At 41.2% G+C, this 72,089-nt stretch overlaps 1 protein-coding gene and 2 long non-coding RNA genes across 3 annotated transcripts; all 3 read left to right on the top strand.

The window, feature by feature from the left end:
• The first annotated feature begins 22,186 nt into the window (after positions 1–22,186).
• On the top strand, positions 22,187–23,939 carry LOC311496095. Its single transcript, XR_014699345.1, has 3 exons — positions 22,187–22,789; positions 22,866–22,919; positions 23,628–23,939. It is a non-coding gene; the product is annotated as an uncharacterized lncRNA (long non-coding RNA).
• A 4,047-nt stretch (positions 23,940–27,986) lies between these two features.
• On the top strand, positions 27,987–30,198 carry LOC311499395. The gene is made up of 5 exons (XR_014699447.1): positions 27,987–28,127; positions 28,577–28,629; positions 28,762–28,864; positions 29,625–29,966; positions 30,061–30,198. It is a non-coding gene; the product is annotated as an uncharacterized lncRNA (long non-coding RNA).
• Positions 30,199–30,571: 373 nt separating this feature from the next.
• LOC311510128 (uncharacterized protein) lies at positions 30,572–38,247 on the top strand. Its single transcript, XM_084575074.1, has 16 exons — positions 30,572–30,578; positions 30,668–30,774; positions 30,880–30,966; positions 31,071–31,151; positions 31,575–31,622; positions 32,238–32,321; positions 32,662–32,730; positions 33,229–33,312; positions 34,157–34,258; positions 34,596–34,628; positions 35,125–35,208; positions 35,584–35,610; positions 36,217–36,261; positions 36,431–36,514; positions 36,946–37,098; positions 37,238–38,247. Exons 2-16 carry the CDS (start codon positions 30,736–30,738, stop codon positions 37,355–37,357), a joined length of 1,140 nt encoding a protein of 379 aa, XP_084431200.1. The 5' UTR covers positions 30,572–30,578; positions 30,668–30,735; the 3' UTR covers positions 37,358–38,247.
• Positions 38,248–72,089: the final 33,842 nt, after the last annotated feature.

The following is a 72,089-nucleotide window of genomic DNA, read 5'->3' as shown; positions in this document are numbered from 1 at the left end:
AAGATGGCCAGCCTTTTTCTATCGTTGAGGATGAATGCTTCAGAAATTTTATTAAAATCCTTGACCCATCATATGCCATTCCAAGCCGCAAAACTATAAAGGCAATGTTGGAAGCAAGGTACACCACAACCAAGGAGAAGGCCATGGCAGAAATTAAGCAGAGTTCAGCTGTTAGTTTGACTGCTAACATGTGGACATCAGTCAACATGGACGCCTACCTTGGTGTCACTTGCCATTATGTGTCAGACAGCCAAGAGCTAGCTCTTCCTCTGTCCTATTTTCCTCTGACCCACTCAGCAGCTAATATTGCAGAAGCCACTGCAAATTTGATGGCTGAGTGGGGAAGCACTGAAAAGGTCTGTGGGATGGTCACAGATGGGGCTCACAATATCGTGGCTAGTGTGAGTCAGTTGAACATTAGACACATTTATTGCTTTGCCCACATGTTAAATCTCATTGTAAAAAATTGCTCTGTCAGACATCTGATCTGGACATCATGCGCACAAGGGCACGCAAAATACTCACACACTTCAAGTCCAGCACAAAAGCAAAAGAGGAGTTGTCTACAATTCAAGACAACATGGGCATGGCACAAAAAAAGCTCGTCCAAGAGGTGGAAACGAGATGGAGCAGCACTTACGCCATGCTTCATAGGCTTTATGAGCAGAGAGAACCATTGGGGGCAGCCTTGGCAACACTTAGCACTGATATTGTGCCTTTCACTGCTGATGAATATGCAGCAATAAACCAATGCCTCACAGTTTTAAGGCCATTCTATCAGGCAACTGTGAAGCTGTCTGTGGAAAGGAGAGTGTCAGGGTCAAAGGCCATTCCTATTGCGAAAATGTTAAGACATGTCATTTCAGCTGAATGTGCCCAAATGGCTCCTTGTGTTGGTGCCACACTTGCCAACCACTTAAAGAATAATTTGTGTGAAAAATTCTGCGGCTTGGAAAAGGTGACCTCCCTATCTGTGGCCATCTGTGGACTGTATACCCTACACTGTGGAAACTTGTATGCAAGTATCTGTGCATCCCAGCATCATCCGTTCCCTGCGAAAGGATTTTCTCCAAAGCTGGGGAGCTGGTGAGCCAGAAGAGGAGCAGACTGAAGCCTGCCATGGTGCTGACACTGCTACCCTCTGTTCTCCCTGCTTGTGACTCTCTGAGTGAAAAAAAAAAAAAAAAACTCGTCAAGTGCACTCTAATTCCTATTGCTCAGGTGGCAGCGGCGGATACTGAGAACATAGATATTTCATTACTAGAGTGGCTGTTCAAACTACCTGGCTACACTTACATCAGCTGTTTTTATTTACTCCAGTCCAATAATCATGGTTTAGTAGTGTTGTAGAAGCTTTAGTACTTAATGCAACTCTGTCAAATCAAATCTCTGTCGACTCAGTCTCTACTTGCTTCATAGGCTCAGCTCAGCTCTCCCAAACGGCAGAGACAACCAACCCAGTGACAGGGTTCTGATGACGAGTGAAGCAGTAAAGTGGTTCATTTTTATTTATTGATCCCAAATTACACACAGGACAGAGCAAATACATACAGGGTTCAATTAGGCTGTTGATGTAATTAATGTTATTACAATATAATTTAAAATATGTTTTTTTGATTGTGCTTGGTGTACACTGGGTACACTTGGTGACTCGGTCATTTTTATTGAAAAATAATCCATGGTAGATAGTTTTAGTGGATTTCTCTTTTTTCATCTTTCTTCAGAAGATGTTGGTGTCTCCAGGAACTGTTTAGCCAGGCTGAACAAGTTTGGATGTATGGATATGTGGATCATCCAGAAAGTTGACATTAAGGCTTGAATCTTTGGAAATTTAATTTACCTTGTTTGATGGCACCAATTCAAAATGTGTTCCCACCCTTGTGATTATTACCTTAATGGTTTCCATGAATTTGTATCGTGCCAGCGTTTCAAAGCAACTGAACCAAACTGGTCAGCTGATTCAGTCTGAATGAAGCAGGGAACTGGTTCAAATGTCATCAATCACGTGTTTTGCTTTTTTCCAATTTGAGCTGTGCTCCAGCACTGCAGATTACAGTCCCAGAGGTTTACCAGCCTCATGTACTGAGGTCTCCAGGTAAAATAGACTGTTGTCCAAGACACAAGAATCCACTCCCGTCTCTGTCAGCTTGTCCCTCAGCAGCAGGGGTCGGAGTGTTGGAGCCGTGAAGGTGTCCTGTACTCCAACCTTATCCTGGTACGCAAACTGCAGCGGGCTGCGTCCGTGTTGGACTTGGGTTCTGAGATGGTGTTGCAGCAAAGGCATCATGGTCTTTATAACGGTTGAGTGAAGAAATATTCAAGAAACAAAACCATTTAAGTTTGTTTGGAGATTCTCCTGTAGAAAGGACACTAGAACAGTCAGGTTCAGACATGAAAAACAGTTTATTCAGCATAGCATACAGAAATAAAGGAGAGTTGCCTCCAGAGAGCAAATGACTGTTAAGCTCGTGCAAGTCAGGACGCTGAACCCATAATCCAGACCACGACAAACATGGCTTTTCAAAGGGGTTTAGTTTCAAGACAAACTTTGAAAAAAAAGGCAAATCTTGAGGGAGGTCGATAAGAGCTGGTGAACAGCCTGAGCATGGACAGTAGGGCACTAAAGGTACAACAACAAACTGGCGGAGTATGGGAGGGTGAACCGGAGTTAAATACTGCAGGAGCTTAATGAGATGATGTGAGAGTAGATCAGGTGATGCTCAATGGGGGAGTGGTTAGAGAATTAGGTCAGCCATGCCCAGCCTGCAGAGAGGGAGACAGACAAAAACAGAAACAGAACAAGAAGGGCAGGGAAACACCAGGAAAAACACAGAGTAATAGACAACCCTAGCACATCCTAACACTGACTTTAGCTTTAAAATTCTCCTCTTTATATACACCATCCTGTCCTAACAACTATCCTAACAGCAGGATTCACAAATGTAGATTCAACATCCACTGTCAACCCAGATGGCAGTGTGTTTCCCCATAGCAGTTATTAATCTGGTCTTTCACTCGTATAGTCTTGCTTTGGTATCATACAACCGACAAGAACTTTTGGACAAGGGAAGGCAAATTTAATAACATTTACTATAACATGGAAGTTTACATAGTACATATATATATATATATATATATATATATATATATATATATATATATATATAGATATATATTATGTAGATAGATATGCCCCTAACTCAGGAGCTACACCAGCCACTTTATGCAGCATTGGACTCACTTCAATCTGTACTGTGCCTAAGTTTTTATGTTTATTGTTATGGTAGGCATCCATATTGACTTTTGTCTTGGATGTTTATATATTTACTGTTTAACTTATTGTAGCATGGGTCTAACAGTAACACTGTTTCAATCCTCTGTATGTGCTGAGCATGTAGCAGAATCGACAATAAAGTACTGATACTGATTGTCTATAATGCATATAACAATTTACATATTAGATTACATTTTATTTTATATACACTGTTATTGTGAAAAACTTACTTAACACAATAGTCGTAGTTTGTTCCCTATTATTGGGTTAATTTTGGACTTTTTGCTATTTTCACTTCTGGTTAAATGCCAAACTGCATTTTGTTGTGCATGTACCTCTGTTATATGTAAATACAATAAAGTTGAGTCTAATCTGATCGAAAAGGACCAAAAGTGAAAGTAGGTAAGTCTGTTAATGGGTGACTTGATGTGTGTGTTGTTGTTGTTTTTTATTCCTCTCCAGCCAGTCGTCACCTGACACTGACCACTCACCTAAGCTGGTTTAGTTTCACCTGATTTCCTTGAAGTATATGTGAATCATTTGCCTCCATTCCTCCTGTTTATCTCTCTCAGTTGTTTTCCATCTATGTATTTGTGCCTCTGTCAATCATCCTCTTGTGGGTCCTCTCCTCCAGACGTCCCTCAACCTCCCCCTCTGCTGGAGTCAGAATCAGCTACCCGATCGGTATGTAACAGAGACAGAGACATAGCAGAGAGCTGAGAGATTTTATAAAAGTAAAAGTATAAAACAACGACGTGTCAGGATTTGTAGAGGGGCTGCCACCAAAGAGGTAAGAATGAAGGGTTGTTTATGGTCAAAGACTAACTTTAGTTAACTGATATATAAATATATTTGTTGGTGGATTGTAGCTGGTAAGTTGCTGTGAGTGATGGTGCTGCAGTAAATGCTGACTGTCAGTTAATGAGTGTTGGGTGGGTTTCAGCATTTGGTCGACTGTAGTTAAGGTGTTCTGTTTGTTTGTGTGTGATGAAATAGAATAAAGTGGTGGTTGGGCTTCTCTGGTGGTGGAGTCTACTTCCTTCTGATTGATAGTTCACCTGAGTCTCTGGCTGCTACACCTGCTTTGGGGTGACTCATCTCACCATTGTTGTTAACCTACCCTTTGGTAGCCCTAAGATTAGGGTTAGCTCTACTGTTAGGATTAAGAATATATCTCTATGGTTCACCTCGTGTCGTCTGACGACTCCAGAGTTTGGTGTTGGGTTAGCCCTAGGGTGCTATATAAATAAAATTGCCTTGCCTTGCCTTGCCTAGGGTTAGGGTTAGGGTTAGCCCTGGTGTTAGGATTAGGGTTATGTGATGGACGGCCCCTTGCCTTTTAGGTTTATTATTATTATTAATAATATTCCTTGGGTGACATTCCAAGGGACCCATTTTTTGTAGATTTTTTATATGCTTGTTGTGGTTAACTCCCTCCCACTCAACCAGAGCTCACTGACCAGGCCTTAAACACAGATGAAGGTTTAACTGTATTCACTGTATTATCTGCTATATTTTTTTTTTTTTAAAAACTCTTGTCTGCTTCCTCAGATCGACAGTCTGTTCTTTCAGTCCTCACTTTGAACATCAACATAGACTCTGTCTATTTGTTCAGCTCTAAGTTGCTGTGTTTTTATTTCTTTATTATTTCCAGCCCATCCCTTTCTGACGCTCGTCCAACCTATTTCAGGATCACCTTACTCTCAGGTATGTGAAGCTTCCCCACCCTTCCATTTCCTCCTTTTTATTTTGGTTTCTCTGTTGTGCATCTTTCTTCAGTATACCTCAATATAGTTTTTTCTTCACTTCCAGAGCTTCGCGATTCATTTTCAGATGGATTATCTGCACCTTACCTTTCACCTCTCATCTCTCACTGTGATGGTTTTCCATCTTTTCCTAACACACATCTGCAAAGGTAAATTAGGCCCAAATGAAATGTTAACGTGATGTGTAATTCACTGCCACTGACTAGGTAAAACAATAGGTTGTGTTTGTTGCTAATGTCTCCACAACTGCCGGAATGTATTTTATTTGAAAAGTTTTTTATTCTTGCTAATTTGAATATTTTAGTTAAGAACTAAGAGCCCTGTAAATACAAGGGACAGCCATAATGAAACACAACAGTAGACACAATTCACTCTGCTCTACTCTGCCATAGTGTGCAGAAAGATAATAAACTCAATACAGCCATTGAGTACAAAATAGTATCAAATGATATCAAAGATGTCTTGGTGACTTGTTTCCCTTATGATATTTTTATGGATTCTATAATGTGCACAATGATAGAATTTGATGATGTGTAGGATAAAAAAAATGTCTTTACGCTGTGGTATTTCGATAAACTCTTGGTCCAGTTCTAGTCATGGGGTTGCTGAATGAGTTCAGAATGATGTCATTGTGTTACTGACACTGGGAATCCATTCTCTGAAGTCTGATCTATCCATAGAGACCAGGGTCAGGAACATGGGCCTGATAGTTCCTGTTCCTTACAAATGTTAAAACAGACTCTCTCTGATTTCCAGGTCAGTCTGAACTGATTGGTTCATCTCAGCCAATAGTAGCAACTCTTGGTGAAGACGTGGTTTTACCATGTCACCTGCACCCTGCCAAAGACGCCATGGACTTGACATTGGAGTGGACGAGACCAGATCTGGACCCAAGATTTATTTATGTTTGGCGCTCCCAACAGGAACTTGTTGGTAAAAAGCACAAACTGTTTCAGGGGAGAACATCTCTGTTCATTGATGACCTGAGGAAAGGAAACATTTCACTGAAACTCTCCAAAGTGAAATTCTCTGATGAGGGAAAGTACAGATGTTTTATTCCAGCACTGGGGAAGGAGACTTTTGTTCAGCTACGTGTTGGTGAGTTCAAGCAATGTGCATCTTTAGGACACGTTTTGGTGTTTATGACACCAGAAAAGGACTTCAGTGGATCATAAATACCTAAAACCAAACGTCTTCTTCTTTGTGCTCAACTTCAGCTCTTGTTTCCTCACCCATCATCAGTTTATCAGGGATGGACAGAGACAGAGGAGGAGTGGTGTTACAGTGTGAGTCTGCAGGCTGGTATCCAGAGCCTGAGGTGTTGTGGCTGGACGCTGAGGGAAACCTGCTCTCTGCTGGACCTCCAGAGACAGTCAGAGGTCCTGACGACCTCTATAATGTCAGCAGCAGAGTGACTGTGGACAAGAGACACAGCAACAGCTTCACCTGTAGAGTCCAACAGAACAACATCAACCAGACCAGAGAGACTCACATACATGTTCCAGGTAGAACACGCTTAGAAAACGGACCATGAGATTATTTTAGTTTGACACAGTTTGTGTGTGATTGTGTAGAAATGTCATGTAACTCTGTGTGTTATCATTTCAGATGATTTCTTCTTGTCCTCGTCCAGTTCTGGACGAGGACATCACGAGGACATCACTGGTTTGCCTGTTAGCTTGGCTGTTAGTATCGTGGTTATTTTAGCATGTGTCTTCTTCTTCTTTGTGTGGAGACAAAATACAACCAGTAAGTTCCAGATGAGTTACCACATTAATGATCTAAAACACCAGCAAACGTCTTTTATAATTGAATTCAGCTGCTTTGATTTTACACAGAAACCAAGAAAAGATCCAGAGATGATGCTGACAGAGGAGAACAGCTCCTGACAGAGGAAACAGTGAAGATGAAGCTTTTAGAAGAAACTAAAGATGTAAGAGACAAGAAGTAAAACATTAAAGGTTTAGATTGATCAGTTTGAACAAAGTTTCATCAGTAAACCTGCTGACTGATCATTATCCATCTGTCTGTCTGATAGCTGACAGAGAAATATGAGAAGATTGAAGAAGAGCTGCAGAAAACCAAAGAAGAACTGAGGAACAAGACTGAAGAGATGAGACTTCAACTGGAGAACAAGACTGAAGAGATGAGACTTCAACTGGAGAACAAGACTGAAGAGGTGGAGAAACATGTAGAGACACATCAACAACATCATTATATTATTGAGGACTTACCTGTAATCAAGACAACTGTGACTTCGCTCCATCTACTGGTGAAATGATACAGCTGCAGGTTTTTTTCCTCCTCTCAGGTCAATGAACTAAAGGAGGAGAAGAAGAAGCTGCAGGAGGAGCTGGAGACTAGAAACCAAGAGCTGAAGGAGATAAAAGATGAGGTGAAGAACAAGCTCATAGACATGGAGAGAGAAGTATTTTATTCATAAGAAAATCCAGAAACAATTGTAGACAAACTTAAACCTTTTTTGTGAATAAGTACTTCAGATTAGAATCAGTGATGATAAAATCATTTTTATTTGACTTTGATAAATTCTTCCAGTTGGAGGAAAACAAAGCTGCTGCTTCTAAGTCTTTCAGGTTTCCTCTGGTAAGTGATCACATTATAAGAACTATGATACAATCTGCATGTCCATCATTTATAATATTTCCTGATCTCTCTTCATTCTTCTCAGTGGTCCAATTCCAACAGACAGAAGGAGGAGGTTAGTAGTCTCTATCAGATTCTTTTCCAGCCACATGTTTGTTCTCATTTCAATGTGTTTCTATTTAATTTAATCTTCAGATAATTTTCATGTTCTAAGGAGGTTGATGTTGGTGGTCAACATCTTCTCTCTGCTTGGTAGAAGGCCAGAAGGTCTGACTATGTTCTAGCCAGAATACTCTGTCCTATCTCCTAACTAGAATAGACTAGTATGATGTAGACCACCTGCTGGATGAACAGACAATGATTTGATCAGTGACAGAAAGCTTCACATATTTGACTCTAATCTCAGAGAGACTGAGTTCTCTGTTCTTAAAGGACAATTCCGGCGCAAAATGAACCTGGGGTTAATAACACATGATTCGACCGTTCTCTGGTATTTGTCTTCATGCTAGTCAAATGTGACCAGTTTTCTTGCAAACCGCTAATTAGCGTATAACGCTAGCCTTCGGGGCACACGTACACATAAAAAGAAATCGCTATTTCTATACCACTAACAAGGCTCACAATATCACCACACTTACACGGTAGCATAACTAGGGTCTCTACATGTAAACCGAAGCATTGAGAACTTTACAAGTATACAGGCAGTTTATTAAAAAAGGAACACAGTACCGTTCATGTCTGGCTCACATATCCAGGCGGGCGCCATCTTGGGGAAACTGAACTCTCTGGGACGTTCACGTTCAGTTTCCCCAAGATGGCGCATGAAAACAAATACCAGAGAACGGTCGAACTCGGTACACAGGTTCATTTTGCGCCGGAATTGTCCTTTAATGAACTATTGGTGAAGTTTGACAAACACAAACACAACTCTGCTCCATCTACAGGTCAAATGATAGAACTACAGGAAGAAACAGCATTTAAAATACACACAGTAGATAACAGAGAATACAGTGGTATGAAAAAGTTTGGGCACCCCTGATCATTTTCAGGATTTTCCTTTATAAATCATTGGTTGTTCGGATCAGCAATTTCAGTTAAATATATCATATAGCAGACAAACACGGTGATATTTGAGAAGTGAAATGAAGTTTATAGGCTTAACAGAAAGTGTGCAATAATTACTTAAACAAAAGTAGGCAGTTGCATAAATTTGGGCACCACAACAGAAAAAATACATCAATATTTCGTAGATCCTCCTTTTGCAGAAATAACAGCCTCTAAACGCTTCCTATAGCTTCCAATGAGGGTCTGGAGTGTGGTTGAAGGTATTTTTGATCATTCTTCTTTACAAAACATCTCCAGTTCAGTCAGGTTTGATGGCTTTCGAGTATGGACAGCCCACTTTAAATAACACCACAGATTTTCAATAATGTTCAGGTCTGGGGACTGAGATGGCCATTCCAGAACGTTGTAGTTGTTCCTCTGCATGAATGCCTTTGTAGAGTTTGAGCAGTGTTTGGGGTCGTTGTCTTGTTGAAGTATCCAGCCCCGGCGCAACTTCAACTTTGTCACTGATTCTTGAACATTGTTGGCAAGAATCTGCTGATACTGACTGGAATCCATGCGACCTTCAACTCTTACAAGATTGCCAGTACCTGCACTGGCCACACAGCCCCACAGCATGATGGAACCGCCACCAAATTTTACTGTGGGTAGCAAGTGTTTGTCTTGGAATGCTGTGTTCTTCTTCCGCCATGCATACCGCCCCTTGTTATGTCCAAATAACTCAATTTAACATTCATCAGTCCACAGAACCTTATTCCAAAAGGAAGCTGGCTTGTCCAAATGTGCTTTAGCATACCTCAAGCGACTCTGTTTGTGGCATGTGCGTAGAAAAGGCTTCCGCCGCATTACTCTCCCATACAGCATCTCCTTGTGCAAAGTGCGCTGAATAGTTGAACGATGCACAGTGACACCTTCTGCAGCAAGATCATGTTGTAGGTCTTTGGAGCTGGTCTGTGGGTTGAGTTTGACTGTTCTCACCATCCTTCGCCTCTGCTTCTCTGAGATTTTTCTTGGCCTGCCACTCCGGGCCTTAACTAGGACTGTGCCTGTGGTCTTCCATTTCCTCACTATGTTCCTCACAGTGGAAACTGACAGCTTAAATCTCTGAGCCAGCTTTTTGTATCCTTCCCCTAAACCATGATGTTGGACAATCTTTGTTTTCAGGTCATTTGAGAGTTGTTTTGAGGCTCCCATGGTGCCACTCCTCAGAGAAGATGCAAAAGGGAGAACAACTTGCTACTGGCCACCTGAAATACCCTTTCTCACGATTGGCTTCACCTGTGTATGTAGGTCAAGGGTCAGTGAGCTTACCAAACAAACTTTGTGTTCCAATAATTAGTGCTAAAGGTACTCAAATCAATAAAACAACAAGGGTGCCCAAATTTATGCAACTGCCTACTTTTGTTTAAGTAATTATTGCACACTTTCTGTTAAGCCTATAAACTTCATTTCACTTCTCAAATATCACCGTGTTTGTCTGCTATATGATATATTTAACTGAAATTGCTGATCCGAACAACCAATGATTTATAAAGGAAAATCCTGAAAATGATCAGGGGTGCCCAAACTTTTTCATACCACTGTATGTTCTGAACAAGTCACTGTCTGACTGTTAACAGTCTGGACTTCACCTCCTTTTTACTGAGATAAATAAACTAAAGGAGAAGAAGAAAAAGGAGGAGGAGGAGACCGGAAACAAAGAGCTGAAGGAGATAAAAGATGAGGTGAAGAACAAGCTCATAGTTTAGGAGGTTCAGGTTTAGATATGAAGAGAACATCAACACTTTTTAATCAGATGTTTATTAAATGAAAAAAATACAACTATTTAGTTCATGTAAATCATAACAATAAATGACAGAAATATTGATTAAATTCCTCCAAATAAGAGAAACTAAAAACACATCAACAAACTTAATTAAAAAAAAAAAAAAAAGCTCAGCTATGAAAAGCAACAGGAAGAGAAATATCAGAGAGAAATAAAAGAGCTGGAAACAGAGGTTGATCTTTGATGCAGATCTTTTAATTCCATAATAAGGAAGTAGTTTTTAACCAAATCAGTTTCTCATGTTCCTCAATAAAAGTAAATGTTTCTCATCATGTCTCTTTATGTGACTTCACTCTCAGTGGGAGAAGAAACTCAAAGAGGAGGAGAAGAAAAGAGAAAGAGCTGAGAAAGAAGTGGAGACTCTGGAGAGGAAACTGAAGACTGAGGTTTGTCTCTTTCACCTGAGAATCATCAAATCATTTTCATCTTTTCTATCAGATCATGGACATCAGAGATGTTTCTGAAACTGAAGTGTTGCTCATTGGTTCTGAAACCAGAGACAGAAACTCAGCAGGAAACTGGAAGCACTGGGAATACACTTTGAGTCAGATCTCAGGTTTGAGGCTCACATTAGAAACATGATGGATGTTGACCAAGAGCAGAAAGACAGATTTTAAAGTCTCTCTGCTCTGGAACTGATCCTTAGATCCCATGAACCCCAAGAAGGATTGTCTTTTATGTGTCTTACTGCTTCTCATGAGAAAAAGTTAAAGAAAAAACAAGACAACATTCATATGGCGAGGAGATGGCGCCGACGATGGTAGCCACTGTGTTTTGGTACGCTCCACTTTGTTTTGCTTTTTTGTTTGTTAATCCTGTTGTGTGAGGAGCACATACACAAGGGATGGCCTGCTGAACATCAGATCTGCAACCCCATCAGATTTATTCCCAGGTTTTATTGCTCCATCTGGTGACATTTTAGACATATTGGTCAAAAGTGTGCTCACCTTTGCCAACACAATACGCAGGCAACGATGCAAGAGAGTAAAGCGTGCTGGTGCACTGGTGTGCCGCCGTCAGCGCGGACATAGCACTCGGGAAAAACAGAGACCTTTCAACATCTTTAGTTCTCTGCTTCACGAGACCTGGCTGAGTGGTTTAATACTCTGCCTTGCAGCTGGAAAGATTCCAATACTTCAGAGTGGATCGCCACACACACCTCTTCCACAAGACGAAAGGTGGAGGTCTATGTTTTTACATTAACTGTAACTGGTGTACCAGCGTGGCAGTGATCCAGCAGTACTGTTCCCTGGACTTGGAATCCTTTTTCATAAACCCCTTTACTCCCCCCGTGAGTTTTCTTCATTCATTCTGGTCGATGTTTACATTCCACCAGCACCCAACGTCCATGACGCACAGCACGCACTGGCCTACCAGATCATTGCGTGGTGGTTAGCACTGATGCCTCACAGCTGGAAGGTCCCGGGTTCGAATCCATGTGGAGTTTACATGTTCTCCCTGTGTCTGCGTGGGTTCTCTCCGGGTACTCCAGCTTCCTCCCACCGTCCAAAGACATGCTGGTTAGGTTAATTGGTGATTCTAAATTGGCCTTAGGTGTGAGTGTGAATGGTTGTCTGTCTCTATGTGAGATAGACTGGTGACCAGTCCAGGGTGTACCCCGCCTCTCACCTGATGACAGCTGCGATAGCCATGACCCTTCACATTAATAAGCGGTTACAGAAGATGAATGAATGTATGCATGAATAGTATACAGAAGACAAATGTCTATGGTATAAGTTTCTGCCCCAAGTGAAGGAGTTCAAGTATCCTGTTCAAGTATCTTCTTTAACCTCTGACTGCTTTGAATGAGAAAAAAAAAAATGAGACAACATTCGTGTAGGAGGACCATTGTTAATCTCATCTCCTCATTCTGTCTTCTCTCTCCTCAGGTGGAAAAACCAACTGGTGATAACAGGAAGCTTCAAGAGGAGAATCATCAGCTGCAGGAGGAGCTGGAGACCAGAAACAAAGAGTTGAAGGAGAAAAAAGATGAGGTGAAGAACAAGCTCATAGACATAGAGAGAGAAGTATAAACTCACAGAAACATCAACCTGCAGCACTTTCTACTTTGATGTTTATTACAAATAAAATATGCACCAGCAACTGTTTTGTTCATATCAAAAAGAGTAAATGACATAAATGTTGATTCACTTCAACAAATACTTAAGAAAGAAAACATTCAAATCCACTCAGAGGAAACATCATGAACAAGACTTGTGTCATGGCTTGTGATTAGTTTTCCTGGGTTCTTATAAATATGTCATGGTATCAAGTTAAGAATATTATCTGTGGCAATGTTTGGTTTTCTTTGTGTTTCCTGTTTTTATTTTGTAAGCTTCTTGTCCTGGTTTACTTCCTGTCCTTGTTTTCCTTTGATCGTATTATTGGTTGGTCCTTGTGTGTTCCTCGTCTCTTTGGTTTCACCTGTGTCTAATCAACCCCTCAGCCCTTGTGAATGTATATATATAGTCCTTTCCTTCTGTCCTTTGTCAAGTGGACAGATGGGTCGTGGAAAGTCATACCTCTGGTCACTTGATGTTAAAGTGGACGAGAAAGTTCACATCAAACTGTGAAATTCATTCAGGAAACATCTTGAACACGAAGCTGAATTCAGATATTTACTTAAAATGTGAAAATGATCAGGAAGAAAAATATCTGAAGGACACAGAGGAGCTGACGAACTAGTACACGGAGCTTCATCTTTTCAGTCTAATCTTTTTAAATCATAAACCAGTCAATTTGAAATGATTTTTCAACCAAAGACCAAATACGATTAGGTCCCCCGATAAACATGTCTCTTCATCTCTCTTCTCAGTTGGAAGAGAAGCTTCAACAGGAGAAGACAAAGAGAGAAACAGCTGAGAAGGAAGTGGAGACACTGAAGGAGAAACTGAACATCAAGGTTCTTCTTTTTCTCATTAAACAAGACAATTGTTTATTGCAGTTTTCATTTAAAGCGATTATTTTTTTAAATGAATCATTGCATCCATTGGGTCAGTTTAGACAACAATTCATTTGTTTGGTTCAAGAGCAGATCATGGTTTGGATTAAATTGGACCCTTGTCAAGGCCTTTAAGGACCTTCTATGTTAGGAGGAAGATTTTAAATTCTGTTCTGGATTTTACAGGGAACATATGAAGAGAAGCTAAAACTGATGTAATATGATCTCTCTGGCCTGTCAATGCTGTCACTGCAACATTTTGAATCTGACGTTTTGGCGAGTGATTTGGACCAACCTGACCACAATGAATTACAGATCCATGTACTAGTTTCACAATATCACTTTGAGGCAAGATGTTCCTGATTTAAACTATGTTGTTGAGGTTTTAATGTCCAATTTAAAGAAAATATCCTGGTTAAATATAACTCCAAGTTTCCATACAGTAGTATCTGAGGCCGAGGACATGCCATCCAGATCCACTTTGGTTCTGTGTATATTTATAACCATTCACACTCACACCTAGCGCAAATTTAAAATCACCAATGAACCTAACAAGCATGTCTTTGGATGGTGGGAGAAAGGGAGAGAACCCATGCAGACACTGGGAGAACATGCAAAATCCACACAGAAAGGCCCCATTCAGCCTGGATTAGAACCCAGAACCTTCTTGCTGTGAGGCATCAGTGCTAACCACCACACCAGCTATACTGCCTTCTGAGAACATTAAACTAGAAAAATATCTTATCAATGAATGTTCATCTAAAACCTATAAAATGTATAACGGTGATCATCAGGGTAAAGATTTAGACAGATCACATTACTCCAGTTTTTAAGTAAAAAAGGTGACTTCGTTTTAGCATCCTTTTATTAGTTTATAAACTTCTCACGGGTCATTTTATTGTACCTACTTTTTAGACTTGCTTCTCTGCTATGAACCATTTTATCATGTGTTACATTCAGTTATGTGAAAGGACTAATCTGTGGATGTCGTCTCCTCCCAGTCAGAGGAAATCAAACCTGAACTAACACATCTTCATGATTCTCTGACAAAGCAGAACAGCAGCAGCTCAGACAGTCAGGAGACGTCAGGAGACATCACTGTGTTCGTTGATCCCAACTGCAACTATATCTGTCTCAGAAACATGTCTGATCAGGTGATGTTGCTTTAAGTGTCAAAATCTGTTTTCCTTTTTTTTTTCATAGAAAATATTGATGCAACAGATTTAATAGACACCAACATTCATTTGTTCCTTTCTCTGTGTCTCATTCTTCTTCTTGTCTTTCATTTCCGTCCTGCAGGACAAACCCCTGGGAGGACGTCAGTTAAAAGCACAGATCAACAATAGAGAACCCATCACATGCACATTTGATCAATCAATGCATGTCAAGGCTGGAAAGTCTGTTACTGTGAGTCTTTCTAGAGTTTCTAGTTTCATTGATGTTGTTATATTTTCCATTTTCTTACTTTTCCTTCAGTTTTTCTATTTATTATTTTCTGACTGTGACTCTGTGACCTTTGGGTTTATTACATTTACAGTTATGGTGTAAAGGCTGTGGTCCACGTCATCCTGACACTGGTGAATTAAAATGGAAGGACCTGAAGTCCTGGAAGCGTGGAGACGGAGTCCAGGTCACTCTGCAGTGAAATAGGTCCGAGTTGAACTCCTTCAATAAAGTACAGTAACCCGAGCAACATTGCAACATTGCATTGGGATTTCATTGTGGGACGTGTTTCCACTGATAGAGAGAAAAATTAAAAAAAACAAAACATCTGCATGAAATACAGTGCTCCAACAAATCAGAGCTCTATTGTTTTAAACGAATTCAACTCTTAGCCCTTCGTTAACAATATGGGTCATTGTTGGAGCATAATCAGTTCCCAATGAAATGACTCTAGACCAGCTTCAGGTACTGGCCTGCCTTCTTGGCTACTGTAACCAAGAAAACATTATACATCAGAAACAGCATGACTCAGCTCCTCCTGCAGAATCCACACACTCCAGACGAAGACTACATTTTATTGTACTTGTGGAATTTTACATGAACGTTTGCGAGTATGAAAGAAAATCTAGTGGCTTGAGATTCTGAAGAAACACCTTTACCAAAGACATGTCACGTTTACCTTCTTCATCTAACATACAGAATACGGAACACTGTTTTCCTTTTTAAAGATATGAAAATCCAGATGTTTAGTTTAACTAGATGCTGGTGAAACTGGAGCACTTTAATATTCTCCAGTTTAACCCTTGTGTAGCGTTGGGGATGAAAACAGCCACTTGGAGTCACTTTTTGCTCTTAATTTGACCATTACTTTCACTCTATTGCAGCAAATGGAATGATTTTTGCTGAGGAACCTTAATTTTACATCAATTTTGAAAATATGATCTCAAAATTTTCAATAGGTCAATAATACACTGTGGGCAAATTTACTACTATTTCATAGCGTTGGTGGCTGAAAACAGCAACTTTGACTGATCAAAACTACTAAATATAAAAAAAAAAAATTTAACCCTTTAAACGCATTTTTTTGTTTTTTTAAAAAAGTCACTGATATCGAGAAAAATACACACATAATGACCTATATTCAATATAAAAAATCATCGGAGACAGGAATTTTTTTTACCTGTTATTGCAGTCTTGGATATGTCAAAGATTAGTAACATCATTGATTTTTATGCATATTTAGTTTTTGTGCAGCATCAGATCCTTTCATAGCGTTAGTAGTATATCCAGATGTGGATCCGACCTGCTCCCGGTGCTACCAGGCGTCTTATTTTGTGTAACTGGAAATCGGTTATGCATCCCATGCACAGACACTGGGTTGGGGATGTAATGGCACATTTAAAAAATTCTGACTCAGTCACCACCTTCAAATCTCAGCTCAAAACTTATTTATTCAGACAGGCCTATTCCATTCCATAGTCTCACTTCTATCTCCCATTGTATCTGTTATTTGTATGTATGTTCTATATTATGCTTGTGTGTACTTTAGTTGTGTTTATTTCGTGTATTTGAATTGTGTTTTATTTTAAAAACAATTTTGTACGGTGACCTTGAGTGTCGTGAAAGGCACCTATAAATAAAATTTATTATTATTATTTAAAACTTGAGCAATTGAAACACTCAATCAGAGGATCTACCCAGAGGTTTCACAAGGTCTGGCAGCCATTGAACTACTTTAATTTGGAATTCCCAGCTAGGGACACTGAGACTATGACTTAATTGACTTACAATCTCTGTAATAGGTTTGAATTTGTATGCTTTATTTTTATTTTTTGTTGTTATTATTATTATTATTATTATTATTATACATTTTCTGTTGTATACATGCACTTTTTTTTCTTCTTTTTTCATATATTTTGTGACTGCTGTTTGCGGCCTTGTTGACTGTATAGTTTGTATGCATTTGCAGTATAAAAAAACAATAAAAATATTTCAATAATAATAGATGCTGGTGAAAAAAATAAAAATCTATTGTATATTTTGAGTGTTTTTCTATTAAAACCAAATTATTCTACAACTGTATTTCATGACTACATAACTTACCTGCTTCATCTTTTTGCCAGTACACTAATTTGACTTGAACGATCAGAAGTTATCAAAAGCTTAGTCCCAGACAAAATCTGGCGTCTCGCCATGGACATGAGAATTAGCATTCCTCATACACTACTGAGTCCAGTCTACATCAAATTTGATCAGATCACTTCTAAGACCTGACAGCACCAAAAATGTTTACAAAAGTCAGTGCATAGGTTGAATGGCCTGGTCTTGGTGCCCACTCAAGTTTTGGTCTTTCACCGTGAACTGGAAATTCACGTATTGTTATGGAAGTTATTTTTTAATAAAGACTGAAAATTCACCAAAAGTTGTCTGTGTAGTCCCATACCAGACTGCGACACAGTTGGTTAGGAAACTCTCAATCACGCAGTGGTAGAAGTTCACCAGCATGGCTGAAGACAGATGGTTCTTCTTCAGTGTCCTCAGGAAGAAGAGGCGCTGGTGAGCTTTCTCGACCTGGCTATATAGGTATTGGTGGTCCAGGACAGGTCATCTGAGATGTGGGTCCCCAGGAACTTGAAGCTGGAGATACGCTCGACGGCCATCCCGTTGATGTGAATGGAGTCATGCGTACTTCTTCTCTCCTTCCCAAAGCCCACAATGAGCTCCTTGGTTTTGCAGGTTATTGTCAGCGCACCATGTGGCCAGGTGCTGTACCTCTTCCCTGTAGGCTGTCTCGTCATTGTTGCTGATGAGACTAATCACTGTGGTGTCGTCTGTGAACTTGATGATGGATTTGGATCCGTGCACCGGTCTGCAGTCGTGGGTGAGAGGGAGTAGAGAAAAGGGCTCAGCTCACAGCCTTGAGTTTTCACAAACTTTTTACTCGCCACAATTCAGTAATAGTGCAACCTACATGGAATTAGACATCTTTAAAAACCTGCCTGTTTTTAGCCATTTTCAAACATTGTACTTTAATGAACTCCTCCTACAGTATGAAACCAAATTTTTGCAGCACTCCTTGGAGTTGGTATTGATAAAAACGTATTAAAAGCTTGAGTCTCTGTCACGCAATTTAGTCGTTACACTGCCTCAAACTTTAGTGTTTGCCATAAAAACAGGAAGTTGATGTAAATCACATACACATTGTCCAATGTTGCTGAAAGTTTACATGTTTCACGAGAGTTCAGGCCTGATCAGATTTATGTGGCCATATTCAGGGATGGTCATAGCGCCACCTGTAGGCGAAAGGGAATTACACGTCTTTTGCAGGGCCATGCAAAAATGTACCCCAACATGTCCGAAACTTCCGTATTCTTCCGTATTCTGCTTCGCTAATAGTTAGAGTTTACACATTTAAACACATAGACTCTGATAGGTAATCTTTTTATTATTTAAAACATGGTCTTTGCTGCAAATGTGAATGTCTTAAACTACTCTGACAGCAGGGTTCACATATGCAGCATCTAAACTCACTTTAAAGGGACAAAAGTGAAAGTATGAGACATGGCGGACTTTCTGGATGTGGGTATTTGTTTTTGTTATTTCATTAATGTGTCATGTCCAGCCAGTCAGCATCTGACACTCACCCAACCTGGTTCAGTCATACTTATGTTTCAAGAATGTGAATCATTCGCCTCCATTTCCTGCTTATCTCTCTCAGTTGTTTTCCATCTATCTGTTTGTGCCTTTGTTGATCGTCCTTTGGTGGGTACTCTCCTTCAGACGTCCCTCAACCTCCCTCTTCTGCCAGAATCAGAACCAGCTGCCTGATCGGTATGTAACAGAATCATAGATATAGCAGAGAGCTGAGGGATTTTATAAAACAATGTTTGGATTAGTCGAAGGAATGATCTGTAGAGTCGCTGTCACTAAACCAGTTATTAGGAAGTCTAAGTTTAGTTGAGCCAGCAAGGTGGCTGATACTAATAACTGACATATTCTTTGGTAAAGCCTTCACATTTGGGGGGTTGGGGCTGGAATGCTGCTGTCAGTGATAGTACTGTGAGGTTAGTTAATAAGGAGTTTTGTTCCAACGTTTGTTTTGTTTGTGTTAGGATATTCTTTTTGCTTATGTGTGGCCACACTGCTTTTTAGAAACTGATAGAATAAAGTGTTTCTTGGATTGTTATGCTTCCCTGTACAACCCCAGTTTTTCAGTTTTCAGGTGACTTTTACATGAGATACTTCAGCATTTTTATTAATCCACTTATCCACCAGTAAACCTCAGCTCTGAGCCTCAAAATACATCTGGATAGGTTGGTTCTTTTACCATCTGTTGCATTTAGAGTTAGCATTAGATTTAACCCGAGGGTTCACGTATGCAGCTTCAAAGCCCTCTGTAAAGTGAAGGTTGCACAACTAGTGAACGCCAACTAGTCACCAGTAACATTGCTAATAAAAACTCAGTAGAAAGTACTTCTTTGCAACAGTGAAATCTACATTCTTGACCTGAATCCATATTGTAGCATGTCACACAAAGGAAGCTACAGAGGGTTTTCTGCAAATTTACTTAAGCTTGAACACAGTCTACTGCCAGCCTTAGCCCATGTCAGCATTATATTATACCATCTTATATGCGGCTCTCAATCGGCAAACTCTCAGCTCTACTATAACTTCCATCTTTCGCATGGTGCATTCACTGACATTTAGGGCAACAAAACATGCTCTATAACCACAGCAACAGAACTGAACTTAAACACATGAGTTTATCAATCCAGTCTGTTACAATGTGCTGAGAACAGACAGCTCATGTGCTACATACTGTGAGCTGCAGATATGTATAGCCTGTATAAAAACAGGCTGCAACTCAGCCTGTCATGTCAGTCCTGTTGTACTTCAGGACTGACATGTCACGGTAGTATGGGCTTCATCTTTAGTGAAGTGTTTCAACATACTTGATGAACAGCTGCTAGTTTGCTGCAATGACCCACCGGACTCCTCACCTGTCTTCGAGGAGGTGTCCATGTTGTTGTTGTGACATGATCAGTGACTAGTTGACATGATGCTTAAAGTGTAATGTCACAGCAGTGAAGTCGACAGAGCCACCAGTCTGTACAACCACTACAGTAAAAGGGAACAAATTGAAAGAATGACATGTCATAATTCTTTGTCTTTTAATGTCTGACTTGCTGTGTGTGGTTTTTACATTGTTGTCTCTAGCCTTTTGTTGTCTGAGCACTCCCTAAACTGTTCGGTCTCTCTTGATTCCCTTGAAGGGTTTGAGGTGTATTTTACCTTCTTTCCAGCATCTGTTGAGTCTGACCTGATATAACTCACCATTTCTCCACTGGCAAACCTAAAATACATCTGGCATTGACTGGCTGTTTTATTATTTGTTGTGTCATGATCAAGGTTTCATCTACTGATCCTTCGTGTAGCCTACCTGAATTCATTTATGGTTTATTATATATAATATTCCTTGGGGGCACAGTGGCGAGGTGGTTAGCACTGATGCCTCACAGCAAGAAGGTCACCGGTTCGAATCCATGGGCCGGCTGGCCTTTCTGTGTGGAGTTTGCATGTTCTCCCTGTGTCTGCGTGGGTTCTCTCCGGGTACTCCGGCTTCCTCCCACCATCCAAAGACATGCTCATTAGGTTAGCTGGTGATTCTAAATTGGCCGTAGGTGCGCATGTGAGTGTGAATGGTTGTCTGTCTCTCTGTGTTGGCCCTGCGATGGACTGGCGACCTGTCCAGGGTGTACCCCTGCCTCTCGCCCGATGACAGCTGGGATAGGCTCCAGGAGACCCCCGCGACCCTCAACAGGACTAATCGGGTATAGAAGACGAATGAATGACACTTCCAGTTATTTGTCACTTGTCAGTTATTTTTAACTTCCTCCTACTAAACCAGAACTCACAAAACAGGTTTTATCATAGACGAGACAAAGAAAGGGGAGAGCAGCCATGAGTCACTACATTTTACAGCTGTGTTACAAGGATTTTAGGTGTCGGTTTATTCAGCACTGATTTGCTATGCGTGTTTTGTTTTAAATGTTTTGTAATTTTTTTGTAAATTTTGGTTTGCTGTTATGGTTATGCTGCTTGAGTATAAATCAATAGTGAAATTACGTTTATTTTCTTGTCACTTATCTTTCAGAGCTCCATGATTCTTTTCCAGATGGATGAACTGCACCGTACATTTCATCTCTCATCTCTCACTGTGTTGATTTTCCATCTTTTCCTAACACACGTCTGCAAAGGTAAACTGGACTAAAAATGTGGAGAAAACTTTCACAAACTGACCTAACAGATGTTTCTGTCAAGTAGTTTTGTCATGATCAAGTGTACAGAGACAAACTACCTTCACACTTTAAACAGAGTCTCTCTGATTTCATCTTTCTTCTTCCTTGTGCTCAGCGTCAGCTCCTGTTTCCTCACCCGCCATCAGTTTATCAGGGATGGACAGAGACAGAGGAGGAGTGGTGTTACAGTGTGAGTCTGCAGGCTGGTATCCAGAGCCTGAGGTGTTGTGGCTGGACGCTGAGGGAAACCTGCTCTCTGCTGGACCTCCAGAGACAGTCAGAGGTCCTGATGACCTCTATACTGTCAGCAGCAGAGTGACTGTGGACAAGAGACACAGCAACAGCTTCACCTGTAGAGTCCAACAGAACAACATCAACCAGACCAGAGAGGCTCACATACATGTTGCAGGTAGAACGCACTTAGAAAACGGACCATGAGATTATTTTAGTTTGACACAGTTTGTGTGTGATTGTGTAGAAATGTCATGTAACTCTGTGTGTTGTCATTTCAGATGATTTCTTCTTGTCCTCGTCCAGTTCTGCTGTTCCCATCAACACTGGTTTGGCTGTTAGCTTGGCTGTTAGCATCATGGTTATTTTAGCAAGTGTCTTCTTTAGCAAGAAAAGATCCAGAGATGAACCTGAAGGAGGAGAAAAGCTCACGACAGAGGAAACAGTGATGATAAAGGTTTTTAGAAGAAACTTAAGATGCAAGAGACAAGAAGTAAAACTGACTTGGCTCCATCTACTGGTGAAATGATACAACTGCAGGTTTTCTCCTCCTCTCAGGTCAATGAACTAAAGGAGGAGAATCATCAGCTGCAGGAGGAGCTGGAGACCAGAAACAAAGAGCTGAAGGAGATAAAAGATGAGGTGAAGAACAAGCTCATAGACATGGAGAGAGAAGTATTTTATTCACACACATCATTCTCATCAAAAACAAAAACATCCAGAAATAGAATACAATAGAAGAAGAATAGTCCTTATTGTCACTGCAGAAGTGTACAGTGCATCAAGTCTTTGTTAAATCTACGTAAGATGCCCAGTGTGAACAACAAAAACAGTGTAAAAACACTATCGGAAAAATATATAAATTATAGGGGAATTGAATAAATTTGTCAAAATAAATATGAATTAAAATCTGAGCGTGGAATGGAGAATATGTCTATGGAATATACAGATGTTATGCACAGTGTTGTGCAAGCTGTCATCTTGTATAGGTAGGTTATTAACATGGCGGCAGCATGGTTAAAAACTGTTGGCGTGATTGTGTGTCAGGCGAAGAGTTTCTTGGACTGGTTTAGAGCAGCCACAGCTCTGGGGAAGAAACTGTTGTTCAGTCTAGATGTGTGGCTTTATAACGTCTGCCAGAGAAAAATCCAGAGTCCAGATATACAAGTCTAAAATCTTTTCTATGAATACGTCCTTCAGATTAAATGTCAAATGTGTTGTTTAGTCTGACATGAAGAAATAGAATCAGTGATGATAAAATCTTTTTTATTTGACTTTAATAAATTCTTCCAGTTGGAAAAAAACAAAGTTGCTGCTTCCAAGCCCATCTGGTCACGCTGGGTAAGTGATCACATTGTAAGAACTATGATACAATCTGCACTTCAGCCATATAGTAATCATTCCTTATTCTTTTCAGCTACCAGAGACCTACAACGATTGGCAAAAGGAAGTGGAATCACCGAAGAAGGAGGTTAGTAGTTTCTATCAGATTCTTTTCCAGCCACATGTTTGTTCTCATTTCAATGTTTTTCTATTTAATTTAATCTTCAGATCATTTTCATGTTCTAAGGAGGTTGATGCTGGTGGTCAACATCTTCTCTCTGCTTGGTAGAAGGTCAGAAGGTCTGACTATGTTCTAGCCAGAATACTCTGTCCTATCTCCTAACTAGAATAGACTGGTATGATGTAGACCACCTGCTGGAGACCAGAAACAAAGAGCTGAAGGAGATAAAAGATGAGGTGAAGAACAAGCTCATAGACATGGAGAGAGAAGTATTTTATTCACACAAGAATTCAACAGTCAGAATCAACTTTATTGGCCGAGTATGTTTGCACAAATTTGACTCAGGTAACTTTTGCTCTCTTGTACAAAAACACACAGAACTTAAATAAGCATGAAAAATGAATGAATGAATCTCTAAAACCCTGGGTGACCTGGGACAGTTTGTGCTGGAGGAGCTCCAGGATGATGGTGATCTTGAGTTGTTCTTATAGGCGATTTAATTCATCAGTGACTACGTACCTCGGGATGAAATATCACAATTCACGTGTGCCCCTGGCACACTCTGACTTCTTTAACCTCTAACTGCTTTGAGTGAGAAGAATAAAAACAAAAGAACATTCATGAAGGAGGTCCGTTGTTAATCTCTTCTCCTCTTTCTGTCTTCTCTCTCCTCAGTTGGAAAAACTAACTGGTGATAACAGGAAGCTTCAAGAGGAGAATCATCAGCTGCAGGAGGAGCTGGAGACCAGAAACAAAGAGCTGAAGGAGATAAAAGATGAGGTGAAGAACAAGCTCATAGACATGGAGAGAGAAGTACAAACTCACAGTAATATCAACCTGCAGCACTTTTTACTTCAATGTTTATTACAAACAAAATATGAACCAACAACTATTTAGTTCATATCAATCAGAATAAATGACATAAATGTTGATTCACTTCATTCAAATCCACTCAGAGGAAACATCATGAACAAGACTTGATCACATCTCAGAGAAACACTGAACAGAATTCATCAGAAATGAAATCTCTCTTCATCTCTTCTTTCTACCAGTTAATGAAGCAGATCAACAAAGAAGAGGAACAGGAAATTAAACATGACAAGAAAGTAAAGGAGCTGGAAACAGAGGCTGGTCTTAAATTCAAATCTTTTAGTTCCATAATAAGGAAGTAGTTTTTAACCAAATCAGTTTCTCATGTTCCTCAATAAAAGTAAATGTTTCTCATCATGTCTCTTTATGTGACTTCACTCTCAGTGGGAGAAGAAGCTCAAAGAGGAGGAGAAGAAAAGAGAAAGAGCTGAGAAAGAAGTGGAGACTCTGAAGAGGAAACTGAAGACTGAGGTGCTTCACTAATAAAGTCTGAATGATTGACTGATAGAACATGAAGCTGACTGATGTGAAAGGACTAATCTGTGGATGTCGTCTCCTCCCAGTCAGAGGAAATCAAACCTGAACTAACACATCTTCATAATTCTCTGACAAAGCAGAACAGCAGCAGCTCAGACAGTCAGGAGACGTCAGAAGACATCACTGTGTTCGTTGATCCCGACTGCAACTATATCTGTCTCAGAAACATGTCTGATCAGGTGATGTTGCTTTAAAGGAACCGTATGTAAGAAATGTATTTCAATTAATCATAAAATGGCCCTGATATGTCACTAGACATGAAGAAATCATGTTCATTTCAAATACTTATATCACTGACAACAGTGGTCCGGCCAGGATGTTGTCATTTAAAAGTGAAAGTTGCAGCCCTCAACTGATGTTGATGTTGTCATGTTGTGTTTTGGCCTGAGGCGCCACCCTCCACCTATCTACTAATCATGAAGTCAGTAGAGTTTCGTCTTCCGGGTTGCCAGCTCTGCTCTAGTTACCACAGCTGCAGCTACGAACGTGTCGGATAAAACGTGTATAACGTTACTAAACCTAAAAGACCTCGTTATGAATCCGAAATACGTCGTGACAAAGTCCGGAATGGCATGGAATTGACCCTCGACTTTTGGATGCTATATTCTACCATGTTTGTTGGTATAGGCTAAAAGCCCCGTGCTTCCGTACATATAGACAGTGGATTTTCCATGGTCGCCCGTGCTAAATGCGTTCATAAAAAGCGCTATCGCACCACTAGTAGGGTATGAAAACAATCTATGTTCCGACTGAAATGTGGTATTACAGTACATCTTTACGAAATATTTGGCTAATCGCCATTAGTAAATTTTTGCGATACATAATTACTTTGCAAAACATCTCTCATGAAGCATAAACTTTATTAACAGAAAAAAAAACTTACTGTGTAGGACTCGTCACTTGCCATTGGAAGCTCCTTGTAGCAGCCTACGTTCCTGCTGGATCCTGCAGCTTAGCTGGCAACCTCGAGTCAGGGGGGAGGTGGAGGGGGAGGGGATACACCGTTCTACAGTATTTTGAAAGTAATTGCAGTACCAGTTTTGGCCACAATCTTACATACTATTCCTTTAAGTGTCAAAATCCATTTTCTTTTTTTTTTTTTTCATCGAACATATTGATGCAACAGATTTAGTTGACACCAACATTCATTTGTTCCTGTCTCTGTGTCTCATTCTTCTTCTTGTCTTTCATTTCCGTCCTGCAGGACAAACCACTGGGAGGACGTCAGTTAAAAGTACAGATCAACAATAGAGAACCCATCACATACACATTTGATCAATCAATGGAACTCAAGGCTGGAAAGTCTGTTACTGTGAGTCTTTCTAGATGTTTCATTGATGTTGTTATATTTTCCATTTTCTTACTTTTCCTTCAGTTTTTCTAATTATTATTTTCTGACTGTGACTCTGTGACCTTTGGGTTTATTACATTTACAGTTATACCATCCAGGCTATGAGGAGCGTTATGCTGTACCTGATGGACTGGTGTGGACAGACCTGAAGTCCTGGAAGCGTGGAGACAGAGTCCAGGCCACTCTGCAGTGAAATAGTTCCCAGTTGAACTCCTTCAATAAAGTTCAGTAATCCAGCAAACAGCAAACATTCTAAATGAGAAACAGCACGACTCAGATCTTCCTGCAGAAACCACACACTGCAGAGAAAGTCTCTGGAAACACTTGGCTCCATTTTATTGGATTAGTCAAGTTTGATGTGAACGTTGGTTTGTTTAAAAGACTTTTACAGGATGAGGTCAGTATTTTAGATTGTATGGAACAAGTCTCCTTGTTTTCTGCTATAAAGAGATGACAATTCTGATGTAAATTTTAACTTTCATTTTGAGAAACATGAATGTTTAACATTTTAAAATAAAAATGTACTGTTGCATTTATAGACTGATATTCGTGTATTTTATTTTATTTTGTGGGACAAATGTGTGAGACAATTCAAACATGGCAGCAGGTATAATAGCTCTAAAAGTCTTGTGGGGGTGTTGGGGTTTACATCTTTGGGTGTTACCCATCAGAAACTCATATGACTAGAAGCAGTTAACCACTAGATCTCCTCTGTAGTTGGATGACAACTGTTTCCAATCAATGGTTCTCTAATGATCCATTAATGTCCAGAGGCTCCAGTCTCAAGGTGTGAAAAGGGGTGAAACTTGTTGGGGACAGATATAAATTGTTGTAAATTGATGACAGATTATATCTGAGTCACCTCCACTGTTCAGAGGAAAGTCTTCCAGTGTGACATAGATGGCTTCCTTTATTCCTCTTTCAAACCATCTGCCTTATCTGGCTAAAACATGGATGCCGTTGTCCTCTAAGGAGTGTCCTTTGTCCACCAGGTGTAGGTGAGCTGGATCCTGGGCAGAAGAGCCGGATTTCCTTTACTGAGCCAATGTACAAGTCTGTTCATTCCTCACTTTACTGAGCAGCGTAAACTACATTTTTCTGATGGTTCATGGGTGTTTTGTCTTTGGGGTGAACAAGTTACTTCCTCATTGTGCTAACAGGGTTGAAAAGAACAGGACTGTTCCTCCTCTTGCTCTCATCCTCTCTGTTCTGGGATATATATATATATATTTTTATTTTTTCTGGGGGGGGGGGGGTGCTTTTCAACAGAAGTCTGGATATCCACATGTTCTCAGTCTTCTTCATGGTGCATCTTACTATCTAAAAAGACCAGACTATCTCCTCTGATGTCCTCTCAAGTGAACTTTTTGCCAACTAATGGAGACAGGATAGTGGCCAAACTGATGGTGCTGTCTGAGTGGGGGTTACTTTCTTGTGTATTTTGGCGAGTCCATAAATACACTTGGTGGCCAACCTGGGGTATAAACGGTAGCAAAATTGCCTTGGCCTGTCACTGTAGGCAAATAATTATCTTCTTCTTGTAGGTATCAAACCAACAACCAATCAACACCTACTTATGACACAGTGCCAGGTCATAGCTCAGATATGTCCTGAGCAGTTTCACCATTGGGTGACAACCTGAGGGATTTCTCCTGCACATTCAACCTTAGTGTTAAGTGACATTTTTTATTTTTTATTCAATCAGCATTGAGACGTATTCCATGGAGTACTGCCCAAACAAACGCCTGGGGTGATTTCAACACTTCTGCAAACCACCCAAATAGATTTCGTACACGTTCATATTAAGGTAAAATGTGGAAATGCCAAAGGGCAGGTGATGCGGTGTAGTCTGAATGGGTTCTGTCACTGGAGCAGACAGTTATGAAGCATTCAACACATTTCCTGTAAATCCACTGTTCAGTTCAGCAGTTAGACCACAAAACTGTAGGTTAGTATGAGTGTTGGTCACCTTTAAGTTTTTAAATAAAGACATTTTTGTTAATAATCTTTGTTATTATTAACAAGCCAGCACCAGTAAAACACGTTTAAAACATCATCTTTGCTGCTGATGTGAAGGTATAGAACTATCCTAACAACAGGATTCACACATGCAGCTTCAAAACAAGTGTGAATTGTATGACATAGGAAAGTTTGGAGTGATTTCTATCTCTGTTTGTGTTGCTGTGTTTTTTTGTTTTGTTTTGTTGACAGCCAATCAGCACCTGACACTGAGCACTTACTCAACCTGTTTTAGTTTCACCTGATTTCCTTGATGTGTTTCAGGTATGTGACTCATTTGCCTCCATTTCCTCCTGCTTAGTTATTTGTTCCTCTGTCGATCATCCTCTTGTGGGTCCTCTCTTCCGGACGTCCCTCAACCTCCCCCTCTGCCGGAGTCAGAACCAGCTGCCTGATCGGTATGTAACAGAGACAGAGACATAGCAGAGAGCTGAGGGATTTTATAAAAGTATAAGTATAAAACAACGACCTGTCAGGGTTTGTAGAGGGACTGTCACCAACGAGGTAAGAATGAAGGATTGTTTATGGTCAAAGACTAACTTTAGTTAACTGATATATAAATATATTTATTGGTGGATTGTAGCTGGTACGTTGCTGTGAGTGATGGTGCTGCAGTAAATGCTGACTGTCAGTTAATGAGTGTTGGGTGAGGTTTAACTATATTCACTGTATTATCTGCTATATTTTAAAAACTCTTGTCTGCTTCCTCAGATTGACAGTCTGTTCTTACAGTCCTCACTTTGAACATCAACATAGACTCAGAAGAATCATTTTTGTAATTATTCATAGTCTCTGTCTATTTGTTCAGCTCTGACTTGCTGCATTTTTATTTCTTTGTTATTTCCAGCCCGTCCCTTTCTGACACTCGTCCAACCTGTTTCAGGCACACCTGACTCTCAGGTATGTGAACATTTCCTACGTCTCCATTTCCTCCTTTTGGCTTTGGTTTTGCTGTAAAGCATATGTTTCTTCATTATAAATCAATATATTTTTGCCCCACTTATCTTCATTTTCTTGTCACTTATCTTTCAGAGCTCCTTGACTCTTTTCCAGATGGATGACTTGTACTTGTCCTTTCACCTCTCATCCCTCACTGTGTTGGTTTTGCATCTTTTCCTAACACACTTTTGCAAAGGTAAATGAGACTCAATAGGGTGTGTTGTGTTTGTTTCTATGTCGCCACAACTTTGTGAGTATATTTTATTTAACAAGTTTTTGTTTCTTGCTAATTTTAATATTTTGGTTAAGAACTAAGATACCTGTAAATATGAGGGACAAATAGAATGGAATCTAGTACAGAAGGTTTGCCTTGCTCTGATATCAAACATGTCATAATGACTTGTTTCTTGGGTGAGTTACATATATACACATTAGTCATATGGAGGAAATGTCAATATTTTTATGGATTCTATAATGTGCACAGTGATGAAGTTTGATGATGTACTGGCTTCAGTGGTCTGAGGTTGAATTGTGTGTACATTGCCTCCTATAGTGGGAATCAGAAGTATTTTGTAGACTGATTGCTGTTCATGAGGTAAAAACCCAGTGTTGAACATTTTGGGTTCTTTAGTTCTCCAAATGTCCAAATGGAGAGTGGGCCTGGTTTTAGTTTTACTAGAACCTTTGTAGAATATGTGTGCTTTGTGGTATTTCTATGAACTCTTGGTCCAGGTCTAGCCAAGTGGTTGCTGAATGAGTTCAGGAAGATATCATTGCTATCAGGGTGTTTTCTACTATCTAATCTAGAAGACATTTTAGTTTATCACTAATTCATCAGGGATAGGAACAGACACACTGTTACTGACACTGATGTCTGACCTATCCATAGAGACCAGGGTCCATGGAGATATTTCTGTTCCTTATAAATGTTAAAACAGACTCTGTCTAATTTCCAGGTGAGTCTGAACTGATCGGTTCCTCTCAGCCAATAGTAGCAACTCTTGGTGAAGACGTGGTTTTACCATGTCACCTGCAGCCTGTCAAAGACGCCACTGACTTGACATTGGAGTGGACGAGACCAGATCTAGACCCAAGATTTGTTCATGTTTGGCGCTCCCAACAAGAACTTGTTGGTAAAAAGCACGTATCATTTGAAGGGAGAACATCTCTGTTCATTGATGAGCTGAAGAAAGGAAACATTTCACTGAAACTCTCCAAAGTGAAACTCTCTGATGAGGTACAGTACAGATGTTTTATTCCAGCACTGGAAAAGGAGACTTTTGTTCAGCTACTTGTGGGTGAGTGTGGACATTATGTGCATCAACATTATTCATGTCCCCTTTCAGTTGGATTAAAATGCCTAAAACCACCTTTCTTTTTCCTTGTGCTCAGCTTCAGTTCCTGTTTCCTCACCCGTCATCAGTTTATCAGGGATGGACAGAGACAGAGGAGGAGTGGTGTTACAGTGTGAGTCTGCAGGCTGGTATCCAGAGCCTGAGGTGTTGTGGCTGGACGCTGAGGGAAACCTGCTCTCTGCTGGACCTCCAGAGACAGTCAGAGGTCCTGATGACCTCTATACTGTCAGCAGCAGAGTGACTGTGGACAAGAGACACAGCAACAGCTTCACCTGTAGAGTCCAACAGAACAACATCAACCAGACCAGAGAGGCTCACATACATGTTCTAGGTAGAACACGCTTAGAAAACGGACCATGAGATTATTTTAGTTTGACACAGTTTGTGTGTGATTGTGTAGAAATGTAACTCTGTGTGTTATCATTTCAGATGATTTCTTCTTGTCCTCGTCCAGTTCTGCTGTTCCCATCATCACTGGTTTGGCTGTTAGCTTGGCTGTTAGCATCATGGTTATTTTAGCATGTGTCTTCTTTGTGTGGAGACGACATACAAGCAGTAAGTTCCAGATGAGTTACCACATTAATGATCTAAAACACCAGCAAACGTATTTTATAGTTGAATTCAGCTGCTTTGATTTTACACAGAAACCAAGAAAAGATCCAGAGATGAACCTGAAAGAGGAGAAAAGCTCCTGACAGAGGAAACAGTGAAGATGAAGGTTTTTGGAAGAAGAAAGAAGAAAATGAAAGATGTAAGAGACAAGAAGTAAAACATTAAAGGTTTAGATTGATCAGTTTGAACAAAGTTTCATCAGTAAACCTGCTGACTGATCATCATCCATCTGTCTGTCTGATAGCTGACAGAGAAATATGAGAAGATTGAAAAAGAGCTGCAGAAAACCAAAGAAGAACTGAAGAACAAGACTGAAGACGTGGAGAAACATGTAGAGACACATCAACAATATCATTACTTACCTAGAATCAACACAACTGTTACTTTGCTCCATCTACTGGTGAAATGATACAACTGCAGCTTTTCTCCTCTCAGGTCAATGAACTAAAGGAGAAGAAGAAGCTGCAGGAGGAGCTGGAGACCAGAAACAAAGAGCTGGAGGAGATAAAAGATGAGGTGGAGAACAAGCTCATAGACATGGAGAGAGAAGCATTTTATTCACACACATCATTCTCATCAGAAACAACAACATCCAGAAAGTTAAAACATATACAAAAGTGCTATATATTTATTTCTTCATATCAATACGTCCTTCAGATTAAATGCCAAATGTGTTGTTGTGGTTCAGTAGGTAGAACAAGATGCTGAACCCCCAGTTGCATGGCACTGGTGTTTAAAATTGTGTGTGCCTGTGTGAGCAAATTAGTAGATGTGACTGTGAGTGTGAAGGGCGTTGGATATCAATGGATTGAAAAATGCTTTCAGTCAGTCTATTGGAAAAACAAGACAATTTCACCATTTTTTTCTTTAGTCTGAAATGAAGAAATAGAATCAGTGATGACAAAGCCTTTTTTATTTCACTTTAATAAATTCTTCCAGTTGGAGAAAAACAAAGCTGCTGCTTCCAAGTCCACCTGGTATGTCAATGTAAGTGATCACATTATAGGAACTATGACACAATCTGCATGTCCATTATTTATAATCTTTCCTCATCTCTCTTCATTCTTCTTAGTCATCTAGTTCCAACAGACAGAAGGAGTAGAAGATTAGTAGTTTCTATCAGATTCTTTTCCAGCCACATGTTTGTTCTCATTTCAGTGTGTTTCTATTTCATTTAATCTTCAGATCATTTTCATGTTCTAAGGAGGTTGATGTTGGTGGTCAACATCTTCTCTCTGCTTGGTAGAAGGTCAGAAGGTCTGACTATGTTCTAGCCAGAATACTCTGTCCTATCTCCTAACTAGAATAGACTGGTATGATGTAGACCACCTGCTGGATGAACAGACAAAGAAATGATTTGATCAGTGACAGAAAGCTTCACATATTTGACTCTAATCTCAGAGAGACTGAGTTCTCTGTTCTTAATGAACTACTGGTGGAGTTTGACAAACACAAACACAACTCTGCTCCATCTACAGGTCAAATGATAGAACTACAGGAAGAAACAGCATTTAAAATACACACAGTAGATAATAGAGAATATGTTCTGAACAAGTTACTGTCTGACTGTTAACAATCTGGACTTCACCTCCTGTTACTCAGATACATAAACTAAAGGAGAAGAAGAATAAGCTGGAGGAGGAGCTGGAGACCAGAAACAAAGAGCTGGAGGAGATAAAAGATGAGGTGAAGAACAAGCTCATAGACATGGAGAGAGAAGTATTTTATTCACACACATCATTCTCATCAGAAACAACAACATCCAGAGAAAAAGTCTAAATTATTTTATATGAATACATCCTTCAGATTAAATGTCAAATGTGTTGTTTAGTCTAACATGAAGAAATAGAATCAGTGATGATAAAATCTTTTTTATCTGACTTTAATAAATTCTTCCAGTTGGAGAAAAACAAAGCTGCTGCTTCCAAGTCTTCCAGGTTTCTCAGTGATCACATTATAAGAACTATGATACAATCTGCATGTCCATCATTTAGAATCTTTCCTGATCTCTCTTCATTCTTCTCAGGTGTCTAATTCCAACAAACCGCAGAATGAGGAGGAAACACAGAAAGAAGTGGAGTCACAGACGGAGGAGGTTAGTAGTTTCTATCAGATTCTTTTCCAGCCACATGTTTGTTCTCATTTCAATGTGTTTCTATTTAATTTAATATTCAGATCATTTTCATGTTCTAAGGAGGTTGATGTTGGTGGTCAACATCTTCTCTCTGCTTGGTAGAAGGTCAGAAGGTCTGACTATGTTCTAGCCAGAATACTCTGTCCTATCTCCTAACTAGAATAGACTGGTATGATGTAGACCACCTGCTGGATGAACAGACAAAGAAATGATTTGATCAGTGACAGAAAGCTTCACATATTTGACTCTAATCTCAGAGAGACTGAGTTCTCTGTTCTTAATTAACTACTGGTGGAGTTTGACAAACACAAACACAACTCTGCTCCATCTACAGGTCAAATGATAGAACTACAGGAAGAAACAGCATTTAAAATACACACAGTAGATAATAGAGAATATGTTCTGAACAAGTTACTGTCTGACTGTTAACAATCTGGACTTCACCTCCTTTTTACTCAGATAAAGGAACTAAAGGAGAAAAAGAAGAAACTGAAGGAGGAGCTGGAGAACATAAAGAAAGTGCTGAAGGAGATAAAAGATGAGGTGAAGAACAAGCTCATAGTTCCGGAGGTTCAGGGTTAGATATGAACAGAACATGAACACTTTTTATTCAGATGTTTATTAAATGAAAAAATACACAAGCGACTATTTAGTTCATATAAATCAGAACAATAAATGACACAAATATTTTTTTCCATTCCTCCAAATAACAGAAACTAAAAACACATTAACATACTGAATTAAATATCTTCTTCATCCAAGTTTAAGAAAAAGCTCAACCATGAAAAACAACAGGAAGAGAAATATCAGAGATAAATAAAAGAGCTGGAGACATTGAACACAGAGGTTCATCTTTAACTCTTTATGGGGTGAGGAACCATATTTGGTAACTTCAACACACATTTTAAATTGCGTAACCTGTGTCTCTTAGTGAGGTTTAGAATCATGTGGTTTTCACTCAGCCAGTCAGAGAAGATCAAGGCAACATTATCAGGTCAATGTGGTCTACAAGGTCCACCTCTGCATGAACACTGAGCATAACTGATTTATTAGGAACCATGAAGAAGAAGTGTCCTAATGTTGTCTAATGTGATAATGTTGACAAGTGTCTGAATCAGCACTGATGTTCTAATGGTCTAAATACATGTTTACATTTGTTTACCGCTTAAGGACAAGGAACCATACATAGTAACTTCATTAACCTTGATTTTCTACATGAAAATGAACACTTTGGAAAAATTCCACAGAAGTAAAACAGTCTTCTTATGTCCTACAATAACACTCTGGGGTTGAAATCTAGAATGTTCAAGTATTTCAATGACTGTCCTATGAAGGGTTAAAAAACTGAACTTCATCTTCTCTCTCCTCTCACGTAAATAAATCTAAGGGGAAGAAGAAGAAGCTGCAGGAGGAGCTGGAGACCAAAAACAAAGAGCTGGAGGAGATAAAAGATGAGATGAAGAAGAAGCTCGTAGACATGGAGAGAGAAGTATTTTATTCACACACATCATTCTCATCAGAAACAACAACATCCAGAAAGTTAAATAAATATGTGTACACATATACAAGTCTAGTTTAAACTAAAATGTTTTCCATGAATACGTCCTTCATATTAAATGTCAAATGTGTTGTTTAGTCTGACATGAAGAAATAGAATCAGTGATGATAAAATCTTTTCTATTTGAAAAATTTTTCCAGTTTTAGAAAAACAAAGCGACTGCTTTCAAGTCTTCCTGTTTTTTTCAGTGATCACATTATAAGAACTATGATACAATCTGCATGTCCATCATTTAGAATCTTTCCTGATCTCTCTTCATTCTTCTCAGTTGTCTAATTCCAAAAAACAGAAGGAGGAGGAGGTTAGTAGTTTCTATCAGATTCTTTTCCAGCCACGTTTGTTCTCATTTCAATGTGTTTCTATTTAATTTAATCTTCAGATCATTTTCATGTTCTAAGGAGGTTGATGTTGGTGGTCAACATCTTCTCTCTGCTTGGTAGAAGGTCAGAAGGTCTGACTATGTTCTAGCCAGAATACTCTGTCCTATCTCCTAACTAGAATAGACTGGTATGATGTAGACCACCTGCTGGATGAACAGACAAAGAAATGATTTGATCAGTGACAGAAAGCTTCACATATTTGACTCTAATCTCAGAGAGACTGAGTTCTCTGTTCTTAATGAACTACTGGTGGAGTTTGACAAACACAAACACAACTCTGCTCCATCTACAGGTCAAATGATAGAACTACAGGAAGAAGCAGCATTTAAAATACACAGAGTAGATAATAGAGAATATGTTCTGAACAAGTTACTGTCTGACTGTTAACAATCTGGACTTCACCTCCTTTTTACTCAGATAAATGAACTAAAGGAGAAGAAGAAGAAGCTGAAGGAGGAGCTGGAGACCATGAACAAAGAGCTGAAGAAGATAAAAGATGAGGTGAAGAACAAGCTCATAGACATGGAGAGAGAAGTATTTTATTCACACACATCATTCTCATCAGAAACAACAACATCCAGAAAGTTAAATAAATATGTGTACACATATACAAGTCTAGTTTAAACTAAAATGTTTTCCATGAATACGTCCTTCAGATTAAATGTCAAATGTGTTGTTTAGTCTGACATGAAGAAATAGAATCAGTGATGATAAAATAATTTTTATTTGACTTTAATAAATTCTTCCAGTTGGAGAAAAACAAAGCTGCTGCTTCCAAATCTTCCTGGTTTTTCAGTGATCACATTATAAGAACTATGATACAATCTGCATGTCCATCATTTATAATCTTTCCTGATCTCTCTTAATTCGTCTTAGCTGTCTCATTCCAAGAAGAAGAAGGAGGTTAGTAGTTTCTATCAGATTCTTTTCCAGCCACATGTTTGTTCTCATTTCAATGTGTTTTATATTTAATTTAATCTTCAGATCATTGTCATGTTCCAAGGAGGTTGATGTTGGTGGTTTTTGGATTTGTGGTTTTGTATACCTTGTATACTGCCACAACATTTTCTGTTCCATCTTTTTTCAGTTTTCAGTGAAGTTCTTTTGTTTCCTGCCTCCCCTGGTGTCTACATTTGGGCCCTACCTCCTCTCCACAACACAACATAACATATAAGAACACATGGATGATGACTAAGAGCAGAGAGACAGCTTTTAAAGGAACTGATTCTAACATCTTTTATTGATTTATAAAACTCTGTTCTTATATGCTATGAACCATTTTCATCTGTTGCATTCTGTTTCTTGTAAAGTGCTATCAGAGTGTTTCCTTACACTGAATGATTTTGGTTCAACATACCAAGGTTTGTCTGTCAGCTCTTTTATGTTTTATGAATCCCATGTAGAGTCTTTTTTTTTTCTTTTACTGCTTTGAGTGAGAACACGAGACAACATTCATGAAGGAGGTCCATTGTTAGTCTCACCTTCTCTTTCTGTCTTCTCTCTCCTCAGGTGGACGATAAAAAGAAGACCAAAGAGGAGAAGAAGAAAGATGAGGTGAAGAACAAACTCATAGACGTAAAGACAGAAGTACACACAGAAACATCAACCTGCAGCACTTTTTACTTCAATGTTTATTACAAATAAAAAAATGAACCAAAAACTCTTTAGTTCATACCAATGAGTGCAATAAATGAAATCTCTCTTCATCTCTTTTTTCTCCCAGTTGACGGTGCAAAGCAACCAAAAAGAGGAACAACAAGAGAAATGGGAAAATGTCAAAGATGAGCAGGAAACCAAGAACACAGAGGTTCATCGTTTCTTACAATTACTGTCTTTTTGTCCACAAATCAGAAATTATTAGAGATTCAATGAACAACTCTCAGTAAGAGATGTTTCTCTTTCATGTTTCTCTGGAGGAGAAACCCAACACAGAGGTTTTCTTTTTTACCCATAATCATCAGCTATAACTTTTTAGTCAACTTTAACAAACATCCTTCCTGAAAACACCCAAACCTCACACTAGAAACATGACTAAGAACACATGGACGTTAACTAAGACCAGAAAGACTTCTCATTGGCCGTCTGTCTTTTATTGGTTTATACACCTCTTCATGTTCTAGGTCCTACCTCCTTATCAGATTGATGTTTGATGATGAAAAGTTATCTGAATGACTGACTGATAGAACATGAAGCTGACTGATGTGAAAGGACTAATCTGTGGATGTCGTCTCCTCCCAGACAGAGGAAATCAAACCTGAACTAACACATCTTCATAATTCTCTGACAAAGCAGAACAGCAGCAGCTCAGACAGTCAGGAGACGTCAGGAGACTACACTGTGTTCGTTGATCCCAACTGCAACTATATCTGTCTGAAAAACATGTGTGATCAGGTGATGTTGTTTGTGTGTGGATTAAGACTGTAGAAATGTGTAAACAAGAATTCTGTCTAAGATTTGATAGACACCAACATTCATTTGTTCCTGTCTCTGTGTCTCATTCTTCTTCTTCTCTTTCATTTCCGTCCTGCAGGACAAACCACTGGGAGGACATCAGTTAAAAGTACAGATCAACAATGGAGAACCCATCACATACACATTTGATCAATCAATGAAAGTCAAGGCTGGAAAGTCTGTTACTGTGAGGCTATGAAGAGCGTTACACTGTACCTGATGGACTGGAGTGGACGGACCTGAAGTCCTGGAAGCCTGGAGACCAAGTCCAGACCACTCTGCAGTGAAATAGTTCCCAGTTCAACTCCTTCAATAAATCTTCCTGCAGAAACCACACACTGCAGAGAAAGTCTCTGGAAACACTTGGCTCCATTTTATTGGATTAGTTTGATGTGAACGTTGGTTTGTTTAAAATCTCCTCAAAGCTCTTCAGTAATTTAATGTCATTCTATTCACCATCTCTACCAAGCACCATTATAGATACGTTATTGATTAGGTATCCAGTAGCATCAGTGCAAAGAGACAGGTGGAATCACACGTCAACACGTCTTGAATACAAAATATCAGAAAGGTCATGAGGTAGAAATGTGTGTAACATATATAGAAAAAAACAAGGATATGTATATACAAATGTGTAAATAGTATACACAACAGACAGCAGCCTGTCACTGAATGATCTTCCCTGCCTGATCATGGTGGTGGACATTGTTCATGATGGGCCTGAGTTTGTTCAAAGTCTTTTCCTCTGCCACCGACGTCAGGGACTCCAGCTCTCCTCCTACCACAGAGCCAGCCCTCCTTCTTACTGCTGCCTCCCCAGCACACCACAACATTGAAGAGGACGCTGGCAATGACAGTCTGATAAAACATCTACAGCAGCAGCTTCCAGCAGACGTTAAAGGACCTCAACCTCCTGAGGAAACAGCTGACTGGTCCAGTTTATGATCCAGCTGTAGACCCAGGTACTCGTAGGTCTGAACAACGTCCCCACAGTCCCTGTTGATGGATACAGCTACAGGTTGGGCCTGGACCTCTGGAAGTCTAATGTACAGTTGTATAATGTTGACATAGTGTGATAATTAAAGGAATATTTACATTACACATGTGTTGATTTATCTTTTGAGTTAAATACACATTCATGTAGTATTATGTTACAGTAAAGGTTTAACAGTGACTGAGGAAGCAGAGGAGGGCTGGCCATCCAAAAGAAATTTTTATCAGTATAGTTTAGTATTTTCTTAGAGTTTAAATCGTTATTCAATGTCAGCCCTCACCTCCTCAGCCTTGTGCAAAGAGTTTGAGCATGACCTGATCACCTGCTTTAAAAGTCATGGGTTAAACCATTGTCACAAGACGGGGGGCAATAAAAGCAGTTGATGACTAACCTAGATGACTTTATGTAAGTACTCAGTGTTTGTGTCTTATTTTATATGGTGTTAGTTTGATGTAAACATTGAGTGTTTCATTAGATGTTGTCCCTGTAGATAGACTCTTCCTGTTAATCACCCAGAGCAGGGAGGGCATAAAAGGCAGCTAGTTGCCTCAGTATTTTGTTGGTTCTGGTTGGTTTTGTTTCATGGTGTCTCACTGGAGTTAATAAATGTCAAAGCTTTTCCATGGAGTTTACCTCAGTCTAATGTAGTGATAGCTAATCAAGGCTTTGTTGAAGCTTTGACACTTGATTTAAAAAATAGTTCATTACTCGAGGCTTCAATGAGGCTTCCTGCTTGTTTGTGATTTAATTTGCCATGCATGTTCCTGTTCGACTACACTTCATGATTCTATGGTTTCAAGCTGAAAATGAATTCATTATTTCTAAATGAAATAAAAATAGTCAGTAGCTTGAAAAAAGTTGACTAGTGGGCGTTCAGTACGCTAGATGGTCAATGAGATCTTATTTCAAATGAGTACATGAGTGCGATGAGCAAAACATCATTCATTGAGCATGTGCTGGCACCATGGTTGTTGTAGTGTGCTGGTGATGCTGATGCAGGACACAAGAACCGTGGTGGAGCCGTGAAGGTGTCCTGTACCCCAACCTTATCCTGTTATGCAAACTGTAGTGGGTTGAGTCCATGTTGGACTTAGGTTCTGAGTTGGTGTATCAGCAAAGACACCATGGCCTAATAACTGCTGAGTTAAGAAACATTCAAGAAACAATACCAGTGAAGATTTAGGTTTGTCTTGAGATTCTCCTGTGGAAAGGACACTAGAATAGTCAGATTCAGACATGAAGAACAGAGTTTATTCAGAATAACATACAAAAATAAAGGAGAGAGAGCAACAGACTGTTAAGCTTGCGCTAGTCAGGACGCTTAACCCACAATGCAGACCACAACAGGAATGGCTTTTTGACGGCTTTTACTTCCAAGATAAATCTTGAGGCAGATTGATGAGAGCTGGTGAGCAGGCTGAGCATGGCAAGCAGGGCACGAAAGGTACAACAACCAACTGGCAGGGTATGGGAGTGAACCAGAGTTAAATACTGCAGGATCTTAATGAGACGATGAGATGCAGGTGTGAAAGTGGAGCAGTCGAGGATCAATGGGGGCGTGGTTGGAGAATTAGGTCAGCCATGCCCAGCCTGCAGAGACAGGGGAGACAGACAAAAACAGACACAGAACAAGATGGGCAGAGAAACACCAGGAAAAACATAGAGTAATAGACAGCACATCCTAACACTGACTTTAGCTTTAAAATTCTCCTCTTTATATACACTATCCTGTCCTAACAACTATTCTAACAGCAGAATTCACGAGTTAGGCTCATTGCGGCTAAGATGAGAATGCACGTGGCTCAATACATGAACAGGCCTCAAAAGGGAACTGGTAGCAACACCAGAGGAGCCAAGCACCAGCTACTGGTCGAGTAATTGGTTGTGAACAGACAGACCAACCTGTGCACCTCCTGGATCGACTACAAGAATGCTTACGACTCAGTGCCCTACACATGGATACTGGAATGTCTGGAACTGTATAAGATCAACAGGAACCTAAGGGCCTTCATCCAGAACTCGATGGGAATGTGGAAGTCAACCCTAGAGGCCAACTCAAAGCCAAGTCAACGTGAAATGCAGCATATACCAAGGAGATGCTCTATCACCACTGCTGTTGTGCATAGGCCTGGACCGCCTCAGTCAGATCATCATATCGTTTATCATCATTATGGGTACCTATCCCGAAGTGGAGCAACAATAAGCCTCCTGTTCTACATGACTGACAGCAATATGTATGCCAGAAATGAGTCAAGGCCACTATCCAGGATGAAACATCAAAAATCGAAGAGTACATCACAAAAATGGCCACAAAGGATGAACTGCTAAGTGAATTTCTCAGGCAACAGAAATCTGATGAGAGTGAAAAGGAAGAGGAGCAGATCACCTGGAGGGACAAGCCCCTAAGTGGCATGTACCACCGTCAAATTGAAAAAGTGGCTGATATCGAGAAGACCTACCAATGGCTGGAAAAGGCTGGACTCAGAGACAGCACAGAGGCACTGATCATGGCAGCACAAGAACAGGCCCTAAGTACAAGAGCCATAGAGGCCAAGATCTACAAGAGTAGATCAGATCCAAGGTGCAGACTATGCAAAGATGCCCCTGAGACAGTCCAGCACATAGTAGCAGGGTGTAAGATGCTAGCTGGGTCAGCGTACATGGAGAGACACAACCAAGTGGCTGGAATAGTGTACAGGAACATCTGCACCCAGTATGGAATAGAAGTATCCAAATCGCAATGGGCCGCACCAAAGAAGGTGGCTGAGAACAACAGGGCCAAGGTGCTGTGGGACTTCAGCTTCCAGACTGACAAACAGGTCCTGGCTAACCAACCGGACATAGTGGTGGTTGACAAAGAGCAGAAGAAGGCGGTGGTGATAGATGTGGCGATACCAGCAGATGCCAACATCAGAAAGAAGGAACACGAAAAGGTTGAAAAGTACCAAGGCGTTGAAAGAACAGCTCCCTGTGGTAGTAGGATCACTCGGGGCAGTGACCCCCAAACTGGGGGAGTGGCTCCAACAGATCCAAGGAACAAAATCAGAAGCCTCAGTCCAGAAAAGTGCAGTCCGAGGAACAGCTAAGATACTGCGCAGAACCCTCAAACTCCCAGGCCTCTGGTAGAGGACCTGAGCTTGAGGATGACACAGATACCAGAGAGATTTTTTTTATTTTTTTTATACCACCCACTTTATGCAGCATTGGACTCTGCGCCTTTGTTTTTATATTTAAGTTTATTGACTTTTTTATTTCAGATGTTTATAGATTTAATGTTTAGATCTAAGTTCTAACAGTAACACAATTTCAATCCTCTGTATGTGCTGAACATATAGCAGAATTGACAATAAAGCACCGATACTGATTGTCTATAATGCATATAGCAATCTATATATTACATTACATTTTATTTTACATATGCTGTTATTGTAAAATACTTAAATGACACATTAGTCGTAACTTGCTCCCTATTTTTGGGTTAATTTTGGACTATTTGCTATTTTCACTTCTGGTTAAATGCATTTTGTTGTGTATGTACCTTTATTATCTGCAAAGACAATGAAGGTGAATCTAATCTGATCTAAAGGGACAAAAGTGAAAGTAAGTAAGTCTGTTAATGGGTGACTTGATGTGTGTTTTATTGTTGTTTTTTATTCCTCTCCAGCCAGTCATCACCTGACACTGACCACTTCAGCTGTCTTAGTCTCACCTGATTTCCTTGAAGTGTTTCAGGTATGTGAATCATTTGCCTCCATTTCCTCCTGTTTATCTCTTTCAGTTGTTTTCCATCTATCTATTTGTGCCTCTGTCGATTGATCGTCTTCTTGTGGGTCCTATCCTCCGGACGTCCCTCAACGTCCCCCTCTGCCGGAGTCGGAACCAGCTGCCTGATCGGTATGTAACAGAGACAGAGACATAGCAGAGAGCTGAGGGATTTTATAAAAGTAAAAGTATAAAAGAACAATGTGTCAGGATTCATAAGGGACTGAGGTAAGAATGAAGGGTTGTTTATGATCAAAGTCTAACCTTAGTGAACTGTCTGTATATATATATTTATATACTGCAGGAGCTTAATGAGATGGTAAGTTGCTGTGAGTGATGATGCTGCAGTAAATGCTGACTGTCAGTTAATGAGTGTTGGGTGGGTTTCAGCATCTGGTCGACTGTAGTTAAGGTGTTCTGTTTGTTTGTGTGTGATGCAATAGAATAAAGTGGTGGTTGGGCTTCTCTGGTGGTGGAGTCTACTTCCCCGTACAATCCCTGGTTGACAGTTCACCTGAGTGTGTGGGTGCGACACCTGCTTTGGGGTGACTCATCTCACCATTTTTTCTTAGCCCACCCTTTGGTAGCACTAGGGTTAGGGTTAGCTCTAGGATCAGTCGTCCAATGACAGTTTGGTGTAATGGTTGGGGTTACAGTTAGGGTTGTTTTTGCAGATTTTTTATCTACTTCTCCTGGTTAATCCCCTCCCAGTAAAGCAGAGGTCACTGACCACGCCTTAAACACAGATGAAGGTTTAACTATATTCAGTATATTGAGACAGACAACCATTCACACTCACACCTACGGCCAATTTAGAATCACCAATGAACCTAACCAGCATGTCTTTGGATGGTGGGAGAAAGCTGGAGAACCTGGAGAGAACCCACGCAGACACAGGGAGAACATGCAAACTCCACACAGAAAGGATTCGAACCAGTGACCTTCTCGCTGTGAGGCATCAGTGCTAACCACCACACCACTGTGCCACCCCATTCACTATATTTTTTGCTATATTTTAAAAACTATTTTCTACTTCCTCAGATCAACAGTCAGTTCTTTCAGTCCTCACTTTGAACATCAACATAGACTCTGATGAATCATCTTTGTAATCATTAATAGCCTCTGTCTATTTGTTCAGCTATAACTTGCTGTGTTTTTTATTTCTTTATTATTTCCAGCCCGTCCCTCTCTGACACTCGTCCAACCTGTTTCAGGCTCATCTAACTCTCAGGTATGTGAAGCTTTTCTATGCCTCCTTTTTATTTTGGTTTCTCTGTTATACATATGTTTCTGCAGTATAACTCAATCTAGCTTTTTCTTTACTACCAGAGCTTCGTGATTCTTTTCCAGATGGATGAACTGCACTTTACCTTTCACCTCTCATCTCTCACTGTGTTGGTTTTCCATCTTTTCCTAACACACGTCTGCAAAGGTAAATTAGACCCAAATAAAATGTTAGCTGAATGATATGTAATTCATTGCCAGTAACTAGGTCAAACAATAGGTTGTGTTTGTGGCTGATAATAATTGTAATTGTTCCAATGTATTTTATTTTATTTTAACTGTTTGGTTCTTGCTAATTTTAATATTTTAGTTAAGAACTAAGACCAGTAAATACAAGAACACAATGGTAAACACAATTTACTATGCTTCACCCTGCCATAGTGTGCAGAGAGATAATAAACACAATACAGCCATTTGGTACAGAAAGATATCAAATATGTCTTGGTGACCACTTTTTCCTTATGATATTTTTATCGATTTTATAATGTGCACAATAGTAGATTTTGATGGTGTATAGACTAAATAAAATGTCTAAAGGTTGAATTGTGTGTGCATTGCCTCCTGTAGTGAGAATCAGTAGTATTTTGTAGCCAGATTCCCTTTTAAGAACCCAGAACATTTGTAGAATATATCCAGTTCTAGTCAAGGGGTTGTTGAATGAGTTATGAATGATATCATTGTGTCACTAACACTGGGAATCCATTCTCTGAAGTCTGATCTCTCCATAGAGACCAGGATCATGAACATAGACCTGATAGTTTTGGAGATAGTTCCTGTTCCTTACAAATGTTAAAACAGACTCTCTCTGATTTCCAGGCCAGTCTGAACTGATCGGTTCATCTCAGCCAATAGTATCAACTCTTGGTGAAGACGTGGTTTTACCATGTCACCTGCAACCTGCTGAAGATGCCATGGACTTGACGTTGGAGTGGACGAGAGACAATCTAGAGCCAAGATTTGTTTATGTTTGGCGCTCCCAACAGGAACTTGTTGGTAAAAAGCACAAACTGTTTCAGGGGAGAACATCTCTGTTCATTGATGAGCTGAAGAAAGGAAACATTTCACTGAAACTCTCCAAAGTGAAAGTCTCTGATGAGGGACAGTACAGATGTTTTGTTCCAGCACTGGAAAAGGCGACTTTTGTACATCTACATGTTGGTGAGTGAAGACATGATGTGCATCTTTAGGACTGTTTTGGTGTTTATTTATGTCTCTAGAATAGGACTTCAGTGGATCATAAATAACTAAAACCACGTTTCTTCTTCCTTGTGCTCGACTTCAGCTCTTGTTTCCTCACCCGTCATCAGTTTATCAGGGATGGACAGAGACAGTGGAGGAGTGGTGTTACAGTGTGAGTCTGCAGGCTGGTATCCAGAGCCTGAGGTGTTGTGGCTGGACACTGAGGGAAACCTGCTCTCTGCTGGACCTCCAGAGACAGTCAGAGGTCCTGATGACCTCTATACTGTCAGCAGCAGAGTGACTGTGGACAAGAGACACAGCAACAGCTTCACCTGTAGAGTCCAACAGAACAACATCAACCAGACCAGAGAGGCTCACATACATGTTGCAGGTACAACACGCTTAGAAAACGGACCATGAGATTATTTTAGTTTGACACAGTTTGTGTGTGATGGTGTAGAAATGTCATGTAACTCTGTGTGTTATCATTTCAGATGATTTCTTCTTGTCCTCGTCCAGTTCTGCTGTTCCCATCATCACTGGTTTGGCTGTTAGCTTGGCTGTTAGCATCGTGGTTATTTTAGCAGGTGTCTTCTTTGTGTGGAGACAAAATACAACCAGTAAGTTCCAGATGAGTTACCACATTAATGATCTAAAACACCTGCAAACATCTTTTATAGTTGAATTCAGCTGCTTTGATTTTACACAGAAACCAAGAAAAGATCCAGAGATGAACCTGAAAGAGGAGAAAAACTCCTGACAGAGGAAACAGTGATGGAGAAGGTTTTAGAAGAAACTAAAGATGTAAGAGACAAGAAGTAAAACATTAAAGGTTTAGACTGATCAGTTTGAACAAAGTTTCATCAATAAACCTGCTGACTGATCATCATCCATCTGTCTGTCTGATAGCTGACAGAGAAATATGAGACGATTGAAGAAGAGCTGCAGAAAACCAAAAAAGAACTGGAGAGCAAGACTGAAGAGATGGAGAAACATGTAGAGACACATCAACAATATCATTATATTATTGAGGACGTAACTGTAATCAACACAACTGTGACCTTGCTTCATCTACTGGTGAAATTATGCAACTGCAGGTTTTCTCCTCGTTTCAGGTCAATGAAATAAAGGAGGAGAAGAAGAAGCTGCAGGAGGAGCTGGAGACCAGAAACAAAGAGCTGAAGGAGATTAAAGATGAGGTGAAGAACAAGCTCATAGACATGGAGAGAGAAGTATTTTATTCACACACATCATTCTCATCAGAAACAACAACATCCTGAAACAAATCAAGAGTCCACATATGCAAGTCTACAACCTTTTCTATGAATACTTCCTACAGATTAAATGCCGTTTTTTTATTTTACTTTAATAAATTTTTCCAGTTGGAGAAAAACAAAGCTGCTGCTTCCAAGTCTTCCTGGTTTCTCAGGGTAAGTGATCACATTATAATAACTATGATACAATCTGCATGTCCATCATTTATAATCTTTCCTGATCTCTCTTCATTCTTCTCAGAGGTCTGATTCCAACAAACAGAAGAAGGAGGAGGAGGTTAGTAGTTTCTATCAGATTCTTTTCCAGCCACATGTTTGTTCACATTTCAATGTGTTTCTATTTAATTTAATCTTCAGATCATTTTCATGTTCTAAGGAGGTTGATGTTGGTGGTCAACGGTAACACTTTACTTGAACATGTGTTCATAAGACTGACATAACACTGTCATAACCATGACATTACACCTGTCATAAACATCAATGAATACTTATGACAGCTGTCATTAAGTGTCATTCGGTAAGTTATGTCACTTTTGATGTAAAGTTGACATTGTTTGAGATGTCCTTGTTATGACAACTTGACATCAACCAAGACAACAAAACCTGTCATAAACATGTCATTGCAGACCTAATTGCCAAACAAAAAAACCCATTTAGCTTGATGTCTTAACGTGACATTAAACCGTCATATATGGATGGTTTTGACACTGGCTGTCACAAGACCATTACAATTGCGTCATAAATGTTGTCCTTTTCATTAAGATGTCGTTAAGTGTAACTACTCTGCCAAATGAGTTTATAACTGTCACATTTCCTTCCTACAGTGATTTAATAATTTTAACTTTTCATTATGGTGTCATAAGGGTCATTACCTAGTCAAATCAGTTTATAACAGTGTCATGACTGTTTTCTCTGAATTCAAGTAATGTGGAATGATTTTGGCTTTCCATTAAAATGTCATTAAGTGTAGTTACATAGTCAAAGCAGTTTATAACGGTGCCATTACTGTTTTCTCTGAATTCAAGTAAAGTGGAAAGATTTGAATGTTTCGTTAAAATGTCATTAAGTGTAATTACACTGTCAGACGATATGAATACCTTAACAAAAGCAACAGACAAGTCAAGAGATAGTGTTTCCGTAATGTATTTCAACACAAAACATTTTATTGTGATGTTATCCAAAGCATTTTTTTTTTTTTTATCCAGTCCTTGTCAGCTTTCAGGTCCCTGTTGGCCTCCTCCAGGTAATTAACGCGCTCCTCAAGGTGTTCAATCTTCTGTCGATCCATCTTGGTTTGTTCCTTCAGTTTGGCCAACTCCAATGTCCCTGTTGGAGACACTGAAACAAAGGAAATATTTCAAGTGGATTACTGAGGTCAGTGAATGGTGGTGGTGTACTGGAGTGCATTACATTGAGTACACCAACAAAATTCCCAGTATTTTTGTGCGTATTATTTATTGAGTAGACAGGCAAAAATGGAAATACCTGCCTCAACCAGCCAACTACTATATACATTAGTATAAATAAAAAGTAAATTTCCAAGCCTACTGGCGAAAGGAGGAAAAAAAATAGACTTACTTTTCTTCTTCGGGGAATATTTGATTGGCTTTCTTTTCTTTGGCTGAACAGGGACCTCTTCAAATTCTTGTGCCAGGTCCTCCTCCACCTCTTGTACGTTTGCTGAAACGGGTATCCATCTAGCAGCAGGTGTAAGCAAAGAACACAGCACCATGTCATAGCAGCTAAAGTTGCATTAGTTAAGATACAATAGTCAAACCTAACATCATAGTTGTTTAGAATTAGCGACAAGAAAACGGGAGGAAATTCTACTAACGTAATAGTCTGTTGGCTGCAGTTGTAAGTATTTAAAGGCTACGGAATTAGCAGCCAGTTTAAGCTAACTAGCGTTAGCGTTCAGCATTAGTTGCTGAACGCTAACTTTACCTAAACCGCAAAGTCCATAGACTGTAAACAAAAAGACGTACTGGTTATAATGTCCTCTTCAAAATAAAAATCCGTATTTCGTTTTAGCTTACCTCAAACAGTAAACCTTGAGATCCAGACTCCAGATTCCTGCGTTGCGCTCCTGTGTCCATCTGTCGCGGAGGGATCTCTCTACATAGTCACGTAACGTAAACGTGAACGTTACGTTACGCGCGCATTCAGTTCAAATTCAATTTTGAACAACACTTGTAAACAGTGATGAAATACTAACAAATATGTTTTGTTTATTTGGTTCTACATAGACTGTGTGTTTTATTGTTTGTTATACAGATATATCCTCTAAATCTTTTATTGATAAAAGCACAATTTTTGAGAAACTATTCATGTTGAATTAACAATATTAACAAAATTAACAATAAAACACACAGTCTATGTAGAACCAAATAAACAAAACATATTTGTTAGTATTTCATCACTGTTTACAAGTGTTGTTCAAAATTGAATTTGAACTGAATGCGCGCGTAACGTAACGTTCACGACTATCAAGAGCGATCCCTCCGCGACAGATGGACAGGAGCGCAACGCAGGAATCTGGATCTGCAAGGTTTACTGTTTGAGGTAAGCTAAAACGAAATACGGATTTTTATTTTGAAGAGGACATTATAACCAGTACGTCTTTTTGTTTACAGTCTATGGACTTTGCGGTTTAGGTAAAGTTAGCGTTCAGCAACTAATGCTGAACGCTAACGCTAGTTAGCTTAAACTGGCTGCTAATTCCGTAGCCTTTAAATACTTACAACTGCAGCCAACAGACTATTACGTTAGTAGAATTTCCTCCCGTTTTCTTGTCGCTAATTCTAAACAACTATGATGTTAGGTTTGACTATTGTATCTTAACTAATGCAACTTTAGCTGCTATGACATGGTGCTGTGTTCTTTGCTTACACCTGCTGCTAGATGGATACCCGTTTCAGCAAACGTACAAGAGGTGGAGGAGGACCTGGCACAAGAATTTGAAGAGGTCCCTGTTCAGCCAAAGAAAAGAAAGCCAATCAAATATTCCCCGAAGAAGAAAAGTAAGTCTATTTTTTTTCCTCCTTTCGCCAGTAGGCTTGGAAATTTACTTTTTATTTATACTAATGTATATAGTAGTTGGCTGGTTGAGGCAGGTACACTATATTACCAAAAGTATTCGCTCACCTGCCTTTACTCATTCTATGAACTGAAGTGCCATCCCATTCCTAACTCATAGAATTCAATATGATGTCGGTCCACCTTTTGCAGCTATTACAGCTTCAACTCTTCTGGGAAGACTGTCCACAAGGTTGAGGAGAGTGTTTATAGGAATTTTTGACCATTCTTCCAAAAGCGCATTGGTGAGGTCACACACTGATGTTGGTCGAGAAGGCCTGGCTCTCAGTCTCCGCTCTAATTCATCCCAAAGGTGTTCTATCGGGTTCAGGTCAGGACTCTGTGCAGGCCAGTCAAGTTCATCCACACCAGACTCTGTCATCCACGTCTTTATGGACCTTGCTTTGTGCACTGGTGCACAGTCATGTTGGAAGAGGAAGGGGCCCGCTCCAAACTGTTCCCACAAGGTTGGGAGCATGGAATTGTCCAAAATGTTTTGGTATCCTGAAGCATTCAATGTTCCTTTCACTGGAACTAAGGGGCCAAGCCCAGCTCCTGAAAAAAACCCCATACCATAATTCCTCCTCCACCAAATTTCACAGTTGGCACAATGCAATCTGAAATGTACCGTTCTCCTGGCAACCTCCAAACCCAGACTCGTCCATCAGATTGCCAGATGGAAAAGCGTGATTCATCACTCCAGAGAACGCGTCTCCACTGCTCTAGAGGCCAGTGGCGGCGTGCTTTACACCATTGCATCCGACGCCTTGCATTGCACTTGGTGATGTGTGGCTTGGCTGCAGCTGCTCGGCCATGGAAACCCATTCCATGAAGCTCTCTGCGTACTGTACTTGGGCTAATCTGAAGGTCACATGAAGTTTGTAGCTCTGTAGCAATTGACTGTGCAGAAAGTCGGCGACCTCTTTGCACTATGCGCTTCAGCATCCGCTGACCCCTCTCCGTCACTTTACGTGGCCTACCACTTCGTGGCTGAGTTGCTGTTTTTCCCAAACGCTTCCATTTTGTTATAATAGAGCTGACAGTTGACTGTGGAATATTTAGGAGCGAGGAAATTTCACGACTGGATTTGTTGCACAAGTGGCATCCTATGACAGTTCCACGCTGGAATTCACTGAGCTCCTGAGAGCGGCCCATTCTTTCACAAATGTCTTGTTTCACAGTCTGCATGCCTGAGTGCTTGAATTTATACACCTGGGGCCAGGCCAAGTGATTAGAACACCTGATTCTGATCATTTGAATGGGTGAGCGAATACTTTTGGTAATATAGTGTATTTCCATTTTTGCCTGTCTACTCAATAAATAATACGCACATAAATACTGGGAATTTTGTTGGTGTACTCAATGTAATGCACTCCAGTACACCACCACCATTCACTGACCTCAGTAATCCACTTGAAATACTTCCTTTGTTTCAGTGTCTCCAACAGGGACATTGGAGTTGGCCAAACTGAAGGAACAAACCAAGATGGATCGACAGAAGATTGAACACCTTGAGGAGCGCGTTAATTACCTGGAGGAGGCCAACAGGGACCTGAAAGCTGACAAGGACTGGATAAAAAAAAAAAAATGCTTTGGATAACATCACAATAAAATGTTTTGTGTTGAAATACATTACGGAAACACTATCTCTTGACTTGTCTGTTGCTTTTGTTAAGGTATTCATATCGTCTGACAGTGTAATTACACTTAATGACATTTTAACGAAACATTCAAATCTTTCCACTTTACTTGAATTCAGAGAAAATGGTCATGACACTGTTATAAACTGGTTTGACTCTGTAATTATACATAATGACATCTTAATGGAAAGTCAAAATCTTTCCACTTTACTTGAATTCAGAGAAAACAGTCATGACACAGTTATAAACTGATTTGGTCATGTAATTATACATAATGACATCTTAATGGAAAGTCAAAGTCTTTCCACTTTACTGGAATCCAGAGAAAACAGTCATGACACTGTTATAAACTGATTTGACTAGGTAATGACCCTTAATGACACCATAATGAAAAGTTAAAATTATTAAATCACTGTAGGAGGGAAATGTGACAGTCTTAATGAAAAGGACAACATTTATGACGCAATTGTAATGGTCTTGTGACAGCCAGTGTCAAAACCATCCATATATGACGGTTTAATGTCACGTTAAGACATCAAGCTAAATGGGTTTTTTTTGTTTGGCAATTAGGTCTGCAATGACATGTTTATGACAGGTTTTGTTGTCTTGGTTGATGTCAAGTTGTCATAACAAGGACATCTCAAACAATGTCAACTTTACATCAAAAGTGACATAACTTACCGAATGACACTTAATGACAGCTGTCATAAGTATTCATTAATGTTTATGACAGGTGTAATGTAATGGTTATGACAGTGTTATGTCAGTCTTATGAACACATATTCAAGTAAAGTGTTACCGAATAGACTGGTATGATGTAGACCACCTGCTGGATGAACAGACAAAGAAATGATTTGATCAGTGACAGAAAGCTTCACATATTTGACTCTAATCTCAGAGAGACTGAGTTTTCTGTTCTTAATGAACTACTGGTGGATTTTGACAAACACATCTCTCCTCCATCTACAGGTCAAATGATAGAACTACAGGAAGAAACAGCATTTAAAATACACACAGTAGATAATAGAGAATATGTTCTGAACAAGTTACTGTCTGACTGTTAACAATCTGGAATTCACCTCCTTTTTACTCAGATAAATGAACTAAAGAAGAAGAAGAAGAAGCTGGAGGAGGAGCTGGAGACCAGAAACAAAGAGCTGAAGGAGATAAAAGATGAGGTGAAGAACAAGCTCATAGACATGGAGAGAGAAGTACAAACTCACAGAAACAACACTTTTTACTCAGACATTTCTTACACAAAAAAAAAAATACATAGACAACTATTTACTTCACATTAATCACGCCAACAAAGAATAAGAATAATGTTACCGGTCCATGTTACACCTCATGTTACCTGTGAAAGCAGGTATAGAGCGGAGAAGTAAATACACGATGCGTCTTCGTTTCCTTCCAGAATGTGTCTGAGGGAGTGGCAGAAGGTGGGGCTCCCTTACCGTACCCTCCGAACACCTGAAGTGACCACAAATGTTCCGCCCCACTGCTTTCAAAATAAAATGACCCCCTTCTATAGGTTTCTTTATTTTTAAATGAAAATGAACTTCCTGTGGAAACGATGTAGAGTTTAAAGAAAACTCTGGTCAAACATTCAAATCCACTCAGAGGAAACATTATAAACTAGACTTGATCACATCTCAGAGAAACACTGAACAGAACTCATCAGAAATGAAATCTCTCTTCATCTCTTCTTTCTACCAGTTAATGAAGCAGATCACCAAAGAAGAGGAACAGGGAATGAAACATGAGAAGGACATGAAGGAGCTGGGAACAGAGGTTGATCTTTAATGCAGATCTTTTAATTCCATAATAAGGAAGTAGTTTTTAGTCAAATCAGTTTCTCATGTTCCTCAATAAGACTAACTGTTTCTCATCATGTCTCTTTTCATGTGACTTCACTCTCAGTGGGAGAAGAAGCTCAAAGAGGAGGAGGAGAAAAGAGAAAGAGCTGAGAAAGAAGTGGAGACTCTGAAGGAGAAACTGAAGACTGAGGTTTGTCTCTTTCACCTGAGAATCATCAAATCATTTTCATCTTTTATATCAGATCATGGACAGCAGAGATGTTTCTAAAACTGAAGTGTTGCTCATTGGTTAAACTTTGAGTCAGATCTCAGGTTTGAGGGTCATGTTAGAAACAGAAATATGTCATGGTATACACAACGCAATTGACAAAATCTTCTCGACGAGAAGCATTGGTTCGGGGGAACCTGCCTGCCCTGACGGAACGTTTGCTGCTGGATACACGATGGACTCCTGGGAGAAGTGGAGGGTCGTGTGCCTGGCGATCCTTTCCGTAGAGGACGTAGAGGATGTTTACTTATTTGGAACCATGATAACAGGATTTCTGCTGATTGGATTAGGCATTTTCCTGGTGTATCGGAAAAATCAGATGTCAGTGCCAGCAGTCAAAAGCCCAAAGATGCTGCCCGAATCAATTGATGGAGGGTGCAAAGTTGTTAGCGCTCAGACTGTGGAGAGAGCTATGAGCACACTGGCTGTGGCTATAGATCGCAACATGGATAACACCGTGGAGAGACTTATTGTGATTATTAGCCGCAAGATGGACACCACCTTGGAGGCTGTTCATGCTCTGACTGTGGTCAGTAACCGCAACATGGGAAACATCTTGGAGAAGCTTTCGGCTCTGCAAAGGCGAATGAACGACCTTGGTGACCAGAATGGACAAACAGAGTAGATCGTGTCTATTGAAATGCGACTACTCGCCCTAACCCAAACAATCATATTCAGATCTGCATTCCGGAGCCAGCCGGCCTTGGCCAAGGCCGCTGCTGGAACAAACCCCCCAGGAGATTGCTGCAGTGAGACGCTCTGTCCCATCCCTGCTCCCTTTCTTCACAAACACCTGCGATTGTTGACTTCGTCTGGGACCCAATCAGGGACGTCTCCACGGCAACTTGCTGTGTTATCGCGATGACATCCTGCGAACTGAGGCACTGACTGGAGGCTAGACTAAGCAACTCTCCAGGCTTACACTCACACACACACACACACATATGCAATACACCTCCCTAGCCCCAATCCCACGCCTTCGCAGCTTTACCCCTCCAGTGAAATAGGCGGGGTCCCATGGCTGCGCCGCAGTTGGCTGTGGCCGGGAGATGCCTGTCTACGCTGGAACACCTCCACCCCCCTTTCCCCTCCCCTGGTGCAAGATGTTTTGACTTATTATGTTGTAAAGTGTGTTTATATGTGCTTATGTTGCTGAGGTTTTTTCCTGGTCACACACTGTACTCCCCATGAGGAGTGTAGTCTGGGAGCTGCTTTTTTCTCCTCCTCTCTCCTCTTGTTTTTCTCACCTTTTCTGACCCCAATCTTCCTAAAATGGCTCCGATAAATGGTCGCCACGGTCTATTCTGTATGACCAAAGCAAATTCCTTGTATGTACAACATGCTTGGCAATAAAGTTGATTCTGATTCTGATTCTGATTAAGTATATTATCTGTGACAATGTTTGGTTGTCTTGGTGTTTCCTCTTTTTATTTTGTACGCTTCTTGTCTCGGTATCCTTAATGATTATTAGTCTTGTTTCTCTTCAGGGGGACGATAAAAATAAGACGAAAGACGAGAAGAAGAAAGATGAGGTGAAGAATAAACTCATAGATGGAGAGAGAGAAGTACAAACACACAGAAACATCAAACTGCAGCACTTTTTACTTCAATGTTTATTACAAATAAAATATGAACCAAAAACTATTTAGTTCTTATCAATGAGTGCAATAAATTAAATCTCTCTTCATCTCCTCTTTCTCCCAGTTGACAGAGCAGAGCAACCAAGAAGAGGAACAACAAGAGAAATGTGAAAATGACAAAGACGAGCTGGAAATTAAGATCACAGAGGTTCATTGTTTGTTAGAATTACTGTCTTTTTATCCAGAAATCATAAATTATTAGAGATTCAATGAACAACTTTCAGTAAGAGAGTAGTTTACAACTTAAATCAGAATACTAATGAAAGTAAATGTTTCTCTTCATGTTTCTCTGGAGGAGAAACCCAACACAGAGGTTCTTCTTTTTTACCCATAATCCTCAGCTATAACTTTTTAGTCAACTTTAACAAACATCCTTCCTGAAAACACCCAAACCTCACACTAGAAACATGACTAAGAACACATGGACGTTAACTAAGACCAGAAAGACTTCTCATTGGCCGTCTGTCTTTTATTGGTTTATAAACCTCTTCATGTTCTAGGTACAACCTCCTTATCAGATTGATGTTTGATGATGAAAAGTTATCTGAATGATTGACTGATAGAACATGAAGCTGACTGATGTGAAAGGACTAATCTGTGGATGTCGTCTCCTCCCAGTCAGAGGAAATCAAGCCTGAACTAACACATCTTCATCATTCTCTGACAAAGCAGAACAGCAGCAGCTCAGACAGTCAGGAGACGTCAGGAGACATCACTGTGGTCCTTTATCCCAAGGGGAACTATATCTGTCTCACAAACATGTCGGATCAGGTGATGCTGTTTATGTTTGGATGAAGACTGTAGAAATGTATAAACAACAATTGTTTAGTTGTCTAATTTCTACACAGAGCAGATTTAATAGATTCAGTCTCTCATTCTTCTTTTTGTCTTTCATTTCCATCCTGCAGGACAAACCACTGGGAGGACGTCAGTTAAAAGTACAGATCAACAATGGAGAACCCATCACATACACATTTGATCAATCAATGGCAGTCAAGGCTAGAAATATTGTTAAAGTGAGTCTTTCTAGATGTTTCATTGATGTTGTTCTATTTTCCATTTCCTTATTGTTCCTTCAGTTTTTCTAATTATTATTTTCTGACTGTGACTCTGTGACCTTTGGGTTTACTACATTTACAGTTATACCATCCAGACCGTGACAAGCGTTATGATGGACCTGGTGACCTGGTGTGGACGGACCTGAAGTCCTGGAAGCATGGAGACAAAGTCCAGGCCACTCTGCAGTGAAATAGTTCCCAGTTGAACTCCTTCAATAAAGTTCAGTAATCCAACAAACAGCAAACATTCTAGATGAGAAACAGCACGACTCAGATCTTCCTGCAGAAACCACACACTGCAGAGAAAGTCTCTGGAAACACTTGGCTCCATTTTAGTGGATGAGTGAAGTTTGATGTGAACGTTGGTTTGTTTGAAATCTCCTCAAAGCTCTTCAGTGATTTACTGTCATTGTATTCACCATCTCTACCAAACACCATCATAGATCCATTATTGATTAGGTATCCAGTAGCATCAGTGCAGAGAGACAGGAAATCACACGTCAGCAGAACTTGAATACAAAATATAAAAAAATGTCATCATGAGGTAGAAATGTGTGTAATGTATATAGAAAAAAACAAGGATATGTGTATACAAATGTGTAAATAGTATACACAACAGACAGCAGCCAGTCACTGGATGATCTTCTCTGCCTGATCATGGTGGTGGACATTGTTCATGATGGACCTGAGTTTGTTCAAAGTCTTTTCCTCTGCCACCGACGTCAGGGACTCCAGCTCTCCTCCTACCACAGAGCCAGCCCTCCTTCTTCCTGCTGCCTCCCCAGCACACCACAACATAGAAGAGGACGCTGGCAACAACAGTCTGATAAAACATCTACAGCAGCAGCTTCCAGCAGACGTTAAAGGACCTCAGCCTCCTGAGGAAACAGCTGACCGGTCCAGTTTATGATCCAGCTGTAGACCCAGGTACTCATAGGTCTGAACAACGTCCCCACAGTCCCTGTTGATGAATACAGCTACAGCTGGGCTTGGACCTCTGGAAGTCTAATGTACAGTTGTATAATGTTGACATAGTGTGATAATTAAAGGACTATTTACATTACACGTGTTGATTTATCTTTTATTGAGTTAAACCAACATTCATGTAGTATTATGTTACATTAAAGGATCAACAGTGAGGAAGCAGATGGGGGCTGGCCATCCTGCCTGTGTGTGAACAGAAACCTTTATCAGTATGGTTTAGTATTTTCTTTAGAGTTTAAATCATTATTTTACGTCAGCCCTCACCTCCTCAGCCTAGTGCCAAAGACTTTGAGCTGATCACCTGCTTTAAAAGTCATGGGTTAAACCATTGTCACAAGACGGGGGTCAATAACAGCAGTTGATGACTTACCTAAATGCTTTATGCAAGTTATTAGTGTTTGTGTCTTATTTTATATGGTGATAGTTTGATGTAAACATTGAGTGTTTCATTAGATGTTGCCCCCTGTAGATAGACTCTTCCTGTTAATCACCCAGAGCAGGGAGGGTATAAAAGGCAGCTAGTGGCTTCAGCCTTGTTGGTTCTGGTTGGTTTTGCTTCATGGTGTGTCAATTGGAGTTAATAAATGTCAAAGCATTTCCATGGAGTTTACCTCAGTCTAATGTAGTGATGGCCAATCAAGGCCTTGTTGAAGCTTTGGCACTTGATTTAAAAAATGGTTCATTACTCGAGGCTTCAGTGAGGCTTCATGCTTGTTTGGGATTTAATTTGCCATGCATGTTCCTGTTCGACTACACTTCATGGTTGTATGGTTTCAATTGACAATTCATTCAGTATTTCTAAATGAAATAAAAAGTCAGTAGCTTAAAAAATGTTCACTAGTGGGCGTTCAGTATGCAAGATGGTCAATGTGATCTTATTTCAAATGAGAACGATGAGCAAAACATCATACATTGAGGATGTCCTGGCACCATGGTTGTTGTAGAGTTCTGGTGATGCTAACGTAAGACACAAGAACCGTGGTGGAGCCGTGAAGGTGTCCTGTACCCCAACCTTATCCTGGTATGCAAACTGTAGTGGGTTGAGTCCATGTTGGACTTAGGTTCTGAGTTTGTGTATCAGCAAAGACACCATGGCCTAATAACTGCTGAGTTAAGAAACATTCAAGAAGCAATACCAGTGAATATTTAAGTTTGTCTTGAGATTCTCCTGTGGAAAGGACACTAGAATAGTCAGATGCAGACATGAAGAACAAAGTTTATTCAGAATAACATACAGAAATAAAGGAGAGAGAGCAACAGACTGTTAAGCTTGCACTAGTCAGGACGCTTAACCCACAATGCAGACCACAACAGGAATGGCTTTTTGACAGCTTTTACTTCCAAGATAAATCTTGAGGCAGATCGATGAGAGCTGGTGAACAGGCTGTGCATGGAAAGCAGGGCACGAAAGGTACAACAACCAAGTGGCAGGGTATGGGAGTGAACCAGAGTTAAACACTGCAGGATCTTAATGAGATGATGAGATGCAGGTGTGAGAGTGGAGCAGTCGAGGATCAATGGGGGAGTGTTTAGAGAATTAGGTCAGCCATGCCCAGCCTGCAGAGACAAGGGAGACAGAAGAAAACAGACACAGAACAAGAAGGGACTGACTTTAGCTTTAAAATTCTCCTCTTTATATACACTATCCTGTCCTAACAACTATCCTAACAGCAGGATTCACAAGTAAGGCTCATTGCGGCTAAGATGAAAATGCACGTGGCTCAATACATGAGCAGGCCTCAAAAGGGAACTGGTAGCAACACCAGAGGAGCCAAGCACCAGCTACTGGTCGAGTAATCGGCTGTGAACAGACAGACCAACCTGTACTCCTCCTGGATCGACTACAAGAAAGCTTATGACCACACATGGATACTGGAATGTCTGGAACTGTATAAGATCAACAGGAACCTAAGGGCCTTCATCCAGAACTCGATGGGAATGCGGAAGTCAACCCTAGAGGCCAACTCAAAGCCAAGTCAACGTGAAATGCGGCATATACCAAGGAGATGCTCTATCACCACTGCTGTTGTGCATAGGCCTGGACCGCCTCAGTCAGATCATCATATCGTTTATCATCATTATGAGTACCTATCCCGAAGTGGAGCAACAATAAGCCTCCTGTTCTACATGACTGACAGCAATATGCACGCCAGAAATGAGTCAAGGCCATGATACAGGATGAAACATCAAAAATCGAAGAGTACATCACAAAAATGGCCACAAAGGATGGACTGCTAAGTGAATGTCTCAGGCAACAGAAATCTGATGAGAGTGAAAAGGAAGAGGAGCAGATCACCTGGAGGGACAAGCCCCTAAGTGGCATGTACCACCGTCAAATTGAAAAAGTGGCTGATATCGAGAAGACCTACCAATGGCTGGAAAAGGCTGGACTCAGAGACAGCACAGAGGCACTGATAATGGCAGCACAAGAACAGGCCCTAAGTACAAGAGCCATAGAAGCTGCGATCTACAAGAATAGATCAGATCCAAGGTGCAGACTATGCAAAGATGCCCCTGAGACAGTCCAGCACATAGTAGCAGGGTGTAAGATGCTAGCTGGGTCAGCGTACATGGAGAGACACAACCAAGTGGCTGGAATAGTGTACAGGAACATCTGCACCCAGTATGGAATAGAAGTATCCAAATCGCAATGGGCCGCACCAAAGAAGGTGGCTGAGAACAACAGGGCCAAGGTGCTGTGGGACTTCCAGACTGACAAACAGGTCCTGGCTAACCAACCGGACATAGTGGTGGTTGACAAAGAGCAGAAGAAGGCGGTGGTGATAGATGTGGCGATACCAGCAGATGCCAACATCAGAAAGAAGGAACACGAAAAGGTTGAAAAGTACCAAGGCGTTGAAAGAACAGCTCCCTGTGGTAGTAGGATCACTCGGGGCAGTGACCCCCAAACTGGGGGAGTGGCTCCAACAGATCCCAGGAACAACATCAGAAGCCTCAGTCCAGAAAAGTGCAGTCCCAGGAACAGCTAAGATACTGCGCAGAACCCTCAAACTCCCAGGCCTCTGGTAGAGGACCTGAGCTTGAGGATGACACAGATACCAGAGAGATTTTTTATTTTTTTTTTATACCACCCACTTTATGCAGCATTGGACTCTGCGCCTTTGTTTTTATATTTAAGTTTATTGACTTTTTTTATTTCAGATGTTTATAGATTTAATGTTTAGATCTAAGTTCTAAGAATAACACAATTTCAATCCTTTGTATGTGCTGAACATATAGCAGAATTGACAATAAAGCACCGATACTGATTGTCTATAATGCATATAGCAATCTATATATTACATTACATTTTATTTTACATATGCTGTTATTGTAAAATACTTAAATAACACAGTAGTCGTAGCTTGTTCCCTATTTTTGGGTTAATTTTTGCCTTTTTGATATTTTCACTTCTGGTTAAATGCCAAACTGCATTTTGTTGTGTATGTACCTTTATTATCTGCAAAGACAATGAAGTTGAATCTAATCTGATCTAAAGGGCCAAAAATGAAAGTAGGTTAGTCTGTTAATGGGTGACTTAATGTGTGTTTTATTGTTGTTTTTTATTCCTCTCCAGCCAGTCGTCACCTGACACTGACCACTTCGGCTGTCTTAGTTTCACCTTATTTCCTTGAAGTGTTTCAGGTATGTGAATCATTCACCTCCATTTCCTCCTGTTTATCTCTTTCAGTTGTTTTCCATCTATCTATTTGTGCCTCTGTCGATCGATCGTCTTCTTGTGGGTCCTCTCCTCCGGACGTCCCTCAACGTCCCCCTCTGCCGGAGTCAGAACCAGCTGCCTGATCGGTATGTAACAGAGACAGAGACATAGCAGAGAGCTGAGGGATTTTATAAAAGTAAAAGTATAAAAGAACAATGTGTCAGGATTCATAAGGGACTGCAGGAGCTTAATGAGATGGTAAGTTGCTGTGAGTGATGGTGCTGCAGTAAATGCTGACTGTCAGTTAATGAGTGTTGGGTGGGTTTTGTCACACGGTGGTGATTTGGTTTTGTTTGTCTTGTCATTTCCGGTTTTATTTTGAAATTCTAACTCTCCTCTCGTTTCAGGTCACTTGCCCTTCCTCTTGTGTCACCGGTCTGATTGTCCTCCTGATCCCTGATTGTTTCCACCTGTTCCCCATTACCCTCGTGTGTATATATGGTCCGTGTTTTCCCTTGTCCTGTGCCAGTGTGTCATGTCTCATGCCCAAGTGTCCTCGTGTTTCCTGCCTTTGCTACCCAAGAAGTCGTTAAGTATCTTCGTTTTTGATTTGTTTTTGCAACGTTTTTTTCCTCTACGGAGTGATTTTTTGTTTGTTACTTTTGTTTGCTTCTGGAGACTTTGAGTTTGATTTAAATAAAGTGCCTCGTATACTGGAACCTCTGCATCTGAGTCCAGCTCTTTTGTACCGTCGTGTCAGTACACACTGGCCAGAAATGGACCCAGCAGAGGTGGATTCCATGTCGGCGACTCTCCGCGCTCAGGAAGACCGCATTTCACGTCAGGAGGAATTCCAGACGGCCATGGCATCACAGCTAGGTCTACTCGCGTCAAACGTTCAGTCTCTGCTCGACCATTTTGCCGGAGCAACCATACCCTCTCCCACAGTTAGACCGCCTACCGCACCTGAATCCCCGGCCACCGCTGCTGCCGCTCCCCTGACTGTGCCTGCGGTTGGCGGAGGCATAAGATTAGCTCCCCCGGAACGGTACTCAGGAGAGGTAGGATTATGCAAACCATTCCTGATAGACTGTTCTATTCACTTTGAACATTCACCACATGCCTTTTCGTCTGACCGGTCTAAAATAGCATTCATAATTTCTCATCTGTCGGGAAGAGCTCGAGCTTGGGCCACAGCAGAATGGTCTCGCAACTCACCCACTTGCAGCTCTTTAACAGTTTTCACAGGCACTTTACAGCAGATTTTTGATCCCGTCTCCACTGATCGAGAAAAAGCAAGAGAGCTCAACGGAATCAAGCAAGGCCTCGATTCGGTGAGTGACTTCGCCATTCGTTTCCGCACGTTGGCTGCGGAGAGTGGCTGGAATTCCACATCCCTGTACGATGTTTTTCTTCAAGGGCTTGCGGCACCCATCCAGCGAGCTCTCGTACCACTTAATCTGCCATCAGATCTAGACTCTCTAATATCTCTTGCCATCCGCACAGACCATAGAATCCGTAACCTCGAATCCCACAGTAGAAAACATCAGGTGGACCCTACACCAGACTGGTCCGCTCCCAGCCGCTCCAGCTCAACGATAGACGTGGAAGAACCCATGCAGGTGGGGAGGACCCGGCTGACCCCGGAGGAGCGGCGGCGACGACAACGGGAGGGATTGTGTTTTTACTGTGGTGGAACCGGTCATCTCCTCGCTGCTTGCCCGGCCAAAAAGACAACTACGGTGAGCCAGTTTTCAGGATCAGACCCAACACCTCGCAATCTCACCACAGTCAAGGTAAAGCACAACACGGTTTCCACAGAATTAGGAGCACTCATTGACTCAGGGGCAGACGAAAGTCTGATGGACTGGGGGTTAGCTGGGAGGTTGGGGCTCACTGTCAGGTTGCTGTCCAAACCCATCAAGGCCAGCGCTCTGGATGGCAGTGAACTGTTTACCATCACTCACACCACCGAACCCCTCAGTTTACACATTCACGATCATCACGAGGAAATTAGTTTTTTCCTATTCAGATCACCCTCACACACGCTAATTCTGGGCTACCCATGGCTTAAACTACACAACCCCCATGTCGACTGGGTAACGGGAAGGGTACTGAAATGGGGTAAGGACTGTCAGGATCATGGACACATCATATCACCACAGGGGGAGCAATCTATTCAAATTCATTGTGTTTCAGCTGAGCCAGCCACGGAATCGGACTTCCCGGACCTGAGCACTGTTCCCTCCTGCTATCGCCATCTCCGAGAGGTTTTTAACAAGACCAAGGCCACATCACTACCTCCACATCGTCCATATGACTGTCCCATAGACCTCATTCCCGGTTCTACTATTCCCAAGTCTCGCCTATACTCTGTTTCCGGTCCCGAGAAAGCAGCCATGAAAGACTACATTGAAACATCACTCAAAGCCGGCCTCATCCGTCCCTCATCCTCACCTGCAGGAGCGGGGTTCTTCTTCGTCGACAAGAAGGACGGTTCCCTAAGACCATGCATCGACTACAGCCCCCTGAACGACATAACCATAAAGAATCGCTACCCTCTTCCTCTCATGAACTCTGTTTTCGACCAGCTTCAACAGGCTCGGATTTTTACTAAGCTCGACCTTCGCAACGCCTATCACCTGATCAGAATCAGGGAAGGAGACGAGTGGAAGACTGGTTTCAACACACCTAGTGGTCACTACGAGTATTTGGTAATGCCTTTCGGGTTAACCAACGCACCGGCAGTATTCCAAGCCATGATAAACGACATCCTGAGAGACTTTCTAGACCAGTTTGTTTACGTATACATTGACGATATTCTCATTTATTCCAAGGATCTTGACTCACACATCAGGCATGTATCTCTAGTTCTTGAAAGACTGCTAAAGAATAAACTATACGTTAAGGTTGAGAAGAGTGTATTTCATGCTGATACTGTCTCCTTCCTGGGCTTTATCGTAGCCCCTGGAAAGGTTCAGATGGATCCAGCTAAAGTAAGTGCGGTGACTGATTGGCCTACTCCTGATAGCCGTAGAAAGGTTCAGCAGTTCCTTGGGTTTGCTAACTTTTATAGACGGTTTATCAGAGGGTTCAGCGCAATAGCTTCCCCCCTCCATGCTCTTACCTCTCCCCAGGTGCGCTTCCACTGGTCCCCGGAGGCAGAAACAGCATTCCAGACCCTCAAGCGTCGGTTCACTTCAGCTCCCATTCTCACCTTACCAGACCCCCAGCGGCAGTTTGTGGTGGAGGTCGATGCTTCCAACGAGGGTATCGGGGCAGTCCTTTCCCAGCGTTCGGAGCAGGATGGTAAGATGCACCCCTGTGCCTTTTTGTCTCGGCGGCTGTCCAAAGCAGAAAGGAATTATGATGTCGGCAATCGTGAGTTGTTGGTGGTGAAGGTGGCGCTGGAGGAATGGCGTCACTGGCTGGAGGGGGCACAACATCCATTCATCGTTTGGACTGATCACAAGAACCTGGAGTACATCAAGAAAGCCAAGAGACTGAACTCACGCCAGGCCAGGTGGGCGCTATTCTTTAACCGGTTTTCTTTTGTTATCTCTTACAGGCCGGGGTCGCAGAATGCCAAGCCAGATGCGCTATCCCGTCTTTATGACCCCGAGCCGATGGCCAAGGAACCAGAACCTATCCTTCCACTTACCCGTGTGGTTGGGGTGGTAACCTGGCCGATAGAAAAGAAGGTAAAGCAGGCAAACGGTGAGGCTCCGCCACCTAGTGGGTGTCCCGAGAATCGATTATTCGTTCCCGTGGAGTTACGCCCACAGGTGATCCACTGGGCTCATACCTCGCTGCTTTCCTGCCACCCGGGAGTTCGGAGAACCATGTTCGCCATATCCCGGAGATTCTGGTGGCCGTCCATGGAACCGGAGGTCCGGGAGTACGTGGAGGCTTGTTCGGTCTGCGCCAGAAATAAAACATCCACCGGTGCACGCATGGGACTGCTGCAACCACTCCCTGCTCCTTCCAGACCGTGGGCAGACATTTCCATGGACTTTGTCACGGGGCTCCCGGTCTCACAAGGTAACACCACAGTTCTCACGGTCGTGGATAGATTCTCAAAAATGGCGAGATTCATTGCTTTACCGAAACTGCCATCTGCCAAGGAAACGGCAGATATCATGATTAACCATGTTTTCAAGGTTCATGGTTTTCCCAAGGACATTGTTTCCGATCGGGGGCCCCAGTTTGTATCCCGGTTCTGGAAGGAGTTCTGTCGCCTCATCGGAGCCAAGGCAAGCCTGACCTCAGGATACCACCCGGAGTCCAACGGCCAGACCGAACGCCTCAACCAACAAATGGAAACCGGCCTCCGGTGTCTTGTGTCCCAGAATCCTTCAACATGGAGCAAACACCTGGTCTGGGTGGAGTACGCGCACAACACCCTTCCCACTTCCGCCACAGGGTTTTCACCTTTCAAGTGTGTTTTTGGATACCAACCACCTGTCTTCGCAGAAAATGAGCCAGAAGCTTCGGTCCCCTCAGCCTTCGCCATGATCCGCCGCTGCCGCCGCATCTGGGCAGCCGCCAGACAGGTGCTCATCCGCCAGGGGGACCGCATGAAGAAGGCCGCTGACCGCAGGAGGCGACCCGCACCCGCCTACCAGCCTGGACAGAAGGTATGGTTGTCAGCTAAGGACCTCCGCCTCAAAGTCTCTTCCAAGAAGCTGGCGCCGCGGTTTGTGGGTCCATTCCCCATCACCAAGGTCATCGGTCCTGCAGCGGTACGTCTTCGCCTGCCCCGAACCCTTCGAGTCCACCCTACTTTCCACGTGAGCCAGGTGAAACCAGCGAAGGAAAGTCCTTTGGTCCCGGCTGTCGCACCTCCACCACCGCCCGAACTGGTAGACGGGGGTCTGGTATACAAGGTAAAACAGTTGTTGGCAGTACGCAACCGGGGCAGAGGGAAGCAATACCTGGTGGACTGGGAAGGTTATGGTCCGGAAGAAAGACAGTGGGTTCCTTCTCGGTTCATTGTGACGCCGCAATTAATAAAGGACTTTCATAGAGATCAGCCTGGGCCGTCAGGTGCCGGCCCTTGAGGGGGGGGTTCTGTCACACGGTGGTGATTTGGTTTTGTTTGTCTTGTCATTTCCGGTTTTATTTTGAAATTCTAACTCTCCTCTCGTTTCAGGTCACTTGCCCTTCCTCTTGTGTCACCGGTCTGATTGTCCTCCTGATCCCTGATTGTTTCCACCTGTTCCCCATTACCCTCGTGTGTATATATGGTCCGTGTTTTCCCTTGTCCTGTGCCAGTGTGTCATGTCTCATGCCCAAGTGTCCTCGTGTTTCCTGCCTTTGCTACCCAAGAAGTCGTTAAGTATCTTCGTTTTTGATTTGTTTTTGCAATGTTTTTTTCCTCTACGGACTGATTTTTTGTTTGTTACTTTTGTTTGCTTCTGGAGACTTTGAGTTTGATTTAAATAAAGTGCCTCGTATACTGGAACCTCTGCATCTGAGTCCAGCTCTTTTGTACCGTCGTGTCAGGTTTCAGCATTTGGTCGACTGTGGTTAAGGTCTTCTGTTTGTTTGTGTGTGATGCAATAGAATAAAGTGGTGGTTGGGCTTCTCTGGTGGTGGAGTCTACTTCACCGTACAATCCCTGGTTGACAGTTCACCTGAGTGTGTGGGTGCGACACCTGCACCATCTTAGCCCACCCTTTGGTAGCCTTAGGGTTAGGGTTAGCTCCTGGATCAGTCGTCCAATGACTTCACAGTTTGGTGTAATGGTTAGGGTTACAGTTAGGGTTGTTTTTGCAGATTTTTTTTTTATCTACTTGTCCTGGTTAACTCCCTCCCAATAAACCAGAGCTCACTGACCAGGCCTTAAACACAGATGAAAGTTTAACTATATTCACTATATTCATTCATTCATTCATCTTCTGTAACCGCTCGTTCCTGTGAAGGGTTGCGGGGAGGCTGGAGCCTATCCCAGCAGTCATCGGGGGAGAGGTGGGGTACACCCTGGACAGGTTGCCAGTTTATTGCAGGGCTAACACAGAGAGACAGACAACCATTCACACGCGAGGGGTTATGGTTAGGATTCACCCTACGGCCAATTTAGAATCACCAATCAACCTAACAAGCTTGTTTTTGGACTGTGGGAGGAAGCCGGAGAACCCAGAGAGAACCCATGCAGACACAGGGAGAACATGCAAACTCCACACAGAAAGGCCCAGTCGGTACATTGATTCAATCCCGGGACCTTCTTGCTGTGATGCATCAGTGCTAACCACCACACCACTGTGCCACCCCATTCACTATATTATTTGCTATATTTTAAAAACTCTTGTCTGCTTTCTCAGATTGACAGTCTGTTCTTTCAGTCCTTGCTTTGGACATCAACATAGATTCTGATGAATCTCTTTATTCTGCTGTATAACTCAATTGTTCTTCACTTCCAGAGCTTCATGATTCTTTTCCAGATGGATGAACTGCACCTTACCTTTCACCTCTCATCTCTCACTGTGTTGGTTTTCCATCTTTTCCTAACACACGTCTGTAAAGGTAAATTAGACCCAAATAAAATGTTAACTCAGGATCAATAGTGATATGTAACTGACTGCCAGTAACTAGGTCATACATTAGGGTGTGTGTATTGCTAATGTATAATTGTTCCAATGTATTTTATTTGAAGTGTTTGGTTCTTGCTACTTTTAATATTTTAGTTAAGAACTAAGAGCAGTAAACACAAGAACATAGTGGTAAACACCATTCACTCTGCTTAATAGTGTGCAGAAAGGCAATGAACACAATCCAGCCATTTAGTACAGAAAGGTATCAAATTATATCAAATATGTCTTGGCGACTACTTTTTCCTTATATTTTTATGGTTTCTATAATATGCACAATAGTAGAATTTGATGGTGTATAGGCGAAATAAAATGTTTAATGGTTGAATTGTGTGTATATTGCCTCCTGTAGTGGGAATCAGTAGTATTTTGTAGCCAGATTCCCTTTCGCTTTGGGTATTCTAGTTTTATCCAGATGACCAAATGGTGAGTGGGCGTGGTTCTATTTGTGATGAGAACCTTTGAGGAATATATGTGCTTTGTGGTATTTCTATAAACTCTCGGTCTGGTTCTAGTCAAGCAGTTGTTGAATGAGTACAGAATGATATCATTGTGTCACTAACACTGGAAATCCATTCTCTGAAGTCTGACCTATCCATAGAGACCAGGATCATGAACATGGACCTGATAGTTTTGGAGATATTTCTGTTCCTTACAAATGTTAAAACAGACTCTCTCTGATTTCCAGGTCAGTCTGAACTGATCGATCTGTCTCAGCCAATAGTAGCAACCCTTGGTGAAGATGTGGTTTTACCATGTCACCTGCAACCTGCAGTAGATGCCACGGACTTGACCTTGGAGTGGACGAGACCAGATCTAGACCCAAGATTTGTTTATGTTTGGCGCTCCCAACAGGAACTTGTTGGTAAAAAGCACAAACTGTTTCAGGGAAGAACATCTCTGTTCATTGATGAGCTGAAGAAAGGAAACATTTCACTGAAACTCTCCAAAGTCTCTGATGAAGGATAGTACAGATGTTTTATTCCAGCACTGGAAAAGGAAACTTTTGTTCAGTTACGTGTTGGTGAGTAAAGATATGATGTGGGTCAGCATAATTTATATATCTAGCAACATATTTCAGTTGGATTAAAATACTATGAACTAAGTTCCTGCTTCCTTGTGCTCAACTTCAGCTCCTGTTTCCTCACCCGTCATCATTTTATCAAGGGGGGACAGAGACAGAGGAGGAGTGGTGTTACAGTGTGAGTCTGCAGGCTGGTATCCAGAGCCTGAGGTGTTGTGGCTGGACGCTGAGGGAAACCTGCTCTCTGCTGGACCTCCAGAGACAGTCAGAGGTCCTGATGACCTCTATACTGTCAGCAGCAGAGTGACTGTGGACAAGAGACACAGCCACAGCTTCACCTGTAGAGTCCAACAGAACAATATCAACCAGACCAGAGAGACTCACATACATGTTCTAGGTAGAACACGCTTAGAAAACGGACCATGAGATTATTTTAGTTTGACACAGTTTGTGTGTGATTCTGTAGAAATGTCATGTAACTCTGTGTGTTATCATTTCAGATGATTTCTTCTTGTCCTCGTCCAGTTCTGCTGTTCCCATTAACACTGGTTTGGCTGTTAGCTTGGCTGTTAGCATCATGGTTATTTTAGCATGTGTCTTCTTTGTGTGGAGACAAAATACAAGCAGTAAGTTCCAGATGAGTTACCACATTAATGATCTAAAACACCAGCAAACGTCTTTTATAGTTGAATTCAGCTGCTTTGATTTTACACAGAAACCAAGAAAAGATCCAGAGATGAACCTGAAAGAGGAGGAAAGCTCCTGACAGAGGAAACAGTGAAGATGAAAGTTTTTGGAAGAAGTAGGAAGAAAATGAAAGATGTAAGAGACAAGAAGTAAAAGATTAAAGGTTTAGATTGATCAGTTTGAACAAAGTTTCATCAGTAAACCTGCTGACTGATCATCATCCATCTGTCTGTCTGATAGCTGACAGAGAAATACACTATATTACCAAAAGTATTCGCTCACCTGCCTTTACTCATTCTATGAACTGAAGTGCCATCCCATTCCTAACTCATAGAATTCAATATGATGTCGGTCCACCTTTTGCAGCTATTACAGCTTCAACTCTTCTGGGAAGACTGTCCACAAGGTTGAGGAGAGTGTTTATAGGAATTTTTGACCATTCTTCCAAAAGCGCATTGGTGAGGTCACACACTGATGTTGGTCGAGAAGGCCTGGCTCTCAGTCTCCGCTCTAATTCATCCCAAAGGTGTTCTATCGGGTTCAGGTCAGGACTCTGTGCAGGCCAGTCAAGTTCATCCACACCAGACTCTGTCATCCACGTCTTTATGGACCTTGCTTTGTGCACTGGTGCACAGTCATGTTGGAAGAGGAAGGGGCCCGCTCCAAACTGTTCCCACAAGGTTGGGAGCATGGAATTGTCCAAAATGTTTTGGTATCCTGAAGCATTCAATGTTCCTTTCACTGGAACTAAGGGGCCAAGCCCAGCTCCTGAAAAACAACCCCATACCATAATTCCTCCTCCACCAAATTTCACAGTTGGCACAATGCAATCTGAAATGTACCGTTCTCCTGGCAACCTCCAAACCCAGACTCGTCCATCAGATTGCCAGATGGAAAAGCGTGATTCATCACTCCAGAGAACGCGTCTCCACTGCTCTAGAGGCCAGTGGCGGCGTGCTTTACACCATTGCATCCGACGCCTTGCATTGCACTTGGTGATGTGTGGCTTGGCTGCAGCTGCTCGGCCATGGAAACCCATTCCATGAAGCTCTCTGCGTACTGTACTTGGGCTAATCTGAAGGTCACATGAAGTTTGTAGCTCTGTAGCAATTGACTGTGCAGAAAGTCGGCGACCTCTTTGCACTATGCGCTTCAGCATCCGCTGACCCCTCTCCGTCACTTTACGTGGCCTACCACTTCGTGGCTGAGTTGCTGTTTTTCCCAAACGCTTCCATTTTGTTATAATAGAGCTGACAGTTGACTGTGGAATATTTAGGAGCGAGGAAATTTCACGACTGGATTTGTTGCACAAGTGGCATCCTATGACAGTTCCACGCTGGAATTCACTGAGCTCCTGAGAGCGGCCCATTCTTTCACAAATGTCTTGTTTCACAGTCTGCATGCCTGAGTGCTTGAATTTATACACCTGGGGCCAGGCCAAGTGATTAGAACACCTGATTCTGATCATTTGAATGGGTGAGCGAATACTTTTGGTAATATAGTGTATTTCCATTTTTGCCTGTCTACTCAATAAATAATACGCACATAAATACTGGGAATTTTGTTGGTGTACTCAATGTAATGCACTCCAGTACACCACCACCATTCACTGACCTCAGTAATCCACTTGAAATACTTCCTTTGTTTCAGTGTCTCCAACAGGGACATTGGAGTTGGCCAAACTGAAGGAACAAACCAAGATGGATCGACAGAAGATTGAACACCTTGAGGAGCGCGTTAATTACCTGGAGGAGGCCAACAGGGACCTGAAAGCTGACAAGGACTGGATAAAAAAAAAAAAATGCTTTGGATAACATCACAATAAAATGTTTTGTGTTGAAATACATTACGGAAACACTATCTCTTGACTTGTCTGTTGCTTTTGTTAAGGTATTCATATCGTCTGACAGTGTAATTACACTTAATGACATTTTAACGAAACATTCAAATCTTTCCACTTTACTTGAATTCAGAGAAAATGGTCATGACACTGTTATAAACTGGTTTGACTCTGTAATTATACATAATGACATCTTAATGGAAAGTCAAAATCTTTCCACTTTACTTGAATTCAGAGAAAACAGTCATGACACAGTTATAAACTGATTTGGTCATGTAATTATACATAATGACATCTTAATGGAAAGTCAAAGTCTTTCCATTAAAAAACTGGAAAACACTGATACCTTCAGACTCAACTATGACTTTGCTCCATCTATTGGTGAAATGATACAACTGCAGGTTTTCTCCTCCTCTCAGGTCAATGAACTAAAGGAGGAGAATCATCAGCTGCAGGAGGAGCTGGAGACCAGAAACAAAGAGCTTAAGGAGATAAAAGATGAGGTGAAGAACAAGCTCATAGACATGGAGAGAGGAATATTTTATTCACACACATCATTCAAATTGGAGACAACAATATGCAGAAAGTTAAATAAATACGTGTACACATATACAAGTCTAGTTTAAACTAAATCATTTTATATGAATACATCCTTCAGATTAAATGTCAAATGCGTTACTGTGGGTCAGTGGGTAGAGCAATATGCTGAACCCCCAGTTGCATGGCACGGGGGTCTGATTGTTTGTGTGCTTGTGTATGCGAACGGGTGACTGGGTGACTGTGACTTTGAAGGGCTTTGAGTACCAATGGATTGAAAGACGCTATTTAAAATGAAGACATTTTTTTCTTTAGTCTGACATAGAGAGATAGAATCAGTGATAAATTTTTTTTTTTTAATAAGTTTTCCACTTGGAGGAAAACAAAGCTGCTTCTTCCATGTCTGCCTGTTATGATGAGGTACAGTCATGGACGAAAGTATTGGCACCCCTGGAACTTTTCCAGAAAATGCACCATTTCTCCCAGAAAAGTGTTGAAATTACAAATGTTTTGGTATACACGTTTATTTCCTTTAAGTGCATTGGGACAACACAAAAAAGCAGAAGAAAAAAGCCAAATTTGACATAATTTTACACAAAACTCAAAAATTGACTGGACAGAATCATTGGAACCCTATTAAAACTGTGGGTAAATAATTTCATTTCAAGCATGTGATCCTCATTTAAACTCACCTGTGGCAAGTAGCAGGTGCTGGCAATATAGAAATCAAAACTGAAGCCAGTTGGAATGTATAAAAGTTGACTCAACCTTCGTGTTGTTTGCCTGTGTATGCCACACCACGCATGGAGAAGAGAAAGAAGAGCCGAGCATTGTCTGAGGACTTAAGAAGCAAAATTGTGGAAAAATATCAACAATCTCAAGGTTCCAAGTCAATCTCCAGAGATCTTAAAGTTCCTTTGTCAACTGTGCGCAATATAATCAAGAAGTTTTTAACCCATGGAACTGTGGCAAATCTCCCTGGACGTGGACGAAAGAGAAAAATTGATGCAAGAATGCAACGCAGGATTGTTCGAATGGTGGATAAACAACCTCAGTCAACTTCCACACAAATTCAGGCTGTCTTGTAGACTCAGGGTGCAACGGTGTCAGCTCGAACAATACGTCGTCGTCTGAATGAGATGAAGCGCTATGGCAGGAGACCGAGGTGAACCCCACTTCTGACACAGAGGCATAAAAAAGCAAGACTGCAGTTTGCAAGAACATACCTGAGTAAGCCTCTTCCTTCTGGGACAATGTTTTGTGGACAGATGAGACTAAGGTAGAGCTTTTTAGCAAAGCACGTCATTCCACTGTTTACAGAAAACCGAATGAGGCCTACAAAGAAAAGAACACGGTACCTACAGTCAAATACGGTGGGGGTTCAAAGATGTTTTGGGGTTGTTTTGCTGCCTCTGGGACTGGGTGCATTGATTGTGTGCAAGGAATCATGAAATCTGGAGACTATCAAAACATTCTGGCCCGTAATGTAGGGCCTAGTGTCAGAAAGCTGGGTCTGCATCAGAGGTCATGGGTGTTCCAGCAGGACAATGATCCAAAACACACCTCACAAAGCACCCAGAAATGGTTGGAGACAAAGCGCTGGAGAATTCTGAAGTG

This window comes from Chelon labrosus (assembly GCF_963514085.1).
Source record: "Chelon labrosus genome assembly, chromosome: 1".
In the NCBI taxonomy this organism is placed as follows: domain Eukaryota; kingdom Metazoa; phylum Chordata; class Actinopteri; order Mugiliformes; family Mugilidae; genus Chelon; species Chelon labrosus.
This window is presented reverse-complemented; position numbering and strand designations above follow the sequence as displayed.

Bases quoted from the DNA above. Each gene is read 5' to 3' on its own strand.
- LOC311510128 (XM_084575074.1), top strand. From the start codon at position 30,736: ATGAAGGTTTTTGGAAGAAGAAAGAAGAAAATGAAAGAT. The intron at 31,152-31,574 runs GTGGAGAACAAG...AAATTCTTCCAG, and splicing joins TGGAGGAGATAAAAGATGAG to TTGGAGAAAAACAAAGCTGC. The intron at 36,262-36,430 runs GTGAAGAACAAA...TTTTTCTCCCAG, and splicing joins AGGAGAAGAAGAAAGATGAG to TTGACGGTGCAAAGCAACCA.